Source organism: Prionailurus viverrinus, unplaced genomic scaffold (genome assembly GCF_022837055.1).
Source record: "Prionailurus viverrinus isolate Anna unplaced genomic scaffold, UM_Priviv_1.0 scaffold_50, whole genome shotgun sequence".
NCBI classification, from domain to species: Eukaryota; Metazoa; Chordata; class Mammalia; order Carnivora; family Felidae; genus Prionailurus; species Prionailurus viverrinus.
This window is the reverse complement of record NW_025927613.1, coordinates 205518-277606: the sequence shown is the minus strand read 5'-3', so window position 1 is coordinate 277606 and position 72089 is coordinate 205518. Positions and strand designations below refer to the sequence as shown.

The 72089-nt window shown below is 40.2% G+C and overlaps 4 protein-coding genes across 5 annotated transcripts; 3 read left to right on the top strand and 1 right to left on the bottom strand.

The window, feature by feature from the left end:
• Positions 1–20676: 20676 nt before the first annotated feature.
• On the bottom strand, positions 20677–21024 carry LOC125159440 (late cornified envelope protein 1F-like). Its single transcript, XM_047847782.1, has one exon. The coding sequence runs from the start codon at positions 21022–21024 to the stop codon at positions 20677–20679; it is 348 nt and encodes a 115-aa protein (XP_047703738.1).
• A 7885-nt stretch (positions 21025–28909) lies between these two features.
• On the top strand, positions 28910–29278 carry LOC125159439 (late cornified envelope protein 1D-like). The gene has a single exon (XM_047847781.1). The coding sequence runs from the start codon at positions 28910–28912 to the stop codon at positions 29276–29278; it is 369 nt and encodes a 122-aa protein (XP_047703737.1).
• A 9742-nt stretch (positions 29279–39020) lies between these two features.
• On the top strand, positions 39021–53825 carry LCE6A (late cornified envelope 6A). The gene is given in 2 exon segments (XM_053447917.1): positions 39021–39273; positions 53800–53825. Coding segments are annotated over 2 exon segments (279 nt in total).
• Positions 53826–56254: 2429 nt separating this feature from the next.
• LCE7A (late cornified envelope 7A) lies at positions 56255–65692 on the top strand. Of its 2 annotated transcripts, none has more exons than XM_047848044.1 (2): positions 56255–56352; positions 65153–65692. In XM_047848044.1, the coding sequence occupies exon 2, from the start codon at positions 65174–65176 to the stop codon at positions 65483–65485; it is 312 nt and encodes a 103-aa protein (XP_047704000.1). In that variant the 5' UTR covers positions 56255–56352; positions 65153–65173; the 3' UTR covers positions 65486–65692. The 2 variants fall into 2 exon arrangements, with proteins under 2 accessions (XP_047704000.1, XP_047704001.1); XM_047848045.1 differs by lacking the exon at positions 56255–56352 and adding an exon at positions 59311–59357.
• Positions 65693–72089: the final 6397 nt, after the last annotated feature.

The following is a 72089-nucleotide window of genomic DNA, read 5'->3' as shown; positions in this document are numbered from 1 at the left end:
GGAATCTCAAAGTGCAAACTCCTTGTTTCTCCACAACTTGTATTATTGCATTCTGTTGCCAGAATTAGAACAATAAAATTGAATCTGATCACTACCTTGGTGTAGGCTGATATCATATCCCATTTTTGTTACAACTGTTCTCTTCTCCTCTGCCTCTGCTGGTGGCCGCAGGGGCTTTAATGGACAGAGGACAGGGTCAAGGGTCAGAAGGGAAATTTTTTCATACTTTTATACATTTGTAATCTCCACTGATTCTTTTCTTTCCCTTTTAATCAAGGCCCTGAAGCAGCATTAATTGTGAACATTGCTCCTTCCCCCTTTGGTTACCTTCACATGTCTAACTCTGTACCTCAGACATGGCCAGGAGACAGGTATCATCTTCCTTCCTACCATCACCTCCTCACTCCAGTCTCCCATTCTCTACCCTGCTTCTAATCAGTTCCCTTCAACTTAAGTACACATATACATACACATACAAATGCATATATGGAATAAACCCTTATTTAAGTTTCAAAATCATTTTTATTATTGTATAATTTACACAGAATAAACTTCAGTAATATTTAAATATACAATTCAAAGACTTTTGCCAAATATATGCAGTCTTGTAACCACAAATGTAATTAATGCATTTAAAATGTAGTTGGTGGACTTGACCTCAGTAAGTTGCACCACCAAATGGAGAACAGAGCCTGTTACACCAAGCCCTGCCCCCTGCACCCTCCATCTCCACTAGGGCAAGTCAGCCTGAGAATCAGAGCAGCAGGCCCCTCCCCCAGAAGACCAGCACAAACCCTTTCCACACACTAAGTCTACTGATCATGGAGTTCTGCAAAGCTCTAGCTCTAAGAGACACAGGATCTAGTTTCCTTTGGGTTTGTTTGTTTGTTTGTTTGTTTTGTTTTGCTTTGCTTGGATACAAAAAGATCAAAATTTTTTATTTTATTTATTTTTTAATTTTATTTTTTTAATTTTTAATTTTTTGTATTTTCTTTTTTCTATCAAGTTTCTCTTGACAGGCAGAACAAAACACACCTACGATCTAGCTTCCTTCATTATTTTAAAATTTTTTATACTTTGAATTTAATTTTATTATTATTTTTTTCCTCCAAAATGACAAGACAGAGAAATTTACCACAAAACAAAGAACAGGAAGAAATGATGGCCAGGGATTTAATCAATACAGATATAAGTGAGATATCTGAACTAGAATTTAAAACAACAATTATAAGGATTCTAGCTGGACTTGAAAAAAGCATAAAAGACTCTAAAGAACCCCTTACTGCAGAGATAAAAGAGATAAAATATAGCCAGACCAAAATTAAAAATGCTATAACTAAGATGCAAACCTGAATGGATGCTGTGACAGCGAGGATGCACAAAGCAGAGGAATGAATTAGTGACATAAAAGATATAATTATGGGAAATAAGGGAAATAATGAAAATAATGAAGCTGAAAAGAATGGAGAAACAAAAGTTATGGATCACAAAAGTAGACTTATGGAACTCACTGACTTTGAGCAAATTATAGCTGAAAACTCCCCTAATCTGGGAAGGATGCAGACATCAAAATCTAAGAAACACAGAGAACTTCCATTAAATTAAACAAAAGCTGGCTAACCCCAAGGCATATCATAATTAAATTCACAAAATACAGGCAAGGAAAAAATCCTGAAAACAGCAAGGGAAAAATAATCCTTAACCTATAAGGGAAGACAGATCAGGTTCACAGCATATCTGTCCAAATAAAGTTGGCAATCCAGAAGGGAATGGCAGGATTCAATGTGCTGTATGGGAAAAATATGGAGTCAAGAATACTTTATCCAGCAAGACTGCCATTCAGAATAGAAGGGGAGATAAAGAATTTTCTATACAAATAAAAACTAAAGGAATTAATGACCACTAAACCAGCCCTGCAAGAAATATTAAGGAGGACTCTTTGAGAGGGAGTAGGAGGGGGTAGACTAGAAGCAACAAAGACTAGAAAGGAACAGAGAACATCACCAGAAACACTAATTTCACAGGTAAAAGAATGGCAATAAATTCATATCTTTCAGTACTCACTCTGAATGTAAATTGACTGTGTAATGATAGTAATGGACTATGTAATGATACATAGGGTATCAGAATAGATAAACAAAAGCAAGACCCATCTATATAATGCCTACAGGAGACTCATTTTAGACCTGAAGACATCAGCAGATTGAAAGTAAGGGGATGGAGAACCATCTATCATGCTAGTGGACACCAAAAGAAAGCCAGAGTAGCCAAAATTATATCAGATGAGATTTTTTTTAAAAAAAGACTGAAACAAGAGATGAAGAAAAGCATTATATCATAATTAAGTGGTCTATCAAGAAGATCCAACAATTGTAAATATTTATGCCCCAAACTTGAAGATCCAAATATATAAATCAATTACTAACAAACATAAAGAAACTCACTGATAATAACACAATAATAGGAGACTTTAACAACCTACTTACATCAATAGACAGATCATCTAAGCAGAAAAACAACAAGGAAATAATGACTTTGAACGACATACTTGATAAGATGGACTTAATGGATATATTCAGAACATTCTACCTTAAAGCAACAGAATACACATTCTTTTTGAGTGCACATGGAGCATTCTCCAGAATACTGGGTCACAAATCAGCCCTCAACAGGTACAAAAAAATTGAGATCATACCATACATATTTTCTGACCACAATGCTATGAAACTTGAAGTCAACCACAAGAAAAAATTTGGAAAGGCCACAGTGCATGGAGGCTAAAGAACATCCTACTAAAGAATGAATGGGTACCAAAAAATTAAAGAAGAAATAAAAAAGTACATGGAAGCAAATAAAAATGAAAACACAATAGTACAAAACCTTTGGGAAGCAGCAAAGGCAGTCTTAAGAGAAATACAGGCCTACCTCAAGAAGCAAGAAAGGTCTCAAATACACAACCTAACTCTACACCTAAAGGAGCTAGAAAAGAAACAGCAAATAAAGCCTAGAGCCAGCAGATTAGGGAAATAATAAAGACTAGAGCAGAAATATACAATATGGAAACAAACGAAAAACAGTAGAACAGATCAACAAAATTAAGAACTGATTCTTTGAAAGAATTAATAAAATTGATAACCCCCTAGGCAGACTTATCAAAAGAAATGAGAAAAAAAACCTGAATAAATAAAATCACAAATTGAAGGGGAGATATCATGACCAACACTCCAGAAAAACAAATAATTATAAGAGAATATTATGAAAAATTTTATGCCAACAAACTGGTTAATCTGGAAGAAATGGGAAAATTCCTAGAAACACACAAACTACCAAAACTGAAATATAAATAAATAGAAAATTTGAACATACCCATAAACAGCAAAGAAATGGAATCAGTAATCAAAAATCTCCCAAAAAAAACAGGATTCCAAGGTCAAACGGCTTCCCAGAGAAATTTTACCAAACATTAAAAAATGTTTATTTATTTTTGAGAGAGAGAGAGACACAGAGTGAGCAGGAGAGGGCAGAGAGAAAAGAGGACACAGAATCTGAGGCAGACTCCAGGCTCTGAGCTGTCAGCACAAAGCCCAACATGGGACTCGAACTCATGAACCATGAGATCATGACCTGAGCTGAAGGTGGACACTTAACCAACAGAGCCACCCAGGCAAACCCCTTTTTTAAAATTAAAAAAAAATTTTTTTTCTACCAAACATTTAAATAAATGTTCTTTAATTTAAAAATTCTTCTCAAACTGTTCCAAAAAATAGAAATTCAAGGAAAACTTCCAAATGCATTTTATGAGGCCAGCCACACCCTTATTCCCAAACCAGAAAAAGACCCCACTAAAAAGGACAATTATAGTCCAATATCCCTGATGAAAATGGATGCAAAAATTCTCAACAAGGTGCTGGAAAAGTGAATTCAACAGTATGTTAAAAGAATTACCACAATCAAGTGGGATTTATTCCCAGGCTCCAGGGTTGGTTCAGTATTCATAAATCAACCAATGTGATACACCATGTTAATAAAAGAAAGGATAAAAATGATATTATCCTCCCAGTAGATGCAGAAAAAGTATTTGACAAAATATAGCATCCATTCTTGATATAAGTCCTCAACAAAGTAGGGATGGAAGGAGCATACCTCAACATCATAAAGGCCATATACAAACAAACCACAGCTAATATCATCCTCCATGGGGAAAACTAAGAGCTTTTACCTTATGGTCAGAAACAAGGCAAGGATGTCCCCTCTCACAACTCCTTTTAAAAATAGTATTGGAAGTTCTAGCTAATACAATAAGATAAGAAAAGTTAATTAAAGGCATACAGATTGGGAAGGAAGAAATAAACTGTTTTGTTTGCATATGATATAATCTTCTATGTAGGAAATCTGAAAAAATAAACAAACAAATCTCCTGGCACCAATAAGGAATTATAGCAAGACTAAAGGATACAAGGTTAACACAAGGTTATCCACAAAAGTCAATCATGTTCCTGTATAACAGTAAACAAGTAGAATTTGAAGTTAAAAATACAATACCATTTACATTATCAACCCCCAACAATAAAATACTTTGGTGTAAATCTGACAAAATATGTATATAATATATTCAATATGAGGAAAACTATAAAGCTGATGAACAAAATCAAATAAGAACTAAATAAATTGAGAGATATTCCACATTCGTGGATATGAAGAATCAATATTGTCAAGAATATCAGTTCTTCTGAACTTGACCTATAGATTTAATGCAATCCCACTCAAAAGTTCAGCAGATTATTTTGGGGGTATCAAGAAACTGACTATAAAATTCATATGAGGAGTCAAAAGATACAGAATAGCTATCACCAAATCAAAGGAGAAAAACAAAGTTGTAGGACTGACACCACTCAACTTCAAGACTATAAAGGTACATAATCAAGACAGTTTGACATCAGCAAAATAATAGATAAATGGAACAGAATAAAGGCCCCAGAAACAGATACCCATAAATATACTCAACTGAGCTTTGACAAAAGAGCATATATAATACAATGAAACAAAGATAATCTTTTCAAAAACGTGGTGCTAGAAAAAAGGGAAATCCACATGAAAGAAAAACCAATAATAATCTAGACACAGACCTTATACTTTACACATAAATAAAGTCAAAATGGATTACAGACCTAAATGTAAAATGAAACATTATAAACCTCCTGGGAGATAACATAGAAGAAGACCTAGATTAAGTTGGGTATGGCAATGACTTTTTAGATATAACACCAAAGGCACAATACATGAAGGAAATAAGTGATAAGCTGGACTTGATTAAATTTAAAGATTCTGCTTTCAAAAAGACAAAGTTAAGAGAGTGATAAAACAAATCACAGACTATGAGAAAATATTAACAAAAGACACATCTGATGAAGGACTATTATTCAAAAACTATAAAGAACTCTTATAAGTAAACAATAAGAAAACAAACAACTCAGATAAAAAATGGACAAAAGACTTTAACAAACACCTCACCAATGAAAATATACAGATGACTAATAAACATACCAAAAGACACTCCATATCATATGTCATCAGGGGAATGCAAATTAAAACAACGAGATACCACTATAAACCTATTCGAATGGCCAAAATCTGGAACACTGGCAACACCAGATATGGATAAAAATATGAAGCAACAGGGACTCTCTCTCATTTATTGCTTGTAGGAATGCAAAATTGTATAGCTATGTTGGAAAGTGGTTTGGTGGTTTCTTATGAAACTAAATGTACTCTTACCATATAATCAAGTAATCTTATGGTATTTAACCAAAGGAGTTGAAAACTTATGCACACACAAAAACCTGCACACAGATATTTAAGCACTTTTATTCATAATTGCCAAATCTTAGAAACAACCAACATGTCTTTCAGGAGGTAAAAAAATAAATAAATGGTGGTACTTCTAGACAATGAAATATTATTTGGCAATATGAAAAAATTAGCTATCAAGAAATGAAAAGACATGGAGAAACCATAAATAATATTACTTGGGGTGGCTGGGTGGCTCAGTCAGTTGAGTGTCTAACTTGATTTTCATCTGAGGTCATGATCCCAGGGTCATGGGATTAAGCTCCATATTGGGCTCCATGCTGAACATGGAGCTTGCTTGAGATTCTCTCTCTCTCTCCCTCTGCCCCTCTCCCCTACTCTCTCTCTCTCTCTCTAAATAAAAAAAGAATCTTAAAAAAATAAAAAATAAATATATATTACTAAATAAAAGAAGCCGATCTGAAAATGCTACATGCTATATGACTCCAGCTATACAACACATGGAAAGGACAAAACTACAGAGATAGTGAAAGATCAGTGGTTTTTTGATCTTTTTAAGATAAACATGTCATTGAAGGGTAGGGTATGGCACATATGAGTAGGATTTTTAGGGCAGTGAAAATACTCCATAACACCATAATTATGGATAAATGTCATTATACATTTGTCCTTACCTATAGAATGTACTCCAAGAATAAACAGTAATGTGTACTATGGACTTTGGATGACAATGATATATCAATTATAGGTTTCTCAATTGTAACAAATTCACCACTCTCGTGGGGATGTTGATAATGAGGAAGCTATGTATAGGTGGGCAAAGGGGTATATTGGAAATCTCTGTACATTTCCCTCAGTTTTTCTATGAACCTAAAACTTTCCTAAAAAAAATAATAAAGTTCAATAAGTAACTTGGGAAATAGATTACAAATGACAGTTATAAGACTAACATTCCTAATAAATACAAGGTTCATATAAATTAAGAGTAAACAAGTAAACATTTCTATAAAAGATTTGGAAAAGTCATAAATGATAAATTTTAAAAAAAAGAGGGAGAAAAAGAGAAGAAAGAAAAATAATAAACATTTGTAAATACCTCTGAATTTAGATTGGAAAAACAATTCTACCTCACTAATAAAGAAGAAATAGAACTCATTTTTTGGAGGGAGCTTTCAGACTCATAATATATATCAAAAATTAAAAAGGCTCATAAAACTCTATTGGAACAAAACTCACCAGATGATGTGCAAATGGTCACTTATGATTTGTTACTGATAATGCAAATTAGCATAAAGATTTGGGTAATCCATTAATTCATTCAACAAATATTTGTTGGGGTAGATGAATTAAGCTTGAAATGAATGTATCATTTTATATAAACATTGTTATGGTGTTGAGTCAAATGAGTTAAAAAAATAAAGATGAAAGAAAAGATTCACAAGAATGTCCACAGCAACAATTCAGAAGTAATGAGAAAGCCCGGCACAGTTGAGATAAATACGAGATAAACTTAAAAAAAATTATAACACTAGCAAGACTCAGAAAACATAACTTTTAAAGATGTTGTTTAAAATAGTGACTGAATTTTCTTCTAGACTCTAAGAATATTGTTTCATCATTTATAATATAACTTAATATAATTTAAAAGGTTTGTAGAGATGGAGAAAAAAACAGATTGCCGATTTGCTTCATGCTAGCTCTGGAGCACAGAGAAAAAAGTTTCTCAATCTGCATTGCTTCTGGTCAGATCCCAGCAATGCTTCCTTCATTCCATGAGATAATGAAAAGTTGACAACATAAAGGTGCTGGGAAAAGTTTCATGGGTGCAGTATTTTGACCCTCACTATATAGCATAAAGTGGGCCTTGGGCCTGGAACACTTCCTCAGTGTAGAGGCTGGTGCTTACCCACATCCCCCCCACCCCGCCCCACTGTTATATCTGTGCTCTGAGCAGGGGACAAGTTTCTTCTGCTACATGAGAGGAGTGGCCACTGGCCATGGGGGATCAATGCCCACTGTGGAAGCCAGTCTTGCTCTGCCTCTTCTCCAATGTGAGTGAAGTGCTATTCCATCTAGTGCTTGACTGTGTTGTGTTTTTCTTGGCAACTCTGATACCAAGATGCAGTGAGCAGAAGTATTTAAAGCACCCCTCTGGGATTGGTAATGTGCACATGGTACTCCACTTGACAATAAGAAGGGGGCAGCAGACACCTTGATAAATGGCAAATCTCAGAAAGCCAATGCTTTCTCACCAAAATGTTTATACATTGATTGTACTGTTAGTAAAACCATGAGATCTTTAGCCAAGGCTTAAAATCCTGTCTTCATGGTACAACTATGCTGCCAACTCATTGCCTGCATTTAAGTCAGGTCAATTGACAGTTTGGGTGTTGCCTTGTATAGAGGCAGAGACATAGACCAGATGGCATCTCAACCCCATCATCCCAGAAATCATATGCAGGAATCCATGTCCTGACTACTTCCCCATTACTAAACCTTTCAGAACAACCTGAATGTTGGTTCCAATCTGCTCAGGAGCTTTCCTGTGGTAATCTGAAATCAGCTCATATTGGAAGAGAGCAGGGAGGGAGCAAAGAAAGCCTCAGGCCACTCCAGATTGGTAGGCAGCAGGTTTGATGAACAAGGGAATTTACTCATGAGGCTTGCTTTGGGAAGCAGCAAGACAGGTAGATCTCTGCACCTGTCTGTCAAATCTTAAAAATTTATGCAGAGGCCTTCACTGGCCTCAGTCATATATAATATTCACCTGGCCTCAATACCACATGACTATCTCAAGGCTGTGTCCTTGGGGCAGCCTCTGGGAGCAGGGAAGGAAAGCAGAACCCAATTTCCAAGGAAGGGGAAGCAGTGAGAAGTCCCCAGTTACTAAGGTCCGTCCAGCTCATGGGTCAACCAACAGTTCCACCCTCTTTATGACCTCCCCCAACTTAACAAGAGAACAAAGTCATATGCAGGTGAAACAGTGGACACTTTCTCAGGACAATATGACTAACATACCTCACTGAGCCTGTTTCAGGGAGTGGTCTCCTCTAAGAATGACCTCATTCATCAAGAATAGATATTTGTAACCTGAAAAATCAATGCCAACACAAGTAGTAGGATTCTAATACCATTACCTACTCACTCTGTACATAGCCCTGTGTGAACCAATGGAGATACACAAATATAAGACCCAAGCCAGAAATTCAAGGAGGTTATTACAACCTCATTTGAGTAATATGTCACATGATGGATAAAATAGCAGGTGGAATTAGAGCTGCCCCAATGTGATGGGGCAACAGCATGGCATGCAATGCAGGGAGAGGCATAATCAAAGTCCAGACACAATGTCCATCAGTTTCAGAATATTTCTAAGCTAAGTGATAAACACTTAAACTGGAGCTAGAACATAAATTCATGTTTCACACTAGGATTTTAGAATGCCTTCCATAAATAGTGCTCAGTTATGAGCAAGATGTTGTTAATAGTTTGGTATTAATTATTTATGGGGTTGGGAGAGCTTTTCATGGATCTCATAAGGAAAAGAATCAAGGGGCCCTCTTGTCCTGGCCTTGATGTCTACCCAACCTGTAAGACAGGACCTTACCATGGAAGGTCAGCCTCCTGACACTCATATGGTGCTGTGACAGGTGGTTACTGGCAGCTTCTTCCTGTCTTTCCACGGGGCCCAGGACATTGTAACCACCAGTGCCACCTCATTATCCTTACAGCTGCCTGTTTTCACACATCCTTCTTGGAGTCTAGCCCCTCAACCCCTCCTTCTTCTATGCCCAGACTCCTAGAATGAAGACCCACAGAAACCTCTACATGTCTCTGCTTTTGTCCTTAATGCCCTAGCAGGTCCAGTGTGTGTGTCTGTGTCTGTGTATCTGTGTGTGTGTGTGTGTGTGTGTGTGTGTGTGTACACGTGCCCATGCATGCACACGTGTGCATGGGTGCCCACACCATCACAGTTAAAAGCCTGGATTAGTAGTGAGGCCCACCTGGGACAGAATCCTGGCCCTGCCACTATTAGCTGTGTGATCTTGTGAAAATCACTGAAATTTTCTCATGCTCAGTTTCCTCAACATTAAGGCAAGCGATAAAAATTGCTCTTAGTGGTGCCTTGAGGGCCAATAGATCATGGAAGGAAAACAGAGTGGACCCTCATAAGTCAACTAGATATCCATCTATAATTAAAATTATCCATCAATAATTAAAAGGAAGAGGGGCGCCTGGGTGGCGCAGTCGGTTAAGCGTCCGACTTCAGCCAGGTCACGATCTCGCGGTCCGTGAGTTCGAGCCCTGCGTCGGGCTCTGGGCTGATGGCTCGGAGCCTGGAGCCTGTTTCCGATTCTGTGTCTCCCTCTCTCTCTGCCCCTCCCCCGTTCATGCTCTGTCTCTCTCTGTCCCAAAAATAAATAAACGTTGAAAAAAAAATTAAAAAAAAATAATTAAAAGGAAGTGGATTGTTTTCAGATCACAGCTGTTTCCCAGGTGAGCTGCATCTGACTTTTTAAATGACTATTTCCTCCACTGAGGTCTTTCATACATTTTCTTTTTTTTTTTTTAATTTTTTTTCAACGTTTATTTATTTTTGGGACAGAGAGAGACAGAGCATGAACGGGGGAGGGGCAGAGAGAGAGGGAGACACAGAATCGGAAACAGGCTCCAGGCTCTGAGCCATCAGCCCAGAGCCCGACGCGGGGCTCGAACTCACGGACCGCGAGATCGTGACCTGGCTGAAGTCGGACGCTTAACCGACTGCGCCACCCAGGTGCCCCCATACATTTTCATGTAACAATATCCCTGTCGAGGATCCTGAGAGAAAAGCCTCACTGCCTTGTGGAGGACTATGAGAATCTGTTTTCCAAGGATCTTACAGGCAGGAGGAGGTGAGTCCATGTATGAGAAACCAGGAAGGGGAAGGGGGAAGAGACAGCAAGAGGGTTCCAGGCTGGGGTGTATGTGGGGGAAGACCCCATGGACAGAATCCCCCAGGCCAAGGAAGCAGGAGGACCTTATAAAATGGGAGGAGGGGGTTGGATTTAGTAGGAATCTCCAGTGCCACTGCTTTCCTTCTACATAGACACAGGTTCTTTGAAGGAATTTTTGAGAACATTTTTAGGAGAGTTAAGACAAAGACTAATGTCAATTTGGCACATAGCAGGTGCTCCTTCCATGTCTAAAGAGCAACATATTTAAAAAATAAGCAAATTAATTAGATAAAGACAAATTGAACCTGAGTAATTATGAGAAGAAAGCCCTCCCTCCACATGTTTCCAAAATAATTCTCCAGACCTGAGATCAGGCCGACATGACTCAGTAATATGTGTACCGAGGTCATAATGTCAAGGAGAACGAATAGCTGGTGAACTGTACACGTGCACATGATTGTGGGTGTGTTAGATCATCTAACTGATACACACATGTGAGTACACTTGTGTATTACATAGGTAGATAATTATACATATTATATACACATGATAGAGATGTAGGTATAAGCATAGTTACAGATATGGATGTAGATGTGGACACAGATACAGATCTACATAGAATTACAGAGAGAGAGAGAGAGAGAGAGAGACAGAATCCACCTTGTTGGGTACTCTCACCATCAGATATCTCAAGGTACATGGCCTTCCCTGGTGTTCCACCATCTCTCATCTCTAATGGTTTCTCCTTAATGCTACTCTTCACTGGGATGCATGCATGCTTCTCTCCACCACCCCCCACCCCAGAAATCATTACCCCTTACTTTAAGGAAGCTTCATCCAGGGCTCCAGTGTGTTCAGGATCAAGGCCAGCATGTTTTAGAGACAGTCAGGGCTCTGTGCAGTATAACACATACAACTGCTCAGCTTCTGTTGGCTTCCCAAGAAGAACTGGCACTTGGCTGTACTGTAAACATGTCTCTCCCCACCCTACTCTTATGCTTTATTCCATGATATCTTCCTTTCTGAGACAATGCAGTTCACTTGCTCAGGTATCCTCTATGTAACATTAGCATACAAAGGAGATTTTAATAAGCCCTTTAACAACACAACTGTGCCTCATATTTCTCATCCCCCTTCAGCAGCTAGTACATGCTTCTGCACATGTGGGTGGCTAATAGACTTTTAAAAATCCTTTCATTAGCATAAGCACTGACTTGGCAGTTTGCAACAGTTATTCCCTATGACTGGTCACCCTCATGAGAGACCACACTGCAAGACAGGCCCAGTGAGATGTGATGGCCACACCTTCTTCAGAGATCAGCCACTCTCTCACCTGGCCATAACATTTGTTCGGGTTGTTCCAATGGGCTTTCTTATGGGGAAGGGGCCAGGATATCCATGCCTTGGCTCACACAGAAGCCCAGCTCCTGATGCCTAGAATGATGGGGTTAGGAGGTCATCTGGTCCCTGCCTCTGCCACCAGGCAAAGCAGCACCTAAACTATCCATCTACTTTGACTCAGTGATGAGTCAGTAGCATGGTTACAACCATGTCACTTGGACTGACACTTTGGCTATCAATGGCTATTAGCTATCAATGGCTTTGGGACCGTTCAGTAAACATGTTTGATTACTGAAGGCTTTCTGAGGTCACCTCTTCATCCAAGGGGTCTGTCTCTTACATGGTCATTCTCTCATCTCTCAGGGAGCTGGAGGGGGTACTGCTGAGATTGCATGGGAAGCCATCCAGACTGAATTAGTTTTCTTCAGTGCCTTCCCACTCTCATCCCTTCAGAGCTATGAATGAGAGCTACAAATTTTAGTTTCTTCATCTCTGCAAATCTTCCTTTTAAATAGAAATGGCAAACAGTATTCTAAAATAAATAGAAAACATAGATGATTGTGGCTTAATTATGAAGTGGGGGAAGGTTTTTTAACCTATATTATGGCACAAATTCCATAATATATAAGGGGAAAGGTTTGTAAGTTATTTGAAATTTAATTTCGTGTGTCAGAAAAAGGTCCCATACAAGGCACAAGAAGAAATAATGAACTAGAGAAAAATATAACACATGGTTATGTAAGAAACTAATATCCTTATTTAATTGAATGTATATCTTAAAACTTAAAAGGGAAATATAAATACAGAAAAACCTAAGGGAGCCTGTGTGGCTCAATTGGTTAAGCATGCAACTCTTGGTTTCAGCTCAGGTCATGATCTCATGGTTTAATGAGTTTGAGTCCCGTGTTGGGCTTGGTGCTCACAGCGCAGAGCCTGCTTGGGATTCTCATCTTCCTCTCGCTCTCTGCCCCTCCCCCACTCACACTGTCTCTGTCTCTCTCAAAATAAATAAACTTAAAAAATATAATGGATAGAGAGGTAACTGTTTGCTCTCTCTAACACTCATACACACACACACACACACACACACACACACACAAATAAAATTTGAAAAGATTTTCAAAACTAATGTTTTAAAAATACCAAAGAAAATAATGAAGAAATATCTTGTGTTTTGGGATGCAGTTTATCAGATTCACTTATTTGTTTCAAAATATCAATGATTATAATGGTTAGCAAAACTCAGCGTATGTGAGAATTTGTGGTAATACACACTCATATTTTGGGGTGGCAATATAAATTAGCATAGTTATTCTGGACAGCCATTTGGTACTTGCATGAAATGAATTTAAATTAAAAAAATTTTTTCCAATGTCTATTTTTTTTTTTAATTTTTTTTTTCAACATTTATTTTATTTTTGGGACAGAGAGAGACAGAGCATGAACGGGGGAGGGGCAGAGAGAGAGGGAGACACAGAATCGGAAATAGGCTCCAGGCTCTGAGCCATCAGCCCAGAGCCCGACGCGGGGCTCGAACTCACGGGCCGCAAGATCGTGACCTGGCTGAAGTCGGACGTTTAACCGACTGCGCCACCCAGGCGCCCCATCCAATGTCTATTTTTGAGAGAGAGAGAGACAGAGACAGAGACAGAGCATGAGTGGGGGAGAGGCAGAGAGCCAGGGAGACACAGAATCTGAAGCAGTCTCCAGGCTCTGAGCTGACAGCACAGAACCCAACATGGGGCTCAAACTCATAAATGACAAGATCATAACCTGAGCTGATTGGTGGCCCAACCAACTGAGCCACCCAGGCGCCCCAAATCAATTTAAATTTTAAATGATCATATCTTTTTCCACAACAATTTTTCTAGGAATTTAGCATAATTAAATAAATATATGGTATGGGAGCAATAAATGCAATAGGAATGTTCATTGCAGGAAATTAGGTATGAGAGTTCATCAAAGAAGCAGGATATAAAATCAACAGATCAAATACAAATTATACTTGATGACACCAGCAACCATATAGGAATACACTGTCGCATAAAAGAATCAACAGATGCCAAAAACGTTTTGGGTAAATATTTGATAAAAGTATTTAAATACTAATAAATTATCTCCCATAGATTATTATTAAAAGGAAAAGTAGTGGAAGATGGTGGCGTAGGAGGAGGTTGGGCTCACTGCATCCTGCTGATCACTTGGATTTCACCCACATCTGCCTAAATAACCAAGAAAACTGCCAGAAGACTAGCAGAACGGACTGTCCAGAGCCAAGCATAGACAAGAGGCCCAGAGAAGAGGGTAGGAAGGGCCGAGAGGTGGTGCGCCTTACACGGACTGGTGGGAGGGAGCCAGGGAGGTGGAGGGGCAGCCCGTCTAGCAAGGCAGAGCCTCCCTAATCTGACTTGCAAAAGCAGAGGGGCCGGATGGAGTGTGTTCTGACAGCCAGCAGGACCTAACATCTGTAATGTTATAAGTCAACAGCTCTGCTCGGAGAGCAGGAGGGCTAGAGGACAACAGGAGGGAAAGTTGTTGAGCCCTAGAGGACAGAGCTCAGCTTGGCAGGGAACCAAGGGGTTGTCCAGTGCCAGCTCCCTCTCCCATCTCCCAGCCAAAATCCAAATTGGAACCAGTTTCCATCACTGAACTTGCTTGCACCGTGCAAACACCCAACACTGTGCTTCTGTGGATCCATCCCACAGACGGGTCTGCCTCCCTCCTGGTGCCGCAGGGCCCCTCCTGCAGCTGACCACTGAAGGCAAAGAAAGCTGAGCCTGCCCCTCCTACCCTTGTGCACCTTGCGGATCCACCCCAGTTAATATGCCAGATCTCACAGAAGCAGCACCACAAGCCTGGCAGTGTGCAAGTACCCCAGACAGAGGCCACCCCACTCCACAGTGAGTCCTGCCCCTGGGAGGGGGGAGAGGGGAAGATAAGGTACACACCAGTCTGACTGTGGCCCCAGGGGTGGGCTGGGGGCAGACATCAGGTCTGAATGTGGCCCCACCAACCAACACAAGTTACTTCAGACAGCACAGTGGAAGAGCCCTGTAGTTCTGTGCCACTCCAGGGACTACCCAAAATGACAAAATGAAATAATTCTCCTCAAAAGAAACTCCAGGAAGTAGCAACAGCTAATGAAATGATCAAAAACGATTTAAGCAATGTAACAGAAAATGAATTTAAAATAATAGTCATAGGGGCGCCTGGGTGGCGCAGTCGGTTAAGCGTCCGACTTCAGCCAGGTCACGATCTCACGGTCTGTGAGTTCAAGCCCCGCGTCGGGCTCTGGGCTGATGGCTCAGAGCCTGGAGCCTGTTTCCGATTCTGTGTCTCCCTCTCTCTCTGCCCCTCCCCCGTTCGTGCTCTGTCTCTCTCTGTCCCAAAAATAAATAAACGTTGAAAAAAAAAATTTTTAAATAATAGTCATAAAATTAATTGCTGGGCTTGAAAAAAGTATAGAGGACAGCAGAGAATCTATTGCTACAGAGATCAAGGGACTAAGAAACAGTCAGGAGGAGCTAAAAATGCTATAAATGAGCTGCAAAATAAAATGGAGGCAACCACAGCTAGGATCAAAGAGGCAGAGAAGAAAATAGGTGAATTAGAAGATAAAATTATGGAAAAAGATGAATCTGAGAAAAAGAGAGGTAAAAAATTCAGGAGCATGAGGGGAGAATTAGAGAACTAAGTGATGCGATGAAACACAATAATATACGTATAATAGAGATTCCAGAGGAGAAAGAGAGAGAGAAAGGTGCTGAAGGTGTACTTGAAGAAATAATAGCTGAGAACTTCCCTGATCTGGGGAAGGAAAAAGGCATTGAAATCCAAGAGGCACAGAGAACTTCCTTCAGACATAAATTGAATTGATCTTTTGCATGACATATCATAGTCAAACTGGCAAAATACAAGGATAAAGAGAAAATTCTGACAGCAGCTAGGGATAAACATGCTCTAACATATAAAGGGAGACTGATAAGACTAGTGGTGGATCTATCTACTGAAACTTGGCAGGCCAGAAAGGAATGGCAGGATATCTTCAATGTGATGAACAGAAAAAATATGCAGCCGAGAATCCTTTATCCAGAAAATCTGTCATTCAGAATAGAAGGAGAGATAAAGGTTTTCCCAAACACACAAAAACTGAAGGAATTCGTCACCACTAAACCAGCCCTACAAGACATCCTAAGGGGGATCCTGTGAGACAAAGTACCAGAGACATCACTACAAGCATGAAACCTACAGACATCACAATGACTCTAAACCCATATCTTTCTATAATAACACTGAACGTAAATAGACTAAATGTGCCAACCAAAAGACATAGGGTATCAGACTGGATAAAAAAACAAGACCCATCTATTTGCTGTCTACAAGAGATTCATTTTAGACCTGAGGACACTTTCAGATTGAATGTGAGGGGATGGAGAACTATCTATCATGCTACTGGAAGTCAAAAGAAAGCTGGAGTAGCCATACTTATATCAGACAAACTAGACTTCGAATTAAAGGCTGTAACAAGAGATGAAGAAGGTCATTATATAATAATTACAGGGTCTATCCATCAAGAAGAACTAACAATTATGAATGTCTAAGAGCCCAATACAGGAGCCCCCAAATATATAAAACAATTACAAACTTAAGCAACCTTATTGACAAGAATGTGGTAATTGCAGGGGACTTTAACACCCCACTCACAGCAATGGATAGATCATAGATCATGGATAGATAGAAGAAATGAACAAATTCCTAAGTACCCACACACTTCCAAAACTCAAACAGGAAGAAATAGAAAGCTTGAACAGACCCATAACCAGCGAAGAAATTGAATCCATTATCAAAAATCTCCCAACAAATAAGAGTCCAGGATCAGATGGCTTCCCAGGGGAATTCTACCAGACATTTAAAGCAGAAATAATACCTATCCTTCTCAAGCTATTCCAAAAAATAGAAAGGAAAGTTAAACTTCCAGACTCATTCTATGAAGCCAGCATTACTTTGATTCCTAAACCAGACAGAGACCCAGTAAAAAAAGAGAACTACAGGCCAAAATCCCTGATGAAAGTGGGTGCAAAAATTCTCATTAAGATACTAGAAAACCGAATTCAACAGCATACAAAAAGAATTATTCCCCATGATCAAGTGGGATTCATTCCTGGGATGCAGGGCTGGTTCAAGATTTGCAAATCAATCAATGTGATACATCACATTAATAAAAGAAAAGATAAGAACCATATGATCTTGTCAATCATTGCAGGACAAGCATTTGACAAACTTCAGCATCGTTTCTTAATAAAAACCCTTGAGAAAGTCGGGATAGAAGGAACATAGTTAAAGGTCATAAAAGCCATTTATGAAAAGCCCACAGCTAACATCATCCTCAATGGGGAAAAACTGAGAGCTTTCCCCCTGAAATCAGGAACACGACAGGGATGTCCACTCTCACCGCTGTTGTTTAACATAGTGTTGGAAGTGCTAGCATCAGCAATCAGACAACAAAAGGAAATCAAAGGCATCAAAATTGGCAACGATGAAGTTAAGCTTTCACTTTTTGCAGATGACATGATATTATACATGGAAAATCCAATAGACTCCACCAAAAGTCTGCTAGAACTGATACACGAATTTAGCAAAATTGCAGGATACAAAATCAATGTACACAAATCAGTTGCATTCTTATACACTAATAAAGAAGCAAAACAAAGACAAATAAAGAAACTGATCCCATTCGCAATTGCACCAAGAAGCATAAAATACCTATGAAAAAGCCTAACCAAAGATGTAAAGGATCTGTATGCTGAAAACTATAGAAAGCTTATGAAGGTAATTGAAGAAGATATAAAGAAATGGAAAGACATTCCATGCTCATGGATTGGAAGAATAAATATTGTTAAAATGTCAATACCACCCAAAGCTATTTACACATTCAATGCAATCCCAATCAAAATTGCACCAGCATTCTTCTCAAAACTAGAACAAGCAATCCTAAAATTCATATGGAACCACAAAAGGCCCCGAATAGCCAAAGTAATTTTGAAGAAGAAGACCAAAGCAGGAGGCATCACATTCCCAGACTTTAGCCTCTACTACAAAGCTGTCATCATCAAGACAGCATGGTATTGGCACAAAAACAGACACATTGACCAATGAAATAGAATAGAAACCCCAGAACTAGGTCACAAAAGGATGGCCAACTAAACTTTGACAAAGCAGGAAAGAATATCCAATGGAAAAAAGACAGTCTCTTTAACAAATGGTGCAGGGAGAACTGGACAGCAACATGTTCAGAAGGATGAAACTAGACCACTTTCTTACACCATTCACAAAAACAAACTTAAAATGGATGAAGGACCTGAATGTGAGACAGGAAACCATCAAAACCCTAGAGGAGAAAGCAGGAAAAAACCTCTCTGACCTCAGCCGCAGCAATTTCTTACTTGACACATCCCCAAGGGCAAGGGAATGAAAAGCAAAAATGAACTATTGGGACCTCATCAAGATAAAAAGCTTCTGCACAGCAAAGCAAACAATCAACAAAACTAAAAGGCAACCAATGGAATGGGAAAAGATATTTGCAAATGACATATTGGACAAAGGGCTAGTATCCAAAATCTATAAAGAGCTCATCAAACTCCACACCCAAAAAACGAAGAATCCAGTGAAGAAATGGGCAGAAAACATGAATAGACACTTCTCTAAAGAAGACATTTAGATGACCAACAGGCACATGAAAAGATGCTCAGCCTTGCTCCTCATCAGGGAAATACAAACTAAAACCACACTCAGATATCACCTCACACCAGTCAGAGTGGCTAAAATGAACAAATCGGGAGACTATAGATGCTGGAGATGATGTGGAGAGATGGTAACCCTCTTGGTGGGTTCCCCCAACCCTGTTGGTGGGAATGCAAATTGGTGCAGCCACTCTGGAAAACAGTGTGGAGTTTCCTTAAAATTTAAAAATAGATCTACCCTATGACCCAGCAATAGCACTGCTAGGAATTTACCCAAGGGATACAGGAGTGCTGGTGCATAGGGGCACTTGTACCCCAATGTTTATGGAGCACTTTCAACAATAGACAAATTATTGAAAGAGCCTAAATGTCCATCAACTGACGAATGGATAAAGACATTGTGGTTTATATACACAATGGAATACTATGTGGCAATGAGAAATAATGAAATATTGCCTTTTGTAGCAATGTGGATGGAACTGGAGAGTGTTATGCTAAGTGAAATAGGTCACACAGAGAAAGACAGATACCATATGTTTTTACTCTTATGTGGATCCTGAGAAACTTAACAGAAGTCCATGGGGGAGGGGAAGAAGAAAAGAAAAAAAAAGTAGGTTAGAGAGGGAGAGAGCCAAAGCATAAGAGACTCTTAAAAACAGAACAAACTGAGGGTTGATGGGGGGTGGGAGGGAGGGGAGGGTGGGTGATGGGTGTTGAGGAGGGCACCTTTTGGGATGAGCACTGGGTGTTGTATGGAAACCAATTTGACAATAAATTTCATATTTGAAAAAAAAGGAAAAGTAGTGGGACACCTTTTATTGATTAAAAGGAAATCAGTCAGCTGGGCATCCAACTCTTGATTTTGGCTCAGGTCATGATCCTGGGCTTGTGGGATTGAGCCCGGCCTTGGGCTCAGTGCTGAGCATGGAGCCTGCTTGGGATTCTGTCTCTCTCTGTCTCTCTCCCTCTCTGTCTCTCTCTCTCCCTCTGCCCCTCTCCCCCACATGTTCTCTCTCTCTCTCTCTCTCTCTCTCTCTCTCTAAAAAAAGAAATAAAAAGAAAAACAGAAAAAGGAGAAATAGTGAGTATATAATGAAGAAATTCAGCCAAAGTCATCTAAGTGGTCAAGTTATATTACCAGAATAGGGCAATTAGAGACCTTACAAAGCTTGATACCAGTTTCAGAGAAGGACACAGCACCACTTCTGTGGAATCTCTGAAAAATGCAAAACCAAATCTAGTCAAGAAGAAATATCAGATGAATGTGAATGGAGAGTTGTTCTACCAATGGCTCAAAAAGTGTCAGTACATGGAAGACAAAGAAAGCCTAAAGGACTGCCACAGATAGGAGGAAACTAAGGAATCACAGTAGCTAGAGGCAATTCTGGCTCCTGGATTGGATTCTGAGCCAACAGAAATTTGTTTTGCTCTTAAGGACAGTAGTGATGCAAATGGCAAATCTGAGTAAGTTCTGTAGACACTCAGGGGAAGGAGTGAGGGCACATATGAGAAGGACGACATAAGTATAAAAAGAAACAATCAAGGCAAAATAAGGAATGAAGAGTTCTAGTTTTATTGTTTCCCATTAGGCTGGGTTTGCCACAAGGTAAGCAGAAGAAGGACATTGGGTCTGTACTCTGGGTTCCCAGGGCAGCCACACATTTGGACGAGAAGGTGAGTGAATGGGTTCGGGGAAGTTCTGGCTTCCGGACACCAGGACACAGCGATCCTCTGGGCCAGAGGTCAGACCCCTCAGCCACATGGGTAGGCTCAGCAGGAGGAGCAGGAGCAGGAGGAAGGATTTGGCATTGGCTGCCCCCACATCTGCTTTTCTTGGCTCAGAATCCACTTCAGCAGCAGCCTCCAGATGACTGACTGCTCCCTCCACAGCAGTTGGAGCCCCCCAAGGGCTGGCTGCAGCAGTCAGAGTTCTGGTGCCTGTGGCGGTGGGACCTGCGTCTCCTGTGGTGGCTCAGACAGCAGCCACCACCCCCAGAGCTACAGCAGCCACCACCCCCAGAGCTACAACAGCTCCCGCCCCCATAGCTACAGCAGCCTCCACCCCCAGAGCTGGAGCCACAGCAGGAAGAGACTGGAGGGCACTTTGGGGGACACTTGGGGGGGCACTTGGGGGCAGGACACTTGGGGGGGCATTTGGGAGGGGGCTGGCACTGCTGCTGGTTCTGCTGGCAGGACATCTCGGCAGGCAGGGACAGGAGCTGAGGGAGAGTCACACAGTCAGACCCAGGACACAGAGACCCCCTGCCCCACCACCTCCTATTCTTAGTACATTTCTAGAGCCTTTATTTGATGAACTATTTAATGTAGTCCTTAATAATTCAACACAAAAAATCTCATTATTTCTCATAGTTGTCCAAATGCTCTCATATCATCTCCTTGAACCTAATTTTCTAACAAAGTGTTTTAACCTATTATATAAGTAGAGAAATTAGGCGAAGATGTTAAGTTCTCAGAATCAAACATGTAGTATTTAGGGGAGATATTCTACTGACATAAACCACAATAATCATTGAAACAATTAATCTAGGTAGCAGTTTATAAATGAATTCTTTTCTTTAGGGGAAACAGTCATTCCCTCTTGGAGAATATTCTAAATATTCTTGTCCTGTATGGACATAAAAGTTTACAAATGCACAGAATGTTGGAGATTGGCTGGGAGAACTGGCTGAGGGTAACTATGGTTACTCTAAGCTGGGACTGCACCAGGCCCTGACTGAGTCTGCTTCTCTGGCATCTTGTGGACACTCATCTCAAAGTAACACCTCAGCACCAAGATTTGAGTTGTTCCTACTCAACTCTGCAGCCCCGTTAGTCTGAGCACTTAAAGTAAGTCAGTCAGTTGTGGTTTCCTCTCTGCTGGCTGAGTGTCACTGTTCTTATCTCTACTTTTCCTGGAGGGACAGCTATGCTTTCAAAGAGAAACTTCCCTTTTGACAACAGTTACAGGTTGGTATGATGGTCAGTGTCGCAAATTATTCCAACCAGAGACCAATAACTATGGGTCAGTGTGGTTTCTCTAAGAGTTCTGTCACTCTCATGAAGTTCCTCCTGCTCGTGTTCCCAGCCTTGCTCCTTGCCTGTCCCTCAGTGTGTCTGAGACTCCTTCCATGCTGATATGAACCCAGTCTCACAGTCTTCTCACTGCCACCCACCACACACACACATGTGTGCACACACACCCACACACTCACACACACATGCACACACACTCTGCCCTGGAGTCCTCCTAAGGAAGGTGGTGCTGTTCCTTGTCCCAGGGGACACTTACCGGTGCACAGGCAGCACAAGGTCCGTCAGCACCTCAGGAGAGGAGTGTATGGAAGGCCTCAGTCCCCAAGGCCCTTTTATCCTGGCCTTGGGCTCTGCCCCAGCCTGTGAGAAAGGATTTGGGCATGAGGGGACTGCCTCCTGCCACCCACATGGTCCTGTGACAGGTGGTGACTGGCAGCTCCTTCCTGCCTCTCCATGGGGCCGAGGGCAGCTGCTTCCAGCTAGGAATAGGGCTGCTTAGAAATGGGGATGGAGTGTGAATCCCTACCACTCAGGGTTCTAGCCTCTCATTCTTGGAACCCCTCCCCCCCAGCTCCAGCTTCCTTTCTTTCCTCCTAAATGTTAATTTAATGACTACATCTAACTTGGTTTAAGCCAGGTTTTTAATATATTCCTTCATGTTTTATTCCATATTGGTAATCTTGACACATTACATGTTATACTGTGTGTGGTTTCAACTTTATAAACACCATCACATTTAATGTAACTTGCTCTCTTTAAGCATTATTTTTGTGAATTATTTAAATTGATCTTTGAATTGAAATTGTTCTACAATTGAAACTGTAGCTGTCATTTACTCATTTTTACAATCTTATAGTATCTATCTTGTGAGTACAGCATGATTCTGATATGCTGTCTCTTTTCGAATGGCACTCAGGTTGTTTGCGCTATTTGCCATATAAATATTGCATCTATAGGGATATGTGTGTGTGTGTGTGTGTGTGTGTGTGTGTTTGATATCTGTTGGAAAGAGTCTCCAAGTTAAGCATATGTAAGTGGAACTGTTGAATTTTAGATCAGACACATCCTCTGATTTGTTCTTGTCGATTTGTTTCCACTTATGGTTTATAAGAATCACTCTTTCTGTACATTGTTGCTAAACTTAAATGATTGCCATTTGATGCCTGTGAATCCATGTGCTCTTGTTTTTTTGATATGTGTTTCCTGATTAGTAAAGATAACAAGCATCCTTCTATGCTTGTTGGTCCTTTTAGTTTCCTTTTCTATGAATTATCTGTTCTTTTTAAAAAACATTGTTTCTATTTGTCTCTTTTTGTTAGGATCTGTAAGTTCTTCACATATTCTGGTTGCTAATCCTCTATTATTACATGAGTTGTGAACATCTTTCCTCAATAATTTGTTTTCTTGTTTGCTTTTTAAAGGTGTTATTTGATGAGCAGGTGTTTTATTTTTAATATAGTCTATCTCTGCAACGTTAACAATGCTATTTGCACGTTTCATGACTTTAAGAAATCTCAACCATTGATAAACTCAGAAATCTGTTCTTTTCTGTTTTCTTTAAAAAGTTGTAAAAACTCATTTTCTCTTAAAAATTAAGGTTTTTCTTTAACTTGGAATGGAATTTTTGTACATTTGATATTTATTTCATTTTTTTCCCAAATGGATAATCAGTTGTCTATCATAATCAAATATTTTATTCCCCCCCTAATTTGAAATACCTCCTCAGTCATGGCTGAGTTTCTACATTTGTATAGCTCTGTAATTAGACTGATCATTCTTTTCATTGTCAATTTGTTTATCCCAGTGACACTATCCTGCTGCCTTATTTACTATAGGTGTGTAATCAATTGTGATATCACATAAGTTGTTTAACTTTGTTCCCCACCTTAAGATTGTCTTGGTGATTATTAGAGCTTTGCTCTATCGTATAAAATTTAGAGGCACCTTGCCACTTACTACAAATGAAAATAAAGAAAAACAAAATATCTTTAGAATTTTGATAGAAATACCGCTAAGTATATGCATTCATATATGAAGGATAGTCAATTTTTTAAAAAAATAATTTTCCTTTCCAGCCATCCATGAATATGGTATATCTCTATTTTGGTATTTATTCTGCAATGCTTTTCAGTAAAGTTTCCTCATTTTATCAAAAATATTTTACAATAATATTTTAGACATTATAATTTTTGCAATTTTATTTTATTTTTTAATATTTATTTATTTTTGAGAGAGCTTTTATATTTATATATTTATTATATATTATATATTTATTATACATATATAATTATAATTATTATAATAAATAATTATAATATTTTAAAATATTATTTATTTTGAGAGTGCTGGAGGGGGAAAGAGAGAGGAAGACACAGAGTCTGAAGCAGGCTTCAGGCTCCAAGCTGTCAGCACAGAGCCCGACGCAGGGCTCTAACTCATGAACTGTGAGATCATGACCTGAGCCAAAGTTGGACGCTTAACCAAGTATGCCACCCAGGTGTCCCAATTTTTGCTATTTTAAATAGCAACTTTTATAATTTTGAATTATTTATTTCTGATAAATTTATACCTAATTTATTCTGTATTCTGATCTTATATCTTGCAACTTTTCTAATTCTTACTATTATTTTAATTTCTTGTAGTAATCATTCTTATGCATATGATTTTCTTTATCAAATATTTTCTTTCCTCTTGGGTTACATTATTAGAAGCTCAATTGCTATATAAAAGAGTATGTTCATTTTAGATTTTAATTTGTATATACAACAATTATTTGTTGAATAACAATTCACCAAATTTTCAACTAGATGATTATGATAATTTATATTTCCAACAACACAAGACCTATTTCCGATCACCTTCAGCAATACTGAGTTTTGTGATACATTTCAAGTCTTTTCCAGTTCAGTATAAAGGAATAAATCTAATAGAACTCATCCCTGAAAATTCATCCTTGTTTTATATGTAATTCTTTGGTTATTTGTATGCAGAAACATAAAGCAATAAATTTCAAAATCTATTGATTTTGTAGATAGTTTTGTAGAATGTTTTGTGGATAGTTTTATGTATTTTCTATAAAATTGTAAGAACTTACTGTTTATTATAAATTTTAATTCTGCTACTGGGCTGTGTGTTTTGTTTTTCCTAATATGGTTATTTTTTCCATCTTTTTAAAAAATGGTGCATTCTGCCATACAGATTATTTTTATATGTGTGAAATTTGTCAATATTTTTTGCCATGCTTAAAATATTTTACCTTACTACTTATAAAGGAATAATTAGGTAAATAGTCTAGTACTTTTGGAGTGTTGATATTGTTGCTACTATAGAGACTTGAAGTTGCTGGCTTGGGGACACTGAGTCTGAATTCTTACTAGGTCTCAGCATTCTTCCTTCCTATCTCCTGAGACTATGAGAGCCTGACAACATAAGAAACAAAACATATGCTTTCAGAAAACTCATCCTTTGCTAGTGCATATTGTTTATGTTAAAATGATACCCAAGCCCTTGAGATCTAGTGCCCGACTTCAGTGTTACATCATGCTGCTATCTTGTCACCTAAGCCCAAACAGATTGGTTGATAATTTGGGTGTTTCTCTTTGTGGAGTTAGGGCATGGACAAAATAGCTTCCAAGTCTCATCACACTTGGAATGGATGAGCTGGGCTCCTGAATCATGTAATTCAGGATTATGTGAGCCAGTAATCAATATCTTGTCTACACTCACATTGGTTACATTCTTTGAAACAATATGAGCCACACCCAGATAATTCACCAGCAGATTTCTGTAGGGTGATAAGTCTAGGACATAATAATGTGAATATCTCAGAGTGAGAATTCTGATGATAATGGCTTAGGTCACAATCAAAGTAAAGCTAATGCTAGTATTAATAAGTACATTTTTAAACTCAGTATTCATTGAATGCATATTAGAGCTGATGAGGGATATAGAAATGTAAGGCCCAAGCTGGGGATTCTAGGAGAGTTTATTATAAGTGGATTTGAGAGAAGAAGAAGAAAAAAAAACTCATACAGGGAATCACAGTGAACTGTGAATAGCACAGTTTTACAAGTGCATGGATCATGAAATAAATCATGGAAGTTTAACAGGGAGGATAAATTCAAGGTAGAGAAAATAGCTTAAGAAGAATATTTCTAAACTGGATCCTAATATTTCTAAACAAGGGTCCTATTGCACAGGCTTCAACCATCAGCCAGTAGAGATTGGAGCCCATCATGGTCTGAGGCAATTATTCCTGAGGGAGAGGGGTAGAACCCAATGTGGAAAAAAAAATCAATGAGGAACTGAAACACAAGGAGGAACAGAAAGTAGGGGACATATGGCAGGCAAGAGGCAGAACAATTCAGGAAAGGCTGGACATGAGGGGATACCAGATGCTAGAAGGAACATGGCAAGATATACAGATGTGTATGTGTGCACACCCACGTACATATAGTCATATATGTGGTCTCTCATGGTATCTATAATATGTCTAAGTAGAAGAACACATAGACACACACACATGCACACACATACCTCAACCACATACTAGTAGGGTTTGTAACACAACAAGTAACCTGGATATTTTCAAATCAACATCCGTTCAGGGTCTAGGAAATTCCAGAATTCTTCACAAGCCTGGAGGGAAGTAGACTCCCTTCATACAGTCTCCCTAGCTCTGATTCTACTTCATCAGATAAGTGGTTTAATTGTTTAATAACCTTGCACCACCATAGATGGGGGTCTTGCTATCCGACTTACTACCAACCCAGATGTGAACTCTGGCTCTTTTCTTTATCTCCTAAAAATGTGAAAATACCAGTATTATTTTGAAAAGTCTGTTTTCATATAACTGAATTGAGGCTCTAAGAGACTAGGAGTGTTGGGAGACGCTTATAAAACAGAAAGAGACAAAAGTTATATGATATATTAATTACTCTTGTTCTTAAACACACTCCATCTTCCACTCCACTAAGGATGTCTTTCCCCTGGCTGATTTACACTGGGCAGTGTCCAGTCTTACACAGTCTCACTGTTTCTTCACTGCCATATGTGGACTTCAGTTTAGCCTTAGACATGACACCTGGAAAATCTGAATTATTTATCTCACTGGTGGACCAGGTCTTCCCTCTCTCCTTCCTCTATAAAACTTCACTCCTGGTTCACAATGTCTTATTAAAACCTACCAATAAGCTCAACAAAACAGAAGATTGTATTTTCTAACCAGATTCACTCTCCTTAGAAAACAACTGTAATTAAAAAAAATGAATGTGTTGACATTTTCTTAGAGAATATGGCATGTTAAAAACTATCAGAAATTTCCCTTGCATTAACTCACTGACTTTCACACCCCTCCAAGAAAGTTATTTTTATATGATCTCCACTGTAGTTGGACAAAACTGAGAACAAGAGGATGAGGTATTTTTCACAAGGTCATGCAGCTAATAGGTGGCAGAACCAAGATTCTCTCCAGGGTTACACTCCTCAAGCAGGTTCCTGGTTGCTATAGCACACACACACATGCATGGATACACACACACACACACACACACACACACACATAAAAGTAATAAAGAGTTGGAGGATTCTATGAAACTTGGATTAAACCAGATTGTCCAGAAACATTGAATTAAGATTTGGGAGGCAAGAAAATAGAACTCAAGCTCCAAAACTGAGCCAGGCAGGTATCCTGCAGGAACAATGGGAGAGTCAGGTGGGGGATGATTGCAGTTTTTCTCCCTTGATCCTTTTTCTAAGCAACCCTATTGCTAACTGGGACTAACTGCCAGTCACCACCTGGTCACAGGTGACAGGACAATGTGGGTGGCAGGAGGAGGTCCCCTCATGCCCAGGTCCTGTCTCACAGCTTAGGGGCAGAGCTCAAAGCCAGGATAAAAGGGCCTTGGCCTCAGAGCACCTTCGTATACTCCTCTCCTGAGGTGCTGACAGACTAGTGCTGCTTGCACACGGTAAGTGTCCCCTGGGAGGGAACTTAGACCAGAGCTGCAGGGGCAGGTGAGAAAAGGCCTTGGGGATTGGAGGCCATGTGGAAAAGGGGAGAGAAGACTCAGGAAGACTGAAGGAGGACATGCATGGGGAAGTGCGTCTACTGAGTGCTGGATAGAAGAGTGGATGGCAGTGTCTTTGTGTTATACCAAACTGAGCTCTAGCTGGGAGGGCTGTCAGGTCAGAGAGAATGAAAGTGCTGGCCATCAGGCTCCACTAGAATTGCTTTCACAAGAGGATGTCACCTTTCAGAGTAAAATCTTAAATTGTGGCTCTTTGCAAAGTTCAGCTGGGAAGAGAAAGGGCTAATCAGAGGATATTTGGGGCAGTTCTAAAACCTACATACCTATGGATCTGAGATGAAATTGGGGTCTGTTTAAGAAGTCAGACACACCAAGCTGAGACTCACTGTGCCAAGATATAGTGAGAGACCTTGGGTGTGCTGGAAATGCCAGAGCATCAGACTGGAGCTGGGGTGTCCAAGTGTGAATCTCCCATCTCCACAAACATACCATTCTTTAGCTATCTCAGTAAGAAAGTGAGCCAGTGAGACCAGTCAGCCTCCCAAACCATTTCTATCAGCATGTCCAATTCCTTACAGAACAAAACCTTCGATAAAGTTATGATCCTTAATTCCTTTCTTCAAGACAATATTTACATTCTGATCTGGTTTCCAGGCTGGACAATTTGAGACTTCTGGTTGACAAGATGGGAGAAATTACCACCTTCACTTATCAGATAATTAATCATAGTAGATTTTCTTCTTACTGGTTTTTGCCTCTGTTTCCTTTTTTTGTGAAATACAGAATAATCCCTGCCTACCTCAAACAGAAATTATGACTCAAGGGAGGCAGTGTGAGAGCATTTGCCTAACCACTAGAAATAATGAAAATTCCAGTGTTGAATTATCAACAACTCCATTTAAACTGTTAAAAATAAAGGCTCTAGAAATGATACTGAGAACAGGAAGGGGTGGGGTGGGGGGCTCTGTGTCCTGGGTCTGACTGTGTGACTCTTCCTCAGCTCCTGACCCCTCCTGCCGAGATGTCCTGCCAGCAGAACCAGCAACAGTGCCAGCCCCCTCCCAAGTGTCCCCCCAAGTGTCCTGCCCCCAAGTGCCCCCCCAAGTGTCCCCCAGTCTCTTCCTGCTGCAATGTCAGTTCTGGGGGCTGCTGTGGCTCCAGCTCTGGGGGCGGGGGCTGTTGTAGCTCTGGGGGTGGTGGCTGCTGTAGCTCTGGGGGTGGTGGCTGCTGTCTGAGCCACCACAGGCGACGCAGGTCCCACTGCCACAGGCACCAGAGCTCTGACTGCTGCAGCCAGCCCTCAGGGGGCTCTGGATGCTGCAGCCAGCCCTCAAGGGGCTCCAGCTGCTGTGGAGGGAGCAGCGGTCAGTCATCTGGAGGCTGCTGCTGACATGGACCCTGCCTGAGCCAAGAAGAGCAGACTTGGAAGCAACGAACTGCAGAGAACGTCATCTTTCTCCTCCTAGGCCTAACTCAGAGTCTGAGAGGTCCCAGAGAAGACTCTGAACTTGCAAAGACAATATGACATCTGTGGGGTTTAGAAATCAACTGTCTCCTACTCCCCCATCTGTTGGCCTTGGATCTCATCCCCATGTCAAAGTAACTCATGTTGTACCTTATTCCACAGTGCTCTCTGGCTGATGTAAAACAATAAAATCAGGAATCTGCTCAGCATGTTGTTCTGAAAGGATCATTTCTTTCCTGGATTATCATTGTTCTCCTCCACCTTGTCCTCTGCTGGTAGTGGCCTTGGAACCTCAGGGGCCAGAGAGCAATCTGGCCTAAACTGGGGTAAATGGAGGTGTAGCATGAAAGACAAAGGCTTCCCACTCTGTTTTGTACCATGTTGTCTGGGCTCTGAAGCAGATTGCTGTAACCAAGTCTCTGGTTACAAGTCTTTGGGGAAGAATTAAGAGGACAGTGTCCTGAATTCTTAATCATAGAAAATTTCTTATTCCCTTTGTTTCCCAGCAGTTAGGTTACCTTTTTGTAAACATAAATGCTTGAGCTTCTGGTCACTTTCAGGGCCCCAACCCCATGTTGTCCTCCCTCCATGTACTCATTCTGGTGCTCTTGACCTACCCCACCAAACATCCTTCCTCTCCCACCACACACACACACACACACACACACACACACACAAAGAAGAAGAAGAAAAAATCAAATTAATAAAATTAAAAAAGAAAAAAATAGACATATTTTGAAAATACATGTTTCCTACCCACCACTTCTGTAATACATTTAGGCCCAGAACATTTGGGAGTAAAAATTGCTCTTGTACTCACCTCCCAGCAAACCTTTCTTCCTCTTCTGGCTCCATTAAATCCTCTACACCTTTTTTCCCCCAAACATACCCTTTGTGCCACATTTGTGAGCTTGCCACTTCATTTCTGAGAAGCAGGGGTCTCTACAGAATAATGAACATGCTTCTTAAGTCCTGCATTTAAGACCCAACAGAAAGTGTTTCCAACTTAATTTCCAAGGTTTGCCCTTCATGGTGCTCCAAGAAAACTCATGCTTTTCCCACACTCAACAATTGACTCTTATCTAGAGATAACTCAGACTTGTACATCTTGATGTCTTTTATCTGGGAAGCAGTAGAGTTTACCATCTGTAGCTCAGTATCCAGAACATTTTACATCCTCATTAAATTCTATTCCCCCTTGAAGGCCCACCTCAAATATTGTCCTTTTGTAAAGCCTTATCTGGTCACCTAAGCAATTCCTCAAGCAGGTGGATGTTAAACAATCTGACTATAACCATCAGATTGAACAAACATAGCTTATGGGATGTAATAAAAATAGAAATTTTTAATATTATGCTACTATCTTTAAAATTTTATTCAATGGGATGATCTTCTAATTCCTAAAGACCTAGGAAGGCCTAGTGACTTTACAGCTCTTTCCAAGTAAATGAAATAATTTATTTTGAAGCACAAACCCAGTCTCAGTTTAGAAATTAAAATATTCAGTGTAAGAAATAGTCACAATGCCAAACTTGGTTTAATGGCACATTTGTCAGTCCTGTGGGGTGTGTAATCACATTAGGAAAAGGGAGCCTCTCCATTTCCTTCCTAATGTTTGTTGTTTCTTCTAGTCTTCAAAATGCATTTCTGATTGCTGCTTGGACACTGGGGGAAGGGGCACAGTCTACATGGGGTGCAATTTTCTTCTGATATTAGATGCAATTACTTAGCAGATTCCAGTCTCTGACTCCTCCTTTCCTTTATCTGTGATGTGAATGATGCCTCTCCTATGGCAGCAAGGTCACACCTGATTCCAGAATCTTCTCTTAAACAAAGGATGAAATGGCTTAGGACCAGTTGTTCTTTCCACTGTGATGGACATTTGGTCACAGGAAACTACACTAATGTACATTATTTGACTCACACTTGTAGAGGAACTTGCTTAGGTGACACAGCTGGTTTCATTTCCTTGCCATTTCCTGGGTAAGACTTGGGTCCTACTTCCTATCCCTGAAATCAGGGAGACATCTGGCAGACTCCTCCCTGGGAAAGAATTAAGAGGACAGTGTCCTGAATTCTTAATCATAGAAAATTTCTTATTTGTTTCCAGCAGTTAGGTTACTGTATATATATATATATATATATATATATATATATATACACAGTATATATATATATGTATATATATACATATATACATGTATATATGTATATATATATACACACAAATACATACACACACATATATATACTTATTATATATTTATATGTATTTATTGTATATTTACATATCAAATATTTATTATATATATAATTCTGTGAGATAATTATATATTATTTGTATATCATATATAATACATGATGTATGATAATATATATCGTTCAAAAACTATCTGCAAAGTTCCTCCAAAAGGGGACTCTTTTTTCTTGCTCAGCAAAGAGCTCTATCACTCTGACTTGGCTCTTAGGTGGGACATTTTCAGAATTCTGAGTGGTGTGGAGCATGGACTCTAGTCACACTTTGTGAGTGCCCATTTTACCATCTCCATTTAAAGGACACTGACTTTAGGCAATTTTGTTGATACAGCTGTCCTCTATATCTTTGCTTTCAGAGAAGTTCACCATGTCTGTTTTATGAAAAGCTCTGCCTCATACTCTGACACCATTTCCCAGACAACTCCTATGAAGCTGTCCCTGAACTTGGACTTGGGCTTTCTTCAGGGTGCAGCTTAGTCCTTGGGACAAGGCAGGGACACATGCATATTCCATCCCTCCATTGGTCTCCTCCTCCTTCCCCCTGTATGACATTGCCCCAACTCACCTTTGAATTTCTTTCACCTTCAGCCAAAAAAAATTGTTTAGAAAAGTGTACTTGAACTTTTTACAAATAGCCCAAGAATCTTGGTTAATTCTAACTAGAAACATCCATATAGCATGCGGCAAAGATTGTAAAAATTAAAAATGCCTATTAAAGGAATCAGGGAATTAAAAAAATCAGTCACTTCTTTCTTTTCTCTCCCTGAGTTTTTTAGAGTCAAATATTTCATATCTATGTTTTGTAAAATAGTCTTGATTTTTTTATCAAAATGTTTTTAATTAAAAATTTCACATGGTATTTAATTATTATTAATTTTACTTTGAGTTTATTTCACCTTGATAGTATTTTTTATTAATGAAATATAGTTGACCTACTATATTAGTTTCAGATGTACAACATAGTGATCTGACAATTCTATACATTACATAATGCTTACCAAGAAAAGTGTGCTTACCACCATCACCATACAATGTTATCACAATATTATTGACTATACTCCCTATGCTGTACTTTTCATCCCTGTCTTATTTATTTTATAACTAAAAGTTTGTACTTTCTTAATCCCCTTCACCTATTTTGCCTGTTTTCTACCCCCCTCCCTTGTGACAACCACCAGTTTGTTCTCTGTATTTATTAATCTGTTTCTGTTTTTGTTTTGTTTTGTTTTTTAACGTTTTATTTATTTTTGAGACAGAGAGAGACAGAGCATGAACGGGGGAGGGGCAGAGAGAGAGGCAGACACAGAATCAGAAGCAGGCTCCAGGTTCTGAGCCATCAGCCCAGAGCCCCACGCAGGGCTTGAACTCACCAGCCGCGAGATCGTGACCTGAGCTGAAGTCGGACTCTTAACCGACTGAGTCACTCCGGCGCCCCTGTTTTGTTTTTTAGATTATACTTATTAATGAAACTATATGGTATTTGTCTTCCTCTGTCTGACTTATTTCACTTAGCATAATACCTTCTAGATCATCCATGTTTTTGCAGATGGCAAGATTTCATTTTTTGATAAACTTGATATAGTCTTGATAGTCTTATTATAAACTGGATAAGTGGCCAATACCTCAAATTTATATTTTAATTCATGAAAAAACACAAGTGTCTGGTGGAGCAGATAGTAAGAACCCATCACAACTGCTGTGATTAATATGACCTCTAGATGTCCCTGTGTCTTTAGTTAATCATTCAAGATTCAAAGTCTCATGAGGATTCATCCATATGGCTGATCTTCAGCATGTATCTGCTCCTTGGCTATTTCAGAAAGCTAGAAGAGGGATGTATATTCCTTTGATGTCATTAACAAGAAAGCTCAAACACTACACGGGTTGGGCGATCCCTTCCAAAAAGTCAACTAGCATACTAACATGTATGGAGTTGATTGCTGGCCAAAGTGACACATGACCACCATGTTTTCTAAGTAGGAATTCTCAGACAAGAGGATTTTATATTTCTGAGGAATGTAATATTCCAGTTCGAAATGGGTCAGGGGTTGTCTCTCCTCGCTTATACTGGATACCTCCTAATGTCAGGTGCTATAAATATCTACCTCAGATTAGATTGTCATGAAAACAGAGGTTATGTTTCCCTACAAGGTCATGAAGATTTTTTCATACATGAAGAGTTTTATATTTTTAGTCCCATCAGTTAGGTTTGGATCCATTCTGAGTTTTTTTTAAAATACTGTAGGTAGGGAACAACTTCATTCTTTTACATGTGGATATATAGTTTCCCAGCACCATTTGTTGAAAAGACTATGGCTTCCTCAGTGAAATGTCTTGACACATTGTCAAAAATCAATTGACCAGGCATTGATGGGTTTATTTCTGAACTCTCAAATCTCTTAATTGGTCAGATCCAATTAGGTCCAGTGCCCTTTGCAGGTAGTTTTTGAGGGGATCTTTGAGGTTTGTTCTGAACCCAGAAGGGCTTTGCTTTCCTTGATTCTCTCTGGTAAACTAGCTGTCCTGCTGTGATTCAACGTATTGCTTCCATGGATAAGCAACTTTTCTTAATAAAATCTCCCTTATTTTTCAGAGTGGTTTTAGGTTTGAACTTCTCCCAAACTCTGTTCTGAATAAAGGAAGCTCCTTTGGCAAGAATCTCAAAGCTTTTTATCTTTTGGTTTACCCCTTCCGCTGGTCAAAATCTCTGAGCCACTGCTCTGGAGCTGAGTTTGGGGACAGTTTTGTCTGCTTCTCTTGGAGAGACATCCTGTTGTATGAGCAGGGCATTGTACTGGGATGGCAACCTCTAGTCTTCTTAAATTGCCTCTTCACCATGGATTTTCTATCCTAAAAGTGAGGTGAGGCAAAGGTGATAAGGGTTCCAGGATTCTAGGTCTGTTGGAACTGAGGTAGGATCACTGCCTGCCTCTTCAGTGGGAGCTGGGTAGAAGAAGGGAGCCCTGTGTATTGGCTGCCCCATCTTGGGATTTAGCCTCTGCAACATAGAGCTAGAGATGTTATGAGAAATGTTGGCTTTTAGTTGTTACTGACATTTAGTAGATTTTCTTGAATAAATGTTTTCTTAATTTGCCATAGGACAATTTATAGAAACTTTAAAAGTTTTTTTTTAAAGTAATTGTCAACAGTTATAGCTATTTTGTTGGGGAGATGGAGTTCTTCACACTGTCATTCCAGAAGTCATCCTGTAAAATCTTTGGTTCAATTTGGTTTAGATTTTCTTTGAGACTTAAGAAGACTCTACATCTTAAGATTTTATGTATGTATAGATTTATTTTATATTTTATTTTATATTTTTTAAAATTTATTTTATGAGGAGTATGGATAACTTTGAGCACAGTTTTATTTCTGTTCTTTAAATACCAGAAAATTCTCCTCTACTTCTCTCCTTTGGATGGGAGAAAAGGAGAACATAAGGGACTGAGCCTTTTGACGATGAATAGGTTACACTAAGCCTGTCCTTTGCTAGTGACAATTTCCTCTACTGAAATAAAAACCAAGAATTTAGACCCAGTGGTTTGTCCTCGTGATGTTACTTGTAGCCATGGGTACAAGTCAGGATTATGGTGGTTTGGCTACAGTTGTACCAGGAGGAAAACTCTAGGGACAGAAGATCTCTTAGTATCTATTCCTAGGAAAAAAAGGCAAGTATGAGTTCTGAAATAAGAAGTACCTGAACACTGACTCCAAATTGAATTTTTTGGTACAATCTAAATAAAAATATCATAGTATTCGGGAAATGTAGTTGAAGTGTCCACAGTGTGATGTAGGCAATCCACCTCACTTTAAGTCTCTGATTTTGTCATGGCCTGAGTTCATAGTCATGTGAAATTAATTGACTCAGGACATAATATATGGAAAGCATTCTGTAAACTGTTTTTACAAATGTTGATGACAAGGATTTTTCAATACCTAATAACTAATATGCATAATGAACCATTGCATTCACTGAAAAGAAATAGGATATATATGAGACATAGCCTCATGCTTGAAATGTTTACAATCTCACATTAAAATGTGCACAATAATAAATTACATGTGCAGCAAGCAATAAAGCCTCTGGAAGATTTTCTTGGTCAGGCATTACCAGGGAACCCATTACAGAAGATGTGAGGATTTAGATTGGTTCTTGAAAGATTTTCCAAAGACAAAGAGAAGAGGGGGAGAATACTCTCAGAAGAAGAACCAGCACAAAAAAGAAAAAGACAGAAATAAAGAAGGGAGAGAAGGAAGGAAGGAAGGAAGGAAGGAAGGAAGGAAGGGACATCTATTGCTCAGAGCAATAGGGTCACAACAAATTGGGACTAGGAATGAGAAGGGGTGGATAATTATCAGGGATGGGCTCCTGTCCCCAGCCCAGGATGGGATGCTAATAATAGTAGGAACAACATCATTCAAAATACTATCATTCTGATGTGGTACATGCAGGTGGACTAGTACCATTTTCAACCCATAACCAGAATTCACCTGCCTCTCTGTTTGCCCATCTTTCACTTATCATCTTGTGTTATCTATTAATGTGTAATGTGTTTGCACTATCTCTAGAGTGAAAGCTCCGAAGCATGAAGCAGGGCTCGTACTGCTTTTTGTATCCAGGACAGAGTAGGTGCTTAGCAAATACCAAATCATAGAATCATGCCATAGACACCTCTGCCAGGGAGAAATGGAGTGGCACTGGAGGGAGACACATGTCTGAGGTCCTGATCTGGAATTGGCTGGACTTGGAAGTCTAGTAGGGTGAGGGACTGCTCAAGGACTTCAAAAAGGCTCACTTCAGGGAGTGGACAAAGCCAGATGCTGCCTCCTCCACTAAATGTGCCAATCCTGGTGGGGTCAATCCCCAACACCGTGATGGAATTCACTGTACTGAAAATGACTGGACTCTGAGACTTCAGGGGGCCAGCATTATGAGGAGTGGTCTGGGGGAACTGGAGAGGAAGGGGGAAAGAGCCTCCAGAAAGAGTCCTCAGCCCTTGGGTAGAGGTGGTGTGGGTTGGGTGGTTGTTAGTTAACCTCAAGGAAATGCATTTGTGGTGCATGAGGTATCAGAGTGTGGGCTTATGTGGTATGAGTCTGGGTGGGGAAAAGGAACTGCTGTGATAGTAAGACAAGAGTTACTCTGCCCTCCCAGTGCTTACTGTCCATCACTCCTGTCTGAGGAGCAGTTAGGACTACTTCTGAGGCCTGACAGGGAGGAGAAGAGGGAAAGGGGGAAAAGGAGAGATAGGAGGGAGAAGGAAGTTAGGGAAGAAGGGTTCTGACCTCTGAGGCCCCATAACTCAGGTACTGTCTCCCCAGGGTCCTGTTCTAATAGGCTGAGAAAGGCTTCTTACCATCTCACCTTCTGTTTCACTTATATAGACTCTTCTTTTCAGCCAAACTACATGTCAAAGCCTGCCTCCCCCTGGGAGCCTTCTAAGATGAAGCAGGTGAGCCCTGGTAGTCTTGTCCTGCAGATTTACTCCAGCAGCTGTTCCTCTGGCCTTGTCCCACTCTCCAGTATTGTTAAGTTCTTACCTGTCATCCCACACACTGACCTTGCTCACCTTTGTACAATGTATGACTTGAAGTCTTTGAGGACAGCCCCTATAATCAGAAAATCCTTTGTAATAGCTCACCTTTTCCACTTACCTGTTTCCTGAGTCCCTACTGTGTCAGGCACTGAGAACACAGAGGAAAGCAAGACACTGTCCCTACCACCAGAAATTTCAACAGGATCTTTTCACTTAGCCAGGCATGTCTGCAGCTATTCTGAGACAGATGCCTCCAGAAGTGAAAGACTGTATTTCAATGAGAATGTTCCTACCGTAAGCACAGCCACCATGTGCTGATGTAAATTTTCATTATAGATAAGTGAAAACTTTTCACTCTGTAAAAAGCTTTTCCTTGGGGTCTCTCTATAATTACATAAGCAACTCCACTTTGCATTAAGAGGTAGCAGGGTTTATGAATGTTTTGTTCTCCACACTACTCACAGCTTGATCTTTAAGGTGAGGTTCACCCACCAATTTCTCTGTACTATTTAGGAAAGGGTGTTCCTAGAAGTCTTAGGTGGGGATACAAGAAGTTGAGATTTGGTCCACAAAACAAAAAACAAGTGGGTTTTTTATGTTTTTCTCCTATTTTTTGTTCTCCCCACATGCAAAGTCTATTTTAATGGCACATAGATTGTTCCATCCCACAAGTATTAATGAACATTTATGTCAAGGACAGAATCAGGCCCTAGGAATTTAGAATGCTAAAGGCAAGATCTTGTCATCAAGTAACTGTGTAACAAAGATGATAGGACAAATATGTAGGTCACCTTGATTATGAGCTGCTAAAAAGTCTGTGAGAGGTATCTCTGACATTCAGAGGAGGGAGGACTCAGATGTGGTCTGGCAGACCAGGCAAGTCTTCATGGAGGTGGTGGCCTTGAGCTGAGTGGAAGAAAGCATGGATAGAGAGTAGGGGTGGACCAGAAGTGTCTTCCTCACACTTGGGTGGCATTTAACCTAGTCCTTCCTTATCAATCCTAGAGACATCTCCATAGTCATCATGTCCCTCTCAGGTCCCCAGAGATGTCATCTAGACTTGGCCAGTGTACCCAGCCCACTCAGGCCACTCTGAAGGCTATAGCCTCTGGTTGTTCACTCACATGGGATTCCTTTGACCCACATCCTGCTGCGTGCCACTGAGGAATCCAGTCCTGGGAATTGTGAAACATTCACATAAATAGTCCACTCACAGCTGTCTTCCAATAACATGTAGCCTGAAGTCTTCACTGGAGGATGTATAAAAGGCCTCCAGACTCCTTCTTGGATGATTTGTCCACACATCCTCCTCTAGGGTGATACTACTTCTGGGTGGGGAAACACTTGGATGTCCCTCACCCAGGTGCTGCAAAAGCAGGCCTGATTTCTCCTCTCACCAGGTAAGAGAGCTTTAGGGAAGGGAAGTGGTCCCTGCAAAAGACCTCAAATTATTTAACATGGGAGAAAATTATAGAAGACAGAGGGATGAAGAGGCAAAGAAGATACAAGCAGGATTAGGACACTCAGAGCAAAGTAAGACTGAGTGAAGAAAGAGTAGAGATTTGCTTCTCCTTCACACTTGAACATGGTGGACACTGGCCTGGGAAAGTGGATGGTCTGCTCAACTCAGCTGCATTTTGTTTAAGAAGAATAAGTTATTAGCTTGGTTGTTGGTGAGTGGGTCCCCTGAGGGTTCCCACCATGGCTCACTCCCCCAATTTACCCTCTCAGACCCATTTCTGTCCTTCCTGGGATGGATTTTAGAAGGTTGTAAATGCCAGCTTCATTTTGACAGTCCCAGCCCATGGAGAAAGAATCAAGGCCCTGACCTAATCCAATGCTCTTTTTCCTTCCAGCTTCCACTCACTAGCCCACTGATGTCACAGCAGAAGCAGCAATATTGGGAGCCCCCTATTGCTCCCAAATGTACCCCTCCCCAGTGCCCAAACCCCTCCCTCCCTGCCTACTCTGCTCCTTTCTGTGACCTCCATCCAGGAGTCCAGGTCAGTGATTCCAGTTCCCAGAAGCCAGGAGATCAGAGTCTGGGACACTCTCAGAGGGCTCGCTGCAAGAAACCCTGCTGCCTCAGTGGTGCCACAGTCTACCACATCAAAGAGGAGGAGTGCTAAGGTGACTGGCCCAAAGGAGAGGGACACAGGTACAGTTTCTCTCTCCCTACCCAGGTTTCTGCTTTTATTCCGCTGGGAAGCTCAGGGTCCCCCCTTCTCATTTGGACTGGAAAACATTTCCTGGCCCCTATAAGCTGCACTCCTGCTCCTGTCTTCCACCCACTCCTTCATCTCAGCAACAACTTGGAGTTGAAGCTATGGCTGCTATGAACCCCTGAGATCCCTTGTAAGGGTTGAGGTGGAGGCTGCACCTTCTTCTTTCCTCCCAAGATGCTGACTGTTTCAAGATGCTGGTGATTCAAAGACACATGGTTTGAGATTTCTGTCTCTGTATCCTCATAGCTGTCAACCCATGTTGTTGCATAATCCTCGCACTGACAGCTTCAGTGTGGTAAGCATATGTTGAGCACCTACTCTATACTGTGCTCTGTGTTCCTCAATGTAATAGGAGATTTGTTCCTGTTCTAGAAAAGCTTACAATCTAGTGCGAGAAGCAATGTACGTTGTAGATTGAAATATGTATAATAATAAATATAATTTTAAGGTGATTGACATACTTCTTTTTTTCTCACTTTGTATGAACTCAAAGGAAGAAAAGAGTACAAAAAGTCAAGGACAGAAGGGAGAGACTCATCCTGACGGTGCAGATCAAAAGTGGTTTCCTGGGTCTTGGAAAGAGAAATCTGAAGCAGAGCATGCTGCTTGAGGGAGAACAGGCCTCTGGGGTAGTTGTTTTCAACAAGGCTTTTAAAGACAAGCAGACTTTGGTGCTGGGTGTGGAACGAGGGGAAGAACTTTCCAGGTGGAAATGGTCCTTCCACATACAAGTGGGGTACTTGCCAATGACATGGACTTCAACTTGGCTGGACTTCCAGGTGTGAGATGATCATATGAAACAACTCATAAGCCAGGTATGAAACCCCAGGTCCCAAAGGACTGTACCTTAGAAGACAGTCTGGGCCCATGCCTAGGGTCTGTTGCCCCAGGGTAGGGCAGACTTGAAATAAAGTAGAGGTACCTGGGGGCCTTGAGGCTTGAGGCTCAATGTAGTTGCATATCAGTGTAAGTTCCAGGTGATAATTTTTAGCTGATTCCCATTTTCCTGGGGGAAACTGAAAATATGTTTTTAACTAAGTACCCAGCCCAATGAATTCTATTGCTTAGTCTCAGGGCAGAGTGTCAGCTTGTCTATGATTCCCAAAACACAAGATGCCAATTTTGAAACCTTAGCAATCTTCCTGACTGCTGTGACCTGATTTTGCCTCTGCTAGCATATATCTCACTATATAGGTATATAGATAGAGCATAATTGTATATAATTATAATTTTGAATGTGTAATTTTTCTTTCTAAAAAATGATGCATACCCATATAAAGATATATTAATGTAGATAAGCATAAGGAAGATGATTAAGACCAATCAAAAATCTTACTGCCTAAAAATAACTCCTGCTAATAATTTCAGGATTATTTCCAAATTTTCTAAAGAAAGTCACAAAATGGGATAATTTCAGAATACTTTATAATCTGATCTTTTAATTAATAGTACAATTGTCAATATTCTTCTGTGCTAATAAATATTGATCAACACTATTATAGTCCATTATATGAATGCATCATGATTTGTGTAACGAGTTCCCTGATTCAGGGGACTTAATGTTGCTTCCATGTTTTGCCGTAAACAATAATAAAATAAACATTCTCATTGGTGATTATTCTTAGTAATTTTCCTAAGATAAATCTTTAGAGTTGGAATTTTAAAATTGTCAAAGACTATGAAGTTTTTTTTCAGACTCTCCAGAAAGATTGCATGTTAGAAGCAATTAAAATGCCTCCATTTAAGAAAATCATTTTGGAGAAAGAGACTTATTTTGTTCAAGAGCAAGAGTGGGGGTGCCTGGGTGGCTCAGTCAGTTAAGCTCCTGACTTTGGCTGAGGTCATGATCTCATGGTTCATGAGTTTGAGCCCCGTGTCAGGCTCTGTGCTGGCAGCTTGGAGCTTGGAGCCTGGAGCCTGCTTCAGATTATGTGTCTTCACCTCTCTCTGCCCCTCCCATGCTCATGCTCTGTCTCTGTGTCTCAATAATAAATAAATGTTAAATTTTTTTTTTAAACAGAGCAAGAGTGAGTACTATGTTAAAAAATTACTATAGCTAAAGGAAAGATCCACTTTGTGGGGAAATAAAAATATACTTTCTGAGGAACTTACCAAGTATCTACCTATTGTACTGCCATGAAATCTGTACTTTAAAAAAAAAAAAGATTAGATGCCTTCTCTTTTTGAAGTGAAAAAGCATGCTATTTATTGTATAAAGCAGTGTCTTATGAATTTTGATATACCATTGGTTGCACTTCCATATTTGGCTGATAAGTTTTAAATATCCTTGATTTTAGGTGTTCAGTTATGTTTGTGTGAGAGAATTCTGTGTGGAAAAATCTCATTTTTACCTAAGAAAAAAAGCAAAATGTCAACATTTGGTTGATTGTGTAATATCTAAGAATCTCTTTTCTTCTATTTTTATTTTTGTTCTATACAAAGGTGGACACTCACCAAACAACAATTAAAAAAAAAGTTTTGACTGAAACAAATTTTCTTTGACAAGAGTACTACTTAATATTTGGTCTCCTCAATTCTCCAGTCAGTACTTGGATTCCCCTTGGTAACTGTTCAACTTATATATTATTGCATACTACAGTGTCCAGTCTGCATCAAATTGATTTTGAAATTCCTACCTTGAAAAAAATCTACTAATTTTATCATTATTTTTCTTCATAAAGGTCTGCATTTGGCATCTTTGCATTTTCTAAATATGTCTGTACATCAAAAATGTTAATATTGTTAATTTTTTTTTGGTGTGGATTCAGTAAGGTTTCATTTTAATATTGTACATTTACATTTTTCCTATAATAAATAATTAAAATGTAAACTTCACATTTTGTGCAAAACATCTTATATCCAAAATCTTATATTTATAGGGATATCCAAAACAGTTAAATGGTACAACCACTTTTCTTTTGACTCTAACTACACACTTTTAATGAATGTTAAATAGTTACACATTTTCAACATTTTCTAATTAGGTAATTTTATTTTGACAGAGTATTTGATATTTAATATGTTCTTTTGTCTAATTTTTAAAAATTGTTACCGCAGTATTGCATGGGCTAAGTGAAAAACATGTAAATTTTTTAAGAAAGTGAGCTGTGATGTTTTAAAGAGTTCCTAGAGGGACTTTGAAAGACTCCTGGGTGAGCCATTCAACAGGGCTCTGTCCTCTTCCAACCAGTAGTCATAGCAGCCTTCCAGAAGGGACATTTTCACTTGGGAACTGAACTGAACCCAGTGGCCTCAGGTCAGGTCAGCCCTGCCTCAGAGTGCCCGGCTCCCTGTGGTCTCCATTTGCCATAGACGTTCTCTCACCAGCCTGGCCCCTTGGTCACCTCTAGGGAAGCTAGCCTAGCTTATGCCCTGGGTCCAGTGTGTTTTCAGCAGCTTACTTTACAACGTCTGGTGGACCATACTTTGTTACTACATACCATGTGTTCCATGATATAACACAAATAGTAATAAAAAGTCATTGCTTTATTTTTTCCTGTAAAGCTGTCACAAATAAAATATGAAAACAAAATCATCCTAAGCCAAAAGAAGCTATGTTGTGCTGATGTGATCTCTTATTTAATGGGAAGTCAGGAAATGTTGCCTCAGCTTGGCAGGTGAAGAAACTGGGTTTGAGTTATAGTATTTAAAGTTATAGCGGTAAGCCAATAGGAGCATGAAAAATAAAACATGTCTAAATAAAAGGGAGGGTGGGATGGGATGGTGAACGTGGTCCATTGTGCTTCATTGGGGAAGTGAATAGATATGTCTAGAAGGAGACAAAGAAATAAATGCATACGCTGATTATTTAGAATGAGACATTTCTTTTCATATTACAACCTATTGGATTACCTGATTTTTAATTTGCATGTAAATGTATTACTTTATTTTAAAAACAAATGAAATCACATCCCATTTTTACACACATCTGTGTGTACTTGTCAGAACAAGTACATGTTCAGACCCCAGTCAAATGAAACCCATTTCAAATCTTTGAAAACCCTGTGATCTTATGCAAGTTTCTGTGCCTTTCTAGGCCTCAGTTTTCTCATCTAAAAATTAGGTGGGGTGCTTTGGTGGCTCAGTTGGTTGAGTGTCTGACTTTGGCTCAGGTCATGATCTCATGGTTCATAGGTTCAAGCCCCAAGTCGGTCTCTGTGCTGACAGATCAGAGCCTGGAGCCTGCTTCAGATTCTGTGTCTCCTCTGCTCACACTCTCTCTGTCAAAAATAAATAAACATCAAAATAAAATTTTTAAAATTAGATAAAATAATAGTAGCCTCATGAGGCTGTGGAGGGGATTATATATGATGTCATAGGTAACATTTTGACATATTTAGCTCAATAAATATTAGTTGTAACATATTTGGCATGCACTTAATTTTTTAATAGGTTTTTTATTTAGAATAGTTATAGATTTACAGGAAAGTTGCAAAGATAGTATAGAGAATTTCCCATGTTTACTGCATGTGGTTTACTCTGTGGTTCAGATCTTACATTAGCATGGTATGTTTGTTACAATTAAAGAATTAATATTAAGATATTGTTTTTTATTTAAAAATTTAAAAAAATTTTAATGTTTATTTACTTTTGAGAGAGACAGAGAGATCATAAGTGGGGGAGGGGGGGGCAGAGAGAGAGAGGGAGACACAGAATATGAAGTAGGCTCCAGGGTCTGAGCTGTCAGCACAGAGCCCAACTTGGGGCTTTAACCTACGAGCAGTGAGATAATGACCTGAGCCAGAGTCGAATGCTCAATCAACTGAGCCACCCGGGTGCCCCTGTATTATTATCAACTAAAGTCCATATCCATACTCTATTCAGGTTTCCTTAATTTTTACTAAATGTCATTGTTGTGTTCCTGGATTCCATTTAGGGCACCACATTACATTCAGTTGTCTTGTCTCCTTAGGGTCCTCTTGACTGTGATAGATGCTTAGACTACTTATTTTTGATGACCTTGAGAGTTTTGAGGTATGTATTTTGTAGAATGTCTCTCAACTGGGATTTGTGTGGTGTGTTTTTCAAGTTCTTAGAATGGGATTATGGATTTGGGGGGAGGAAAATCACAGGAATAAAGCCATTCTCATCCTATTATATCAAGGGTACATGCTATCAACATGACCTCACTGTTGACACTGATTCTCACCATCTGTCTATGGCAGTGTTTGCAGGTTTTCCATGTAAAGGTCCTCTTTTTCTTTCCCTTTCCATGCTCTTCTCTTTGTAAGGAAGTCACTAAGTGTAGCCCATTCAAAGAGGTAGGGAGTTACACTCTACTTCCTTGAAGGGACAGTATCTATAAGTTATTTGGAATGTTTCTGTAAGATTTGTCTGTTCATATTTCTCTCTCTCTCTCTTTCTCTCTCTCTTTCTAACATCATTTATTAATATCAGTATTGACTCATGGATATTGGATAACTATATTATATTTTGGGTTGTAATCCAATGCCATGCTTTCTATTTTGTTGTTCATAACCTTCCAGCTTTGGGACCTCTCTCAGTCAGCTCCTGTGTCCTTTTTTTAAAGCACATCCTTACTGTAGGGCACTATGTATCATATGCTTCAGGCTCACTTTGTATAATCTCTGACCCAGACCTAGATTCAGCTATTTTTATTATGACCCCTGGTTTCTTTTATTGGGAAATTGATTGTAAACCAAGATCTGAGAGCTGGTTTATTCCTTACTACTGGGGTGTCATCACTTCTCAGTACTTGGAAATATATGTGTGTATAGTAACCAGCATCTACACACATACCTATAATTATTTTAGTCATAATCCCTCTGTATCTATATTAAGCTAAACATGAGTTCATAATGTCTACATTAATTCAGTGTCCCATGGTTTATTCTAGACTTTGTAAAAGGAGATTTCAAAATGGAGCAAGCAAGCCTAGCTAGGAGGCCAAAGGAGAGAAATTCATGTGCATCCTTATGGGAGAAACTAAATTTTTGCCAGCTGTGAAAAGTTAAGCTCAGCCTGAACTTAACTCCCTCCTCACTATGGCCCCTGAATTGTTTGCATTCTTCATTTGGGAAGGAGCCAATGTGATTTGACAAGTTTCAATCCCTCATTTGCATATTAATCCAACCAATCCCAGTTAACCTGGTTTGTTTGTTTATTTGTTTGTTTGTTTAATGTTTATTTATTTTTTGAGAGAGAGAGAGACAGAGTGCAAGCAGCGTAGGGGAAGAGAGAGAGGGAGTCACAGAATCCAAAGCAGGCTCCAGGCTCTGAACTGTCAGCACAGAGCCCTGTGCAGGGCTCGAACTCACGAACTGAGAGATCATGACCTGACCTGGAGTCAGATGCCTAACTGACTGAGCCACCCAGGTACCCTGAAGTTAACCTGTTTTAAACCCCTGTTTTGCATGGAGGACCTAAATGACCGTTGTATTCATGACCCTTTTCCTTTACCACTCTCCCTGGCAGCCTCTTAGTTTTTCTCACAACACAAGTCAGGTTTTTACCTGAATCTGTCTCTGGAATTGCAATTCTAGTTGCCCAAATAAATACCTATTTGTTTAAATTTTCAGTGAATTCTTTCTTGGCCAACATCTCTTTCTTTCTTATCTACAACCTCTCACTTGAACAGTGAGAAATCTAGTTCCTTCCATCTGCACACATTCACATATTTGTTCAATCCCAGTATGCAGATATGAGGTCCTCTACTGTGAAAACAAAATTGTGGAATGCGTTGGAGTCAGTGCATGCTAAATGAGCAATTTTTTCTTTCCTCTAGAGGCTATAAAGACTATTGATTAAAAGGAAAGAATGAGTGAGCCAGCATCCTTGAGGCTGGGTAAGGATGGGTCAAGGGAAAGACAGGGCATCATGAGGATCAAGGGACTGAATTGAAATGGACAGTCTTTCATGAGGACCTTCACCCACCAGAGATCATCTCCTAAACAGAGGCTCTGCTTGGTTTCCTCCTTCCACCATCCCACCCTAGCAGACCCTCTTCCTACATGGTTTTGGCACAAAAGGTGAGATCAATGGATACCCATGTAGGACTGTGGGCAGGAGAAAGCCTCACTCCATACCCAGGAACATGTTAGAACCAGTTTGGATTCTTCCTATGAACCAGAGCAGGAGAGGGCATAGCATCTTTGTCATAAAACTACAAGTGGAAAATCAGAAAGCAATGGGAAATAGACTGTGAGTTGAGAAAAGAGCACAAATATTCAATCTGTGACCTACACAGTTATTATACCTCAGACTAATGATTAGTTCTGAGCTTCCTGAAAGATAAAATATACAGAGGCAAATGGTCTAATATATACAGACTTCAAGGGAATTATTGCCCTCCTAACAGTGGAATCTAAAGGAATTTTTTTGCAGTGATCAGCGATATACTTAACGACATTCCTAGAACACAATCACAGATGAAAATGACAAAGCACTATTGTTTTGTCTCCCACTGAAAAAGTCATGTTGTATTAAAATCTTATGCAATGTAATGCTGCTTATGCAATGGCAGAGACGGTCAATGAAGAAAAAGCAGATGCCTGAAAGCAGAAGATCTCTCAGGTCTATTTAGAGCTTTGTTCACGAGGGATGGAATTGACCCATCCTTGAAATGTGGCCAACAAAATATCTCCATTCTTCATTCTGGTGTGAGATATGCTTGACTTAAGATAAAGGGGCCTAAATACATGACTTTCTGCTTCATTCACCCCCTGCTTGTGTTATCTACCATGTGACAAGTACAGGACCCCTGCCCCACCTCTCTCTCTCTCACACACACACAAACCCATGCACACACACACACACACACACACACATCTCTCTCACACACATATCTCTCTCTGCCTCACATACACACACACACGTCTCTCTAACACACACGTGCACACATGTCTCTCACAAACATTTGCACACATATGTCTCTCACACACACACATCTCTAACACACACATCTGTCTCTCACGCACACACATGTCTCTCTCTCACATACATACACACACATGCCTGTCACACACACCTTTCTCTGTCTCACATACACATGCTCACACGTCTCTCTCACACACACACGCACACACACAAACATCTGTCTCACATACACACACTTCTCTCTCTCACATACACACACACACGTCTCTCTCTGTCTCACATACACAAACACGCCTCTCTCTAACACACACATGGACACACACGTCTCTTTCACACACACACACGTCTCTTTCTCACATACACACACACATCTCTCTCTTACACACACATGCACACACACACGTCTCTCTCACACACCCCTCTCTCTCACACACACAAATATGTCTCTCTCTCACATGCACACAATACACACACACGTTAACTTCCATACTTCTCTCTAGTTCGCACTTGCCATCCTTCTCCCTGGAGCTTCAGCATGCCCTTCCTACGAGCGCCTATAGTTGTCTCCATTGTTCTCCTTCTGATTGAAGGTCCTAGAAATTCTACTTTTCTCTCTGACAGGTCCTTTCTGTCCTGTTTCTTTTTTTTATTTTCAATATATGAAGTTTATTGTCAAATTGGTTTCCATACAACACCCAGTGCTCATCCCAAAAGGTGCCCTCCTCAATACCCATCACCCACCTTCCCCTCCCTCCCACCCCCCATCAACCCTCAGTTTGTTCTCAGTTTTTAAGAGTCTCTTATGCTTTGGCTCTCTCCCACTCTAACCTCTTTTTCTTCCTTCCCCTCCCCCATGGGTTTCTGTTAAGTTTCTCAGGATCCACATAAGAGTGAAAACATATGGTATCTGTCTTTCTCTGTATGGCTCATTTCACTTAGCATCACACTCTCCAGTTCCATCCACGTTGCTACAAAGGGCCATGTTTCATTCTTTCTCATTGCCCTGTAGTACTCCATTGTGTATATAAACCACAATTTCTTTATTCATTCATCACTTGATGGACATTTAGGCTCTTTCCATAATTTGGCTATTGTTGAGAGTGCTGCTATAAACATTGGGGTACAAGTGCCCCTATGCATCAGTACTCCTGTATCCCTTGGGTAAATTCCTAGCAGTGCTATTGCTGGGTCATAGGGTAGATCTATTTTTAATTTTCTGAGGAACCTCCACACTGTTTTCCAGAGTGGCTGCACCTATTTGCATTCCCACCAACAGTGCAAGAGGGTTCCCGTTTCTCCACATCCTCTCCAGCATCTATAGTCTCCCGATTTGTTCATTTTGGCCACTCTGACTGGCGTGAGGTGATATCTGAGTGTGGTTTTGATTTGTATTTCCCTGATGAGGAGCGATGTTGAGCATCTTTTCATGTGCCTGTTGGCCATCTGGATGTCTTCTTTAGACAAGTGTGTATTCATGTTTTCTGCCCATTTCTTCACTGGGTTATTTGTTTTTTGGGTGTGGAGTTTGGTGAGCTCTTTATAGATTTTGTATGCTAGCCCTTTGTCCGATATGTCATTTGCAAATATCTTTTCCCATTCCGTTGATTGCCTTTTAGTTTTGTTGGCTGTTTCCTTTTTAGCTTTGTTGGCTGTGCAGAAGCTTTTTATCTTCATAAGGTCCCAGTAATTCATTTTTGCTTTTAATTCCCTTGCCCTTGGGGATGTGTCGAGTAAGAGATTGCTATGGCTGAGGTCAGAGAGGTTTTTTCCTGCTTTCTCCTCTAGGGTTTTGATGGTTTCCTGTCTCACATTCAGGTCCTTCATCCATTTTGAGTTTATTTTTGTGAATGGTGTGAGAAAGTGGTCTAGTTTCAATCTTCTGCATGTTGCTGTCCAGTTCTCCCAGCACCCTTTGTTAAAGAGATTGTCTTTTTTCCATTGGATGTTCTTTCCTGCTTTGTCAAAGATGAGTTGGCCATACGTTTGTGGGTCTAGTTCTGGGGTTTCTATTCTATTCCATTGGTCTATGTGTCTGTTTTTGTGCCAATACCATGCTGTCTTGATGATGACAGCTTTGTAGTAGAGGCTAAAGTCTGGGAATGTGATGCCTCCTGCTTTGGTCTTCTTCTTCAAAATTACTTTGGCTATTCGAGGCCTTTTGTGGTTCCATATGAATTTTAGGATTGCTTGTTCTAGTTTCGAGAAGAATGCTGGTGCAATTTTGATTGGGATTGCATTGAATGTATAGATGGCTTTGGGTAGTATTGACATTTTGAGAATATTTATTCTTCCAATCCATGAGCAGGGAATGTCTTTCCATTTCTTTATAGCTTCTTCAATTACCTTCATAAGATTTCTATAGTTTTCACCACACAGATCTTTTACATCTTTGGTTAGATTTATTCCTAGGTATGTTATGCTTCTTGGTGCAATTGTGAATGGGATCAGTTTCTTTATTTGTCTTTCTGTTGCTTCATTGTTAGTGTATAAGAATGCAACTGATTTCTGTACATTGATTTTGTATACTGCAATTTTGCTAAATCATGTATCAGTTCTAGCAGACTTTTGGTGGAGTCTATCGGATTTTCCATGTATAGTATCATGTCATCTGCAAAAAGTGAAAGCTTAACTTCATCTTTGCCAATTTTGATGCCTTTGATTTCCTTTTGTTGTCTGATTGCTGATGCTAGCACTTCCAACACTATGTTAAACAACAGCGGTGAGAGTGGACATCCCTGTCGTGTTCCTGATCTCAGGGAAAAAGCTCTCAGTTTTTCCCCATTGAGGATGATGTTAGCTGTGGGCTTTTCATAAATGGCTTTTATGATCTTTAAGTATGTTCCTTCTATCCCGACTTTCTCGAGGGTTTTTATTAAGATACGCTGCTGAACTTTGTCAAAGGCCTTTTCTGCATCGATTGACAAGATCATATGGTTCTTATCTTTCCTTTTATTAATGTGATGTATCACATTGATTGATTTGCGAATGTTGAACCAGCCCTGCATCCCAGGAATGAATCCCACTTGATCATGGGGAATAATTCTTTTTGTATGCTGTTGAATTCGGTTTTCTAGTATCTTAATGAGAATTTTTGCACCCACTTTCATCAGGGATTTTGGCCTGTAGTTCTCTTTTTTTACTGGGTCTCTATCTGGTTTAGGAATCAAAGTAATACTGGCTCATAGAATGAGTCTGGAAGTTTTCCTTCCCTTTCTATTTCTTGGAATAGCTTGAGAAGGATAGGTATTATCTCTGCTTTAAACGTCTGGTAGAACTCCCCAGGGAAGCCATCTGGTCCTGGACTCTTATTTGTTGGGAGATTTTTGATGACTGATTCAATTTCTTCACTGGTTATGGGTCTGTTCAAGCTCTCTATTTCCTCCTGATTGAGTTTTGGAAGCGTGTGGGTACTTAGGAATTTGTCCATTTCTTCCAGGTTTCCCAGTTTGTTGGCATGTAATTTTTCATAGTATATCCTGATAATTGCTTGTTTCTCTGAGGGATTGGTTGTAATAATTCCATTTTCATTCATGATTTTATCTATTTGGGTCATCTCCCTTTTCTTTTTGAGAAGCTTGGCTAGAGGTTTATCAATTTTGTTTATTTTTTCAAAAACCCAACTCTTGGTTTCGTTGATCTGCTCTACAGTTTTTTTCAATGCTATACTGTTTATTTCTGCTCTGATCTTTATTATTTCTCTTCTTCTGCTGGGTTTAGGCTGTCTTTGCTGTTCTGCTTCTATTTCCTTTAGGTGTGTTGTTAGATTTGTATTTGGGATTTTTCTTGTTTCTTGAGATAGGCCTGGATTGCAATATATTTTCCTCTCAGGACTGCCTTCACTGCATCCCAAAGCGTCTGGATTGTTGTATTTTCATTTTCATTTGTTTCCATATAGTCCTTAATTTCTTCTCTAATTGCCTGGTTGACCCATTCATTCTTTAGTAGGGTGTTCTTCAACCTCCATGCTTTTGGAGGTTTTCCAGACTCTTCCTGTGGTTCATTTCAAGCTTCATAGCATTGTGGTCTGAAAGTATGCATGGTATGATCTCAATTCTTGTATACTTATGAAGGGCTGTTTTGTGACCCAGTATGTGATTTGTCTTGGAGAATGTTCCATGTGCACTCAAAAAGAAAGTATATTCTGTTGCTTTGGGATGCAGAGTTCTAAATATATCTGTCAAGTCCATCTGATCCAATGTATCATTCAGGGCCCTTGTTTCTTTATTGACCATGTGTCTAGATGATCTATCCATTGCTGTGAGTGGGGTGTTAAAGTCCCCTGCAATTACCACATTCTTGTCAATAAGGTTGCTTAAGTTTGTAATTGTTTTATATATTTGGGGGCTCCTGTATTTGGCTCTTAGACATTCATAATTGATAGTTCTTCTTGATGGATAGACCCTGTAATTATTATATAATGACCTTCTTCATCTCTTGTTACAGCCTTTAATTTAAAGTCTAGTTTGTCTGATATAAGTATGGCTACTCCAGCTTTCTTTTGACTTCCAGTAGCATGATAGATAGTTCTCCATCCCCTCACTCTCAATCTAAAGGTGTCCTCAGGTCTAAAATGAGTCTCTTGTAGACAGCAAATAGATTGGTCTTGTTTTTTTTACCCATTCTGATACCCTATGTCTTTTGGTTGGCACATTTAGTCTATTTACGTTTAGAATTATTATAGAAAGATATGAGTTTAGAGTCATTGTGATGTCTGTAGGTTTCATGCTAGTAGTGATGTCTCTGGCACTTTGTCTCACAGGATCCCCCTTAGGATCTCTTGTAGGACTGGGTTAGTGGTGACGAATTCCTTCAGTTTTTGTTTGTTTGGGAAGACCTTTATCTCTCCTTCTATTCTAAATGACAGACTTGCTGGATAAAGGATTCTCGGCTGCATATTTTTTCTGTTCATCATATTGAAGATCTCCTGATATTCCTTTCTGTAGAGTTTCAGTAGAGAGATCAGTCACGAGTCTTATAGGTCTCCCTTTATATGGTAGAGCACATTTATCCCTAGCTGCTTTCAGAATTTTCTCTTTATCCTTGTATTTTCCAGTTTCACTATGATATGTGATGCAGAAGTTCAATTCAATTTATGTCTGAAGGAAGTTCTCTGGGCCTCTTGGATTTCAATGCCTTTTTCCTTCCCCAGATCACGGAAGTTCTCAGCTATTATTTCTTCAAGTATGCCTTCAGCACCTTTTCCCTCTCTCTTCCTCCTCTGGAATACCAATTATACGTAGATTATTTCTCTGTAGTGCATCACTTAGTTCTCTAATTTTCCCCTCATACTCCTGGATTTTTTTATCTCTCTTTTTCTCAGCTTCTTCTTTTTCCATAATTTTATCTTCCTGTTCACCTATTCTCTCCTCTGCCTCTTTAATCTGAGCTGTGGTCGTCTCCATTTTATCTTGCGGCTCGTTAATAGCATTTTTTAGCTCTTCCTGGTGGTTCCTTAGTCCCTTGATCTCTATAGCAAGAGATTCTCTGCTGTCCTTTATAGTGTTTTCAAGCCCAGCGATTCATTTTATGACTATTATTCTAAATTCACTTTCTGTTATGTTGTTTAAATCATTTTTGATCAGTTCATTACCTGTTGTTATTTCCTGGACGTTTTTCTGAGGGGAATTCTTCCGTTTGGTCATTTTGGATAGTACCTGGAGTGGTGTGGGAGTGTGGGGCACTTCCCCTGTGCTGTCTTGAATAACTTGTGTTGGTGGGCGGGGTGCAGTCAGACTTGATGTCTGCCCCAGCCCACTGCTGGGGCCACAGTCAGACTGGTGTGTGCCTTTTCTTCCCCTCTCCTAGGGGCGGGATTCACTGTGGGGTGGCATGGCCCATCTGGGCTACTTGCACACTGCCAGGCTTGTGGTGCTGGGGATCTGGTGTATTAGCTGGGGTGGATTGGCAAGGTGCACAGGGGCAGGAGGGGTAGGCTCAGCTCACTTTTCTTTCAGAGATCTGCTTCCAGAGGGGTGCTGTGGCACCGGGAGGGAGTCAGACCTGCCACTGGAGGGATGGATCCGCAGAAGCACAGTATTGGGTGTGTGCGTGGTGCAAGCAAGTTCCCTGGCAGGAACTGGTTCCCTTTGGGATTTTGGCTGGGGGATGGGTGAGGGAGATGGCGCAGGAGAGAGCCTTTGTTCCCCGCCAAGCTGAGCTCTGTCGTCTGGGGCTCAACAACTCTCCCTCCATTGTCGTCCAGCCCTCCCGTTTTCCGAGCAGAGCTGTTCACTTATAATCTTCCAGATGTCAAGTCCCGGTTGCTGTCGGAACACACTCCATCCGGTCGCTTCGCTTTTGCAAGCCAGACTAGGGGGCTCTGCTTGGCCGGCGGGCCGCCCCTCCGCCCCGGCTCCCTCCCGCCAGTCCGTGGAGTGCACACCGCCTCTCTGCCCTTCCTACCCTCTTCCGTGGGCGTCTCGTCTGCGCTTGGCTCCGGAGACTCCATTCTGCTAGTCTTCTCGTGGTTTTCTGGGTTATTTAGGCAGGTGTAGGTGGAATCTAAGTGATCAGCAGGACGCGCGGTGAGCCCAACGTCCTCCTACGCTGCCATCTTCCCAGGATCCTCCTTTCTGTCCTGTTTCTATTGCCACAGGACTAGCAGTGAATGCCACACCCTAAGCCCCATGCAGACTCAGCCCCTGCCTGAACCAAGCCCTAGCCCTACTGTGTCTTTAGTGCCTACTTAGTTTGATCTCATAGCTTTCAGATGAGTGAATTGTAGGGAACTTTCCTGATTATAGCTTCATATAATAACCCCGATATATGAAAACCATTTCCCAAATATTTGACTCTAATTCACCTTGAATTCTTGTCTGATCCATTTCAGTATCCATTGTCATAGCTACAGCCCCAACCCATGCATGCCCCATGAGATTTCTATAGGAGGTGGTGGTGGTCCTGGGGGTAGGGTGGAAAGAGGATAGTGAAACCAGCTTGTCTGGGTCCTGACAAATTCTCTTGGCATTTACTGGTATTTGGAAAGACTATTTGCAAGTCTTTCGAGAAATAAAAATGTAGGTTTTCATCACTGAGGAATTCTGAACTATCCAAATAATTACCATTAAATTATTATAAATATTACAACAAAGGATAGTGAACTAACCAAATAACAACAATAATAAATTATTATATAAATATTATAACAAGGGACAATGAACCACCCAAATATCAAATATTATTATTATTATAAATATTACAACAATAATAGCACAAAGAGCAACAGCAATAATCTGTATTTACACAGAGCTTACTGTGGAGGAACACTCTACTATTACCATATACATACTACTTATTTAATCCTCACAACAGTTTTAGGAAATAGAATTAATGTTTATCACGTTTTACACATGAGCAATTGAGGCACAGAGAAGACAAGTGACAAGCCTAATTTTGTGCAACTAATAAATAAGGGAACTTGGAATATAAGCCAGATGATCTGGGTGCAGACATAGACGCTTAACTCTGATGTTGTGCCCCCAAGGGGGTGGTGTTGAATGAATCTGCTGTCCTCTTGCTACCTGTGTCCCTCTCCTCCTCTGCCCACCCCCAGGCATAAACAATGGGTTGGAAATCAATTGACCTTAGGTATAGTTCTAATTCTGCCACAATTTTCACTGTGTGAATTGAGTAAAATGACTTTGAATCTTCAACTCTTAGTTGTGGAAGGAAGGCATATAACTAAGACAAATAGCATATTTATTATTCATTAATTCAGTCATTCAACAAGTACTTAAGTGCCAGCTATGTCAAGAATGGCTTTTTTGAAGCATTATCATCATTTATTATCTAGTGCATGCATTTATAAAGAAAAATTTCTAACAAAGATAATAGAAAGAAATGGGCTGCTTTGTGAGGTAAAGAGTTCTCCAACTAAAAGTCAGTTTATCCCAGAAAGCTTATCATTAAGCATACAGGAGAGAATATGGAAGCGCCAGGTAGAAAAATATACTAGATGTGTGCTAAGACCCCTCGAGGGCTGAAGGATTTTGTGAATTGCCTGTCCTCCCTATGTCTGCTGTCTATGAGGATCCCCAGAAGAGCTTGTAGGAAGGTAGGAGGCTGTGGGAACGTTACCGGAATGTTTTGTGGGCTGGCTACAGTTCTATTGTACTTCAAGAACAGAACACTCTAGGACTATAGTTTCCAAACTAGCAGAATCCCCTGGGAATTTAAACATTGCAAATGCTTAGAACTCATTATGTGGAGATTATAACTCAATAGGCCTCAGTTGGGGACCAGGAATCTGAACTTTAAAAGTGTTTTTCAGATGGTACAACCAGGTTTAGAATCCCTGATCTATAACAGCACCTAGACCAAGACTGAAAGAACAACTTCCTTGTTTCAAGCAATCCTTGCTGGGTTGGCTTTATCACTTCAGAACCAAGAAACTGTGATCTGCACTTGCTCTTAAACTCTCCAATGCTCAGTTTTTCTGTATGTAGTGATATCCACCCCACAGGGTTGTTAAGAGGCAAAAACAAATCATATGAAATGTGGTACAAATGTTAGGGAGAGGTGGGTGACCACTGTCTCTGAAAGTATGAATGGCTGAGAACTATACGTTCACAGAATAACAGAACAGAAAGTCCTGATGTCACAGATGATAGTGCAGGCACAAAAAGTCTGAGGAACTTGCCTAAGTCTTAATAATGAGCGCCCCCTATGCTCATATTTTATAGTAGTGGCCTTCCTAGGTAAAGATAATTATTGGATCAGTAGTTGCAGTGGTGGTGGTAAAAGGTTTTCACAGTCCTTATCCTTCTCTGATGATTCTGAAGATGTGTTAATTGCAGGATAGAAAATACAGTCTCTGAGTTATCTTCCTTTGGCACAGTGGGGAGAATGATAGTGAAGTCATTAGCATGGTGTTGTGATGAGTCAGAGACATTATCAGTACAGCAGTCTTTAAGAATGGGAAGATGATGGAGCCAAAGAGCTGTCCTGTGAAGCCTGGTGGGAGGTACTTACTATGACATCAGAAGAGAGGAATGAAGTCACACAGGAGCAAGAAAGCTCTGTCACTATAGGCTGTGGGCCCTTACTTTCTTGGAAGATTTAGAAGTATTTTTTTTGGGATCAGTGTCTATAGGAAGAAGACAGGCAAAGTGACCTCAGTCTTCATCCCTTCCTATCTTAAGACTAAAAGGTATTGTTTGATGGTGACATTTGTAAACACAAGACACATTTTAGCTATTGCCCCACTCACTGAAGTCAGCTGAGGGGCCAGGGTAGAGCCTGGGGTTGAAAGAGGCATTATAGCCTATATGTATAGCCTATATGTAGGTCTTAACATTTGTTACATAGTAGAAGGATCCTTACAACTATTAAGGATGATAACTCATCATGTCACCCAGGATCTAGTGTGATCTGACAGCTCCAAGCACAGAGCTCTCTCATGATTATGACAGGGAACAAGATAAAAACCACAGCAGCAAACACTCATTTCACAAATGGAGACCCTGAGGCCTAGAGAAGGCAAATGACTCATGCCTCAGTGTCAGGACCAGGCCCGTGCTCCAGGGACAACCTACTACTTCAATCCAAGGGAGTTTTCTGCAGTTGGATATATGAGAGAAAAGAGGGGCTATAATACCATTACCAGATGATCTTTGTGTATGCTCCCCACCAGTGCCACAGGAACAAGACTCAGAAGCTGGGAAATACCCAGGACTTCAGTCAATAATGATCATACTTACATTGTAACTACAGCTTACAGAACACCTACTCAGTGCTGGGCAGGGTGTTGGTTTCCTTGGTCATAAACATTTGTTTTAACCACCATATTATATATAGTAGGCCTATGTCTGTAGCCCACACTATACAGATAAGGGAGGGTGATTGACTTTTGAGGCCACCTCATGGAAGTGATGGGAATGTGTCATGCTGAGTTAGTCTTGTCCTCTCTCTTTTACACACTAATTGGGATGGCTTGAGACCAATGGGACCAGGTCATTGAACATGGGTCATGACTGTTCCCTCCACCCCAAGAGAAGCAAAAGCAACATTAGTCCTTGAACAAGCCAGGTATAAATCCCATTGCCTTTGGAAGAACCATGAATCCTCTCTCAGTGATTTTTGCCAGGGTCAGACCCATATGTCTGCTTGCCCACTGGGATTCTGGCTTATAGGAAGATTGTTCAAAGGTCTGACTACTCTTGCAAAAGGAAGATCCTTGTTTTCTGTTCTTTCATCACTTGGGAATTAGCTTGATAAGAATCTGAATTTCATGCATGCCAAGGCTGGTCTCACCCTTCTATTAAGGGGCACACCTAAGACAAACAGGAATCTATAGCATGCTTGACTCCTCAAGTAGGCAGGATGGTTAGGAAGTGCTTCAATTGATAAGAACAGAATCCAGGAATACATGGGCTGTGTCCAGACTCAACTCAGCCAAGTAAAAACCCTTTGTCTACAAGGGACAAGGGATGTCACTTGCGTCCATCTCTAATCTTTGCATTAAACTTGTAGCCTGGACATTCATCATGGACTTCATCTTCTTGAGTAACTAAATCATAACACCTAAGTTCACTTGAGCTGAGTGATCTTTCTAAAATGTAAATCTTATCAGGTTCTTCTGTTGCTTAAATGGTCAGGGATGCCCAGATTGTCTTGGTCAAACCATTTAAAGCAGCATGATACTGTTTTCAAATTAAATTGAATGTACAACTGGGGCGCCTGGGTGGCTCAGTCGGTTGAGTGTCCAACTTCGGCTTAGGCCATGATCTCGCAGTTCGTCAGTTCAAGCCCCACATCGGGCTCTGTGCTGACAGCTCAGAGCCTGGGGCCTGCTTCGGATTCTGTGTCTCCCTCTCTCTCTTCCCCTTCCCCCCTCATGCTCTGTCTCTCAAAAATGAATAAATTTAAAAAAATAAATTGAATTATACCTTCAATATATAAAGCAGGTACAGGTATAATTACTCTGCAACGGGGGTAAGTCAGAAGCCCAGAGTGTTTTCTGCTCATGATCCCCATCCCAGGCAGTTCAATTAGTCAGGAACTAAGTATTTGTGATATTTTAATTTTTGTGACTCAAAAAGTTTAGGGACCCCCATGTGATGATGGGACATGATGTTGAGGAAAGGAAAGAAATTAAAATGTATTTCCAAACTACTATCTGTAGAACGTTATCTGCATTATCACAGTACAATAGCTTTCTGAGGTTATTACTAATCCCATTATACAGATTTAAAAAAAGATGAATCTCAAAAAAATATTAAATAACATACCCATGGTCAAGATGCCAGTGCTCCGATTCCAAGACTGATCTTCCAGCTTCCATGACATGTAAAGACATGGAGCTGATGCAATAGACAACGGAGGAGGCAGGGAACAAGTTTGGAAGGGCAGCAACACAGATCAACTCACTCTACCCAGAAGTGTGGCTCTTGGAAGAGTTGATGTTTGAACATCCTTGGCAACAGGGTTCCAAGCAGTATAATTTAGAAGCCATTGATCTATAGGCTAAAGTATATAACCCAACAAGTAAAACTCTTGATGTTCTGGGCCCTTCATTTCTTTCTACCCAGCTAGTGCCCAATACTATGCTCTTACCAAATATTATGGCCCATCTGTTTCCAGAAACGATTATGCCCCTACACATCTCCATGCCTATGCCTGTGCTTCTCTTCCTCTATCTAGAATACCAGTTCCTCTCACTTCCTGACTAGTGCTCACTTTCTTTCTGGGCCACAGTCTTTTTTAATCTGTAAAGTGGGGTTAACATTAAGAAACTCATAGAGCTGATATATTGTGATAATTCAAATAACATGTTTGATGGTTTGAGAATAAATTTTAATTCCCAGTATTTCCCTTTATTATCCCACTTGCATCTTAAGACAAAGAAGAATCTTAATCTTCTCTGAATTCACAAAACCCTGCACATAACCATCACTCAGTAAATAAATGTCTTTAAAGTGATATTTGCAAAGTTACTATAAGAAAGGAATTTCTGTTAGGATAAATAATTTTCTTCATTGAACCAGTGGTTCATTGGTGGTATTGAGTCAATCCAATAGAACAATGTTTTACAACCTTTGGAAATTATTTGCAATATTTTAGTGGGGGCCATGCATGGAAGGAACATAACTTTGCCTATCCCTGCTGATCAGGACTTCAAGAGCTCACATTTGCAACTAGGAGAAGAGCAATTAGGTGAGTCACATATATACATAATTCTCTGCTTTGGTACAACCAGACAAGAAGTTAAGTAAGGAATTTGTCTGATAAGTGGGATGAACTAACTAGACTATATGAAGTTGCTATCTCATATAACAACTTCATACACCTTCCAATATTCCACATCACCATATACACACTAGCCTTCATCTTTCTCCTTTTCATTGAGTTCACTTCCACATTGATCCCAGGTAAAATATGTTCAGGGAAAAGAGAAAAACAGGAAAGGCAGCACTTGGAGGTCTGATGCTCATAAGTGCAAATATAGGCTTGGTGATGTACTTAGATAATCTGATCCAGTCTCCTCTGAAACCCAGAGGCAGTAGCAGAGCCAGGACCAGAGCCCTGATCCACTGCAAAATTCTTGCAGCTTGTCAGTATGGGTAACTCCACCCTGGGAGTATCTCCCACACCTGCTACATGTGCCTGTCCTCCCAAGTACACCTCTTTCAAGGTGTGAAAGGAGGCAGACCCTTGTCTCAAACACAAATAACTCATTAATTCATTCAACAAATATTATTTTTTATTTAAATTCTAGTTGGCTAACATACAGTGCAATATTGGTTTCAGGAGATCTCAGTGATTCATCCCTTACATAAAACACCCAGTACTCATCACAATAAGTGCCCTCCTTAATACCTATCATCCATCTAACCCATCTCTCACCCACTTCCTCCATCAACACACAGTTCGTTCTCTATCATTAAGAGTCTCTTGTTGTTTGTTTCCCTCTCTTCTCTTCCCCCAACCTTCCCATGCGTTCATCTGTTTTGTTTCTTAAATTTCACATATGAGTGAAATCATATGGTGTTTGTCTATCTATGATTGGCTTATTTTGCTTAGCATAATACATTCTAGCTCCAACCACATTGTTGCAAATGGCAAGATTTTATTCTTTTTCATGGTTGAGTGATATTCCATTACACACACACACACATCACATCTTTTTATTTTTTTTTTTTCAATATATGAAGTTTATTGTCAAATTGGTTTCCATACAACACCCAGTGCTCATCCCAAAAGGTGCCCTCCTCAATACCCATCACCCACCTTCCCCTCCCTCCCACCCCCCATCAACCCTCAGTTTGTTCTCAGTTTTTAAGAGTCTCTTATGCTTTGGCTCTCTCCCACTCTAACCTCTTTTTTTTTTTCCTTCCCCTCCCCCATGGGTTTCTGTTAAGTTTCTCAGGATCCACATAAGAGTGAAAACATATGGTATCTGTCTTTCTCTGTATGGCTCATTTCACCTAGCATCACACTCTCCAGTTCCATCCACGTTGCTACAAAGGGCCATGTTTCATTCTTTCTCATTGCCCTGTAGTACTCCATTGTGTATATAAACCACAATTTCTTTATTCATTCATCACTTGATGGACATTTAGGCTCTTTCCATAATTTGGCTATTGTTGAGAGTGCTGCTATAAACATTGGGGTACAAGTGCCCCTATGCATCAGTACTCCTGTATCCCTTGGGTAAATTCCTAGCAGTGCTATTGCTGGGTCATAGGGTAGATCTATTTTTAATTTTCTGAGGAACCTCCACACTGTTTTCCAGAGTGGCTGCACCTATTTGCATTCCCACCAACAGTGCAAGAGGGTTCCCGTTTCTCCACATCCTCTCCAGCATCTATAGTCTCCCGATTTGTTCATTTTGGCCACTCTGACTGGCGTGAGGTGATATCTGAGTGTGGTTTTGATTTGTATTTCCCTGATGAGGAGCGATGTTGAGCATCTTTTCATGTGCCTGTTGGCCATCTGGATGTCTTCTTTAGACAAGTGTGTATTCATGTTTTCTGCCCATTTCTTCACTGGGTTATTTGTTTTTTGGGTGTGGAGTTTGGTGAGCTCTTTATAGATTTTGTATGCTAGCCCTTTGTCCGATATGTCATTTGCAAATATCTTTTCCCATTCCGTTGATTGCCTTTTAGTTTTGTTGGCTGTTTCCTTTTTAGCTTTGTTGGCTGTGCAGAAGCTTTTTATCTTCATAAGGTCCCAGTAATTCATTTTTGCTTTTAATTCCCTTGCCCTTGGGGATGTGTCGAGTAAGAGATTGCTATGGCTGAGGTCAGAGAGGTTTTTTCCTGCTTTCTCCTCTAGGGTTTTGATGGTTTCCTGTCTCACATTCAGGTCCTTCATCCATTTTGAGTTTATTTTTGTGAATGGTGTGAGAAAGTGGTCTAGTTTCAATCTTCTGCATGTTGCTGTCCAGTTCTCCCAGCACCCTTTGTTAAAGAGATTGTCTTTTTTCCATTGGATGTTCTTTCCTGCTTTGTCAAAGATGAGTTGGCCATACGTTTGTGGGTCTAGTTCTGGGGTTTCTATTCTATTCCATTGGTCTATGTGTCTGTTTTTGTGCCAATACCATGCTGTCTTGATGATGACAGCTTTGTAGTAGAGGCTAAAGTCTGGGAATGTGATGCCTCCTGCTTTGGTCTTCTTCTTCAAAATTACTTTGGCTATTCGAGGCCTTTTGTGGTTCCATATGAATTTTAGGATTGCTTGTTCTAGTTTCGAGAAGAATGCTGGTGCAATTTTGATTGGGATTGCATTGAATGTATAGATAGCTTTGGGTAGTATTGACATTTTAACAATATTTATTCTTCCAATCCATGAGCAGGGAATGTCTTTCCATTTCTTTATAGCTTCTTCAATTACCTTCATAAGCTTTCTATAGTTTTCAGCATACAGATCTTTTACATCTTTGGTTAGATTTATTCCTAGGTATGTTATGCTTCTTGGTGCAATTGTGAATGGGATCAGTTTCTTTATTTGTCTTTCTGTTGCTTCATTGTTAGTGTATAAGAATGCAACTGATTTCTGTACATTGATTTTGTATCCTGCAACTTTGCTGAATTCATGTATCAGTTCTAGCAGACTTTTGGTGGAGTCTATCAGATTTTCCACGTATAGTATCATGTCATCTGCAAAAAGTGAAAGCTTGACTTCATCTTTGCCAATTTTGATGCCTTTGATTTCCTTTTGTTGTCTGATTGCTGATGTTAGCACTTCCAACACTATGTTAAACAATAGCGGTGAAAGTGGACATCTCTGTCGTGTTCCTGATCTCAGGGAAAAAGCTCTCAGTTTTTCCCCATTGAGGATGATGTTAGCTGTGGGCTTTTCATAAATGGCTTTTATGATCTTTAAGTATGTTCCTTCTATCCCGACTTTCTCGAGGGTTTTTATTAAGAAACGTTGCTGAATTTTGTCAAAGGCCTTTTCTGCATCGATTGACAAGATCATATGGTTCTTATCTTTTCTTTTATTAATGTGATGTATCACATTGATTGATTTGTGAATGTTGAACCAGCCTTGCATCCCAGGAATGAATCCCATTTGATCATGGTGAATAATTCTTTTTATATGCTGTTGACATCACATCTTTTTTTAAAAAAAATGTTTATTTATTTATTTTGAGAGACACAAAGAGCATGGTTAGGGGAGGGACAGAGAGAGAGGGAGAGAGAATGCCAAGCAGACTCCACATGGTCAGCACAGAGCCTGACTCAGGGTTCAATCCCACAAATCTTGAGATCATGACTTGTGCCAAATTCAAGAGTTGGACACTCAATTGACTGAGCCAGCCAGGCACCCCAATACCACATCTTCTTTATACATTCATCAGTTGATGGACATTTAGTCTCTCTCCATAGTTTGGCATTCAACAAATATTTGTTGAGCACTTACAATATGTCAGGCACTGTGCAAGCGCTGAGGAACATGGAGATTTCATTCTATCCAGGATGAGTGATACTGAAAAATAAATACAAGAATGGTGTTATAGGAGTATAGGGCATCATGACAACATTTCACAGGAAAAACTAATATGACTGAGTCTGAACACACAAGGACCCAGACCAAAGTAGCAGGGACAGTATTTAGAAAGGAAAAGAGGCCATATCTCTTCTAACAAGGAGATCATAAAGGATGACTATAGGCATAAGATTGAAGACCCAATAGTGGGAAGCTGAAGTGTCTTACATTTGACAACTACTGTCTGACCCTTGGAGTAGAGACAGTATCATCTGTCTAGAGGTAACAGTGAATATTTTGGAGGTTCATAGAGGAGAAAAGGCATGATGTGTGTGTGTGGAGTGAACACAGAGAAGTATATAGAATCACCAAGCAGTGTTTGGGGCCCAGCATAAGTGGATGGTCATGATCTTATGATGATGCCAACCTGCAAAGAGTCTGTTTTGATTTTGTTTTTGTTTTTATAGCAGCTAAGCATAGCATGAAGGTTTCAGCCAGGGTTGGTGTCTTGTCAGTCAAGTGCATTAATAAGCCAAAAGACCAAGAACATTTATTATATTGGTGATAGAGTGGTTAAAATAATAAACTAAGGAAAGCAAATGAGTGGAGAGTGGCATGAAGAAGAAGGATCTGGTGGGCAGAGAGGTAGTAGATTCTAGTGGACATGACCAAGCAGGTTCAAAAGAAGGGACTGAGGTCAAAGGCAGGGGTGCCTGGCTCCCAGTTCAGACACTGCACAACTTTGAACATATCCTTTGCCCTCTCTGGTGCTCAGTTCCTCATCTATGTGTGTATTGTAGGTACAAGACTGAAATCCTTTCCAACTGGGCCTTTCTATGATGCTACATTGTTGGTTGATGTCTTATGCACCCTGGGATCTGAATCAGATACACTAAGCCCTCAGTAGTGACCCAGGGGTGCTAAGATTATTGGCTTCAAACTGATAATAGAATCAACAGAAACTCCCATCTATGTCCTAGATTGATCCAACAATAATGGCCTTAGATTTTCATCTAAAGCTTGCATTAGATTCCTGCAGAAACACTAAGTTCAATCCCCAAGGGTGGCCATTGTAAATGCCCTTGTAAATCATGATCTTATTATCTTTATGGAAATACTTCTAAGTTTTATAGAGGGAAGGGATGTTCTGGAAAAATACTCATGAGAATCCAGTAGTGATCCAGAGTGATAAAGTGGTAGAATGACAGAGCCACAGGAATGTGGGAAGTTGCCATCATAACCACCTGGTTGGGAAGAGCTTTCATATTATCATGGCTCATTCTCTTGAGTTGAGTGCAGGATGTGTATAAAAGGCCTCAGACCATACTGTCTCCTCACTTCCCCTGACCTATCCATTGCTTGCCTGACATTGGGAAGCAAGGTAAGTGTCCTTACTCATCGGATGGCAGTTTGGGAATGGCTGGAATTGCCACACCATAGCTGAATGGGACAAGCCACCCTAGGCTGGAGAGAATGGAAACTAACTGGTAATTTCAGGAAGATCAGGCTCACAGAAATCATCAGATGGCTCAGAAGCAGCAATCCCAGAAGGGATGAGTGTTAATTGAGATTGGGGTCAGGTGGGGGAAGCTAGTTTTTAGGACAAGAGACATACATAGGGCTGAAAAGTAGAACTGAAGGCCAAGCCCATGATGTAAGAAAGATTAAAAAAAAAAAATAGGAGGTGAAGAAAACATGTGGTATAACCATGGACTCAGGCTAACCACGTGGTTTCTGGAATGCATAAATTAGAATATATTATAAAAACAAGGTAATACTTTGGAAAGTACCCAAGTTGCTGCCTCAGAAGTCAAGAGTCTTGGGAGAATCAGGTCAGTAGAAGTTACTGACCCCTGGCCTGATTTTTCCTATGCCTGGAAAGTGGGGCTTCTCTGTTATAAAGATATGGATCCAGGAGTCATAGAATCAGTTATAGAACTTCAGAATCTGGAGAAAAATACTGATGCAAATTAAGTTTATAGTCACTGAACTTTCAAAACCTTTGCATTGCTTTTCAGAGTAACTGAACTTTTCCCAAGATGTCCAGCCAGCAAACCCAGCAGAAGTGTCAGCTCCCTGCCAAGTGTCTTCCCAAGTGTCCACCGAAGTGCCTCGCTCAGGCCCCTCAGGCCCCACAGGCCCTGGCTCCCTGCCCAGTTCCCTGCCCCCCACCTGTCCCCTCCTGCTGTGTCCACAGTTGCTGTACCACTGGCTTCGGAAGCTGCTGCTCTCTGGGGTCTCATCGGTTTCCGGATGTCTGTCTAGGCCCACTTCAGCCTTCCAACTGCTGGGAGAGGGAGTCCTCTGGGTGTTCCAGTTGTTGCCATGGATTTGGGGGCTGCAGCTTTTGATGAGCTTCGGTTCATCCATAGCCAAGGCTGAGCCTGGAGTTGACGACGTTCCTCACTCGCACCTTGTTCTCATTCTCCTCCTGAACTAAGATGCCTAGATGTGTACTTAAAGAATTCCTCTTTTTGCTAAAAACCTCAGACCTCTTGGCCTTGGCTCTTTCCTACATCAATACCTGAATGCTACAAAAAACTCTGCTTCCCACAGCGTTATCAACATGTAAAAATAAAGCCTATCTTTCCTGGCACCCTGAGCTCTTTAGTGTTTGTTGATGCCCCCATCCTCAGTTCTGGGGAGCCCCTATTAACCTGGATTCTTCAAGCAGACTCCAGAATGAGCCAGCTATATATCGGAAATTCCCACCAAGGGAGGTCCCAGACATGGGCCGTCTGAGAGTGCTGTGGAAAAGAAAGATCCAGAGGGGAGCAATGGGGTACTCCCAAAACCTGAGTGACCCTGTTCCACTGATGTTGCTGCCACCATCCATGAGGTTTCTTCCTATTCATTAGGGACACTATGATCCCCAGCCCTGAAATTCAGCCTCCAGACTCTTTTGACTTGAGGGAATCTCATCCTTAAGAAAGAAGTGGCACAGGGAGACTTGTTTTCAGACCTTGGTTCAAAAACCCATGACAAATACTCTCCTTGAACATATCTACCTGACTGAGTCCCTCACTACTTCTCGTCACCCAGGAACTGGAGTCTACACAGTGACACAGCACAATTCTTCTGAGACACTTTTGCTGTGTACCCTTTGTGATTTCTTTTCTCTTTGTATTCAATGGGACAAATGGTATGGATTTGGGGCAAGTTCTCAATATACTGTCCTTTTTAACCCAGCAGTCAGCATAGGCAACAGCAATGTTCATGCCCATCCTCCAGGACTAGGCTTCTTAGCCACAGGATCGAGACACTGGTGTCTTGGGGCAGTGGAAGACAAAGGGATGGAACTATGGTCAGTGCCCCTATGGTCAGAAGTTGCACATAATCCACATCTTATATCAACCAAGCCACAGCTATGTGAACATCTGGGCTCATGTGGTGGAGTGAGTCTGACACCTGAATGCCATCCCCTAGGTATGCTGTAGAAGAGAGATTGAGGGCAACTGCTCCAGGCCATCCTCTTGGACCAAAATAAATTATTAGAGGTCATGGCATTGGAAGTCATGCGGCATTCAGGTCACTGAAAGCCACATTCTTTTACATCCCAATCAACCTTCAGTCTGAGAAAGGAAATTGCTTGATCAGTGGTTTTCAACCTCTGACAAAAGCAACAGTAGGCATCCAGAAAGATGTTTCAGAGGTTCTTGAGATGTCTTTGAGAGAGAAACTGTGTGTGTGTTCATTTATTTAAAATTCTGTGATAATATTTAGCAGGCTTACTCAAAAGTGTTAAATAACCAATGATAAATGGTAACATCTTGGAGGTCATCAGGATATCCAGGCAATCTGGGCCATTAGCATAATTAGCATATGTCAGAGTAAAAATGTAACAAATTAGGGTGCACTTAAGGTCTTAGTCATATTTATTGATTTAATGGGAAATATCTTTTTTCAACATTCTAGCTTCATTCTTTGAAATAATATTTTCAAACTCAAACTCACTCCTTAGCTCTAGAGGAAGTGCAAGTGATCTGATGGGAGGTTGTGAGAGCCTTTCCTCGTGTGTACACTTCTTTGCTGTGCTTGTTGGTAGCTGGGGGAGTGTATCTGTAGACCAGATTCTGTCCCAATCCAGGTCCCAGGTCTTAGACTTTGGAATAAATATTATGGCTTCCATTTTGACCATGGTACAAGTTACATTCTTCAATGCTTTACTGACCATCTGTCTTTTTTTTTTAATTTTTTTTAAGGTTTTTATTTATTTTTGGGACAGAGAGAGACAGAGCATGAACGGGGGAGGGGCAGAGAGAGAGGGAGACACAGAATCGGAAACAGGCTCCAGGCTCTGAGCCATCAGCCCAGAGCCCAACGCGGGGCTCGAACTCCCGGACCGCGAGATCGTGACCTGGCTGAAGTCGGACGCTTAACGGACTGCGCCACCCAGGCGTCCCACTGACCATCTGTCTTACACCTAAATCTCTCTCAATTGATTCAGAGTTTGGAGAATAAAGGAATGTGATTAATTAGTCCAGATGCATCAGTGTCTTATGGTAAGGTATCTTAAGAACTAGTAAACAAGTCATATGACCTATGTAATAATATAATGCTAAAGCTAATCTGAGTACTGTGTAAGTTTTCTTATCTGGCTATATTTATAAAAACTTATTTTAAATAAAGATAAAATAATTTTACAAATGGATCATTGATTAAACAGAAAAAAAACTAAAGAGTAATCACTGCTGTGCCCAAGAGAATGTTCAGGCTTAAAATAAGACACGTTATATAGTACTGGTACCACATGATTTTCAACTAACAATAACTACATTAATTATAGCATACAAAATTAATGCCATCAGCCCAAAATTTGATCTTAACATACCTTAAAGTAGCACGTTATAATTATGTTTATTGTCATCAGGATTCATCATTTAAGGTGGTTAGGAATAAGGTAATTGGTCTGACATGTTTAATGCAGTGAAATTTCACAAGATCGTTTCTGCCAGCTACTTCCTGACAATTATAATTTTGCTATAAAGTATAACATATATTCACTTGAAATAGCTAACGTTAAAAGTACAGATAAATTTAAATCTGGATGAGTGCCTGGGGGCTCAGTTGGTTAAGCATCCGACTTTGGCTCAGGTCATGATCTCACAATTCGTGAGTTTGACCCCCACATAAGGCTCTGTGCTGACAGCTCGGATTCTGTGTCTCCCTCTCTCTCTGCTCCTGCCCTGCTCACACTCTGTTTCTCTCTCTCTCTCTCTTGAAAATAAATAAACATTAAAAAAATTTAATAAAAAAATTAAGAAAAATTTAAATCTGGCAATGAAAACTCATTTATATTATATCAAAAGTGGATCCCCACATTTTACAGGAGAGAAAAACATATACCACTATAGAATAGCTTGTTAAAAAATCACATACAATTGACACTGTAATGTGGATGTTTATGACTGACTAATTTAGAATTACAGTTGGAACATTTGCTCATAAAGAAGTTCAGAAATATTCCAGTATGACATCAACCACACTTTGTGAATTACCTTAAAGGTTCAGATCATGAGATATTTATAACAAAGCTCAAGAAGAGTATAGCTAAGAATCTTTCCATTTTGCTTATTTTGTTACCGTATATTTAGGCAAGTAAATATAAAGATGATTACACATACTTAACAGAAGAAAACAACTTTATATATTGAGATTGGATTTTTAACACATTATTAAATACATAGGGAAAATGTGATGTTTTACATACTGATATTGCAAAGGCAAAAGGCAAGAAAAATTGCACGAACTGTGCTTTGTATAGACACTATTGCTAATATATATTGAAGTACTTGTGTGTGGTGTGAAAAATAAATGGATTTAATAAGATGCCGAGATATTGAAAGACAAGATCTGATAACCATTCATAAAAATTGGCTTTAACTTGACAGATTTCTAATAGTATTTGTATGAAATGAGAAGAAATGGCATTTATGTTTTTATATCACTGATCATTGCCAATACAGAGTCAACCTCCTGGTGTAGATATTTTAAATGCAATAAGAAATTACCATTTTGTTTGTTGTCAAACATCATAATGGTCGTCGAAGATCTCATAAATACATCATGGTTGCCTCAGTTGCCAAATTTTTCTGATTAGCTTAATAAACTGAAAAAGCTCAACATATACGGTATTGCAATGTAACTGTGTTTAAAACAGAAAATCAGATACAAACAATGAAATGAGAGGGTTTTTTTTCCAAATTTTAATTCCAGTGTAGTTAACATACCATGTTATATTCGTTTCAGGTGTACAATATAGTGATTCAACAATTCTATACATTACTCAGTGCTTCTCAAGATAAATGTACTCTTAATGAAATGAAAGCTTTTGACTCAACATAGAAGAAAGTAAATTCAAGTTTTTAAACATTGAATTGTTAGTAATTCATTAAATAAATATTTATTAAGCACCTACTGTGTGCCAGGCATTAATCTAGCAGTTGAGGATATAGCTATAAACAGAAAGAAAATAGTCCCTGCGCTCATGGAACCCAGAGTCTAGTGGCGGAAGCAGATAATAACTGCACAGTGGAAAACAATATATTAGATGCTACTAAGTGGAATGGAGGAAGAATAAAGGAAGGTTGGGGGCACAGAGAATTCTGGGGGGGAGGCAGTTGATACAGTATGGTCAGGGAATACCTGTGTGATAAAGTCTTCTTATCAGGAAGCAAAGAATTGAACCACACGAATATCTAGAGTGATAGCATTTTAGGCAGCAGGAACAATGAATACAAAGTTTGGGCAGAAACACGCTAGATTCTAGCTGGAGGGAGGGAGTGGGTGTCTGGGTAGGGGTAGGATCATAGAGATAACTTATATTCTGTTATGATGTGTTCACAAAATTTTCCTTTTATAATAAATGGAATGGGCATGCATCAGAAGGTTTGGGGTGGAGGTGTGCCATTACCTGACTTACATTTAAAAGTATAATTTTGGCTGTTTTGTTAAGAATAAACTATAGAGATTAAGGGCAGGTCAGGGTGCCCATAGAGAAGGCCACCACAACAATCAAGGCAAGAGCTAACAATGGTGTGGACAGAATATTTGTGTTGGAAGTGATGGGAAGTTTTCAGACTCTGGACATATTTGAAGACTTAAGCAACAGGATTGCTGAAGAGATATGAGCATGTATGACAAAAAGGAGTCAGAGAATGTTTCATCTTGTCAGCAGGAAGGATGGAGTTACTTTCTTTTTGAGAGAGAAAGAGAGAGAGTGCATGTGAGTGAGTAGGGGTGAGGCAGAGGGAGAGAGAGAGAGAATCTTAAGCAAGCTTCATGCTCAGTGAAGAGCTGGACATGGGACTCAGTCCCACAACCCTGAGATCATGACTGAGTCAAAATCAAGAGTCAACTGACTGAGCCACCCAGGCACCCCGCCCCAACTTTTTTAGGATGGAAATACTTTTAAAGAGATAAGGAAGACTTTAGGAAAAATGGATTCAGTGTGTTTATTTGTTTGTTTTGATGGTTGATACAGGATGGTAACACCTGGAGAGAGAAGAGAACATCTTTAATGAGTAGGCCTCAGGATGCTCCAATGCCTAGAAATCAGGGACATGAGAACTGACTGTTGAGGGAAAGTGAGGCAGAGTGGTCAGTGAAGAGTACGGGACCAAAACAGGGTGGTGGCCAAACAACCAGGCAGAGGAAGCACTTCCAGAAAGAGTGCCTACCCCAGCCAGATGCTGCTGCTGGTGCCAGCCTCATCCATTGTATCTGGCAACAGGGAGATCAGCAGGACCTATATAAGGGCATTTGGTGGAAATTGTAAGGATGCAAGCTGGGTGGCTAGGTTGAAAGAACTGGAAATGAGAATTATGAGCAGTTTTATGGTACATAAAACAGGAAACAGAGTGTTGACTTGAAGTGGATGTCAGATTGAGGGAGAGAGTCAGAGACAGAGACAGATTTTTGTAAAGAATATATATGTATATGTACATATATGCAATATTTTTACATGATGATGGGAATAATACAGTATAGGAGAGAGGATGACTGCCAGTAAGATACTCTTGGGTAGATGAGAGAGGTGGGATCCAGGGCATCTGGGGTGGAACAGACCTCAGAGTGGAGTAGTGGGCAGTTCCTGCATGGGAGCAGGAAGGAAAACAATATTACCATGTAGGTACAAATTGCAGGTATGTTAGCAGACAAGAGCATGTCAATATTCTCTTCTGATTGCTTCTATTTTCTCCATGAAACAGAAAGTATGTTCATCCACTGAAAGGGAGGACAAGAAAGTAAGTGCCAGGAGTTTGAGGAGAGCTGGGATGTGGGCTGAGTTGTCCAGGGCAGTGACAGAGTGAACAGACTTGAGACCTGCAGTGAGATTATCATGTACACTCATGATCACGTTCATGAAGTTGAAATGAAATCAATTTGGTACGGCTGTGTGTTTCTATGTAGTCACTCTGTGGTTTGTGGTTGCTGAGAGCCAGACAGAGCCAGCTTCATGGTTTTGCTAGTAGAGTTCAATGAACAGAAGAAAGAAGAGCAAGAGAGGCATGGATTAATCCAGTGGATGACAACAACACATGGGGTTTACACTGGGAAAGAAGAGAAATGAAGATATGAAGCAATAATGCCAAGTCAAGGTGATAGAGTATCAATGCACTGTGGGGTCAAAACCTCTCTCAGTTGAGATCCTGGAGGAAACCAGTCAGAAACACAGCAGGTGAGTGGTTTGAATGAGATACTGTGGAGAGGTTGCCATTGTTAATAAGGATGAAGTTTAAAGTGGTAGAAGTGGGAATGGATAAAAGGTAGGGTGAAGGACAAACCATTTAGAGGTGCAGAGGTCAAGGGATTATGAAGCAAATCATCAAGGAAATCATTTTTGTGAACATTAAAATCACCAAGGGTCACAACAGGAATAGTGTGGGATAGAGTAAATGTGGGCTAAGTGTTAAATGACAAGTGGGAATCCAGCCATCCTGTGGGAAAGACAGC

What these genes read in the sequence shown, in the direction of transcription:
- LOC125159440 (XM_047847782.1), bottom strand. Translation starts at nt 21,024, where the DNA reads ATGTCCTGCCAGCAGAACCAGCAGCAGTGCCAGCCCCCTCCCAAATGC.
- LOC125159439 (XM_047847781.1), top strand. Translation starts at nt 28,910, where the DNA reads ATGTCCTGCCAGCAGAACCAGCAACAGTGCCAGCCCCCTCCCAAGTGT.
- LCE7A (XM_047848044.1), top strand. Translation starts at nt 65,174, where the DNA reads ATGTCCAGCCAGCAAACCCAGCAGAAGTGTCAGCTCCCTGCCAAGTGT.